The sequence below is a fragment of the Humulus lupulus genome, chromosome 9 (genome assembly GCF_963169125.1).
Source record: "Humulus lupulus chromosome 9, drHumLupu1.1, whole genome shotgun sequence".
Lineage (NCBI taxonomy): Eukaryota > Viridiplantae > Streptophyta > Magnoliopsida > Rosales > Cannabaceae > Humulus > Humulus lupulus.
In genome coordinates, this window is record NC_084801.1 from 99,792,176 (window position 1) to 99,864,264 (window position 72,089).

The following is a 72,089-nucleotide window of genomic DNA, read 5'->3' on the forward strand; positions in this document are numbered from 1 at the left end:
GAAGGGTGCAAGTGGAAGTTATCATTATCAAGTAAGTGTTTCTCAAAATCTTCCAAATTTTTTGGTGATTTCTTTATATAGAAGGCATTGTGAAGGGATTTTTGATTGAAGAGTATAGTGGGGATAGTGTAGTATTGTAGTGAATTGATTTTCTCTATTTGAGAAGTTATTTGGAATTGGGGGAATATTGAAAAAACAGGGGAGGTGCTGTCCAATTTTTCGTAGCATATTATGGGACCTAAAAGAAATCCTTCTAGGGCATCATCTTCTAGAAACACCAATAGACCATCTTCTTCTAGGCCATCCACTTCTAAGGAACCCGAACCACCCCCAGAATATGATGTCACAAAATTCATAAGTAAGGCCGCTTTTGAGCGCTATAAAAGGATTCGTAAGAGGAAGGTCATAAGTGAGCGGGGTTTTGAGTATACGAAATCACCATGTGAACTCTCAACTTATGAAGAAATTAGGGGGGAAATTCAAAGAAGGGGTTGGGCTATGTTTGCTGCAGAGGATGTTAGTCATGCAAACTTTTCAGTGGTGTTAGAATTTTATGCAAATTATGTGGAGATGAAGAATACAGAAGTATTTGTTCGAGTGGTTCAAGTTCCGGTTGGTATAGACACTATTGCTAGATTATATGATATGCCAACGTATGAACGGGAGGACGATGCATATCATCAATGGGCTCATGGGGATAATATTAATTGGGTCCAGGTGGCGGAAACTTTAAGTATACCGGGAGCTCGGTTTACCGTTGTTGGTGGTGTGCCGAAATATTTGTGGCGCTATCAATTGAATCATGTGGCGTGGGCTTGGGTGCACTTTGTGAGTGCAAGGCTAATGCCGACAACTCATATGTCGGATATCAACAAGGAGAGGTTGTTGTTGGTTTATGCCATTATGACTGGCATGACAATTGATGTAGGCTGAGTTGTTAGGAAGAGTATGAAGGATATCAGTATGTTGACCACTACGGGAGGATTAGGTCATGGTTCCTTAATCACAGATTTATGCTGAACATATGGAGTGGTTATGTTTGGAAGTGATGTTGTTCGGAAACCCATGTCGGCAATTTCTAAGAATAGGGGTAATGGGTTATGAACTACCTTCCTTAGAAGCACCACCACCTCGGCAGCGTGCCATTGATAAAAGACCCCGAGTAGATGAAGTTGACGAAGAGGATAATGAAGCGGATATGGAGGGTACGATTCCGGAGGAGCATGCGCAAGAAGTACCGGTTGTACAGCCGCCTATTCAACCTGCGGCTGGTACTTTTGATACCTATATGCAGCTGATGTAGAATCAATTCCAGTATTTGGTTCAACAGAACAATTATCAGATTGCGCAGCAGCAACATATGCATCAATACATGGCGCAGCAAAGTGAGTATCAAATTGCTCACGTGGACCAGCTAAATGCATTGGTAAATCGGTGGTCTCTCCGGAATGATGAAGATGTGGCTCCATTTCCTTTACCATCTCAGTTTGTCCCGTATCAACCACCGTCGCCGCCTCCACCATTTTAAATGTCTTTGGTAAGTCTCTTTTCCTTTACTTTTGTTTTATTTTGTTATCAAACATTGGGGACAATGTTTAGGTTAAGTTTGGGGGAAGAGATTTATTGTTGTTTGAGTCGTGTTTGTGTTGTTTTGGTTTCTGTGTCATTTTGTTTTGGTTTTAGTTGTGTTAGTCGTGTTTGTTTAGGGTGTGAGTTGAATCAAGTTACCAATGATTAGCCAATGATAATATGATTGAATGATGAACTGTGTAAATTGAATGGGAATAAAGCTAAAAAAAATCTGTGTGCTTGGTTGAATATTTTGTTCTATTTTTATTAAACACTTAAAATAATTGAGAGCTTAATCATGATTTTGATAAATTTTATGTGATGAAATAAAATTTATGTTTGCTAAGTTTGAAATAGGAAGGGAAGATTGGATTAATTTATCCTAGAACTTGTTTGCTTGCTTTTTGAGGCGAAATCTTAGATCATGCATGCTTAGAAAAATGATTTAGGCAAATTTTTTTGGACCGTTTGAGCCTTTCAAGCCAACCTTGATATGTTTAATCCTTAGTTACCTAGTGTTGAGCCTAAATTGATCCTTTTATTGATTGACATTTCCTTGAGCTAATAACTTGAAAACCTAACTTTTATTTTGTCCTTCCCTTGCGTGTACCATGAACATATGAATGATAATTGGGATTGATTTGTAATAGGGTGGTTATGTATGGCAAGTTGTGTCAACAATGGAAAAAATACATTTTGAGAGAAAAAAAAAGAAAAAAAAAAGAAAGAAACACAAACAAGAAAGAAAAAAAATATTTCAATGATGAGATAGCATTACACTCCAAATTGTATTATCAAGGAATAAGTTTGGGGGAGTGTAATGTTAAATAAAAATAAAAAAAAAGAAGAAAATTTTTGTTTATGCAATTTCTCTCGAAATGATAAGATATTGGGAACAGTGGGATTGGACTTGTGATTTGTATTCAATGTAGAGTTAGTTGGTTAGTGTTCATGGTATATGTTGAGCTTAAATGACTTTCTCATCCACCTTTGCCTAAGCCATTCAGTTATAAGCTTGAAAAGACCTATTGAATTCTGAGCATGTTTTGTCTACATTAGTGGAGATTAGCAAGTATAGTAAGCTTATGGGATATTATTTGGTTGTTGGATTGGAATGGAAACTTAGTGAGCATAAATGAATTCAATTACATATTATTTGTTAATTATGATTTTGAGAGCCGTTATTTTTGTTGTTTAATTGAATGGAATGAATGTTTCAACTAAAATTCTGGATTACAAGTTGAGTTCCTTGAAGATTATATAAGTGAGTTATTTGTCATAGCTTGAGGCTTAGTATTGTTGTTGGCTTGATTCAAAAATGTGTGTATGTGTGTATTTTTGTTATTTGTTGAGTTGTTTGTTTTGGTTTACTCGAGGACGAGTAAAAGTCAAGTTTGGGGGAATTTGATGAGTCCATTTTTAGCATAGTTTTAACATGTGTTTAGGGTAAGTTTGAGTCATTTTGGTGGAGTGTTATGCGGTATTATGCTTGTTTTGGTATGTTTGCAGGAAATAGGAGAAGAAATCGTGAAGTTTGGGAAATGACTGAAAAATCAGCTGAAATTGGGAAATTTGTGCTAAAAGTTGACAAGAATGAAGTTGAAGACTCATTTGTGGAGATAATTGTTCGATTCGAAGTTTGGAATCAAGTTTTTGGAAGAATTAGAGGGGCCGCGGCGCTTGAAGAAGAGCTGCGGCGCAAGGGAGAAGCAGAGAGAATCAAGTTTATGGAATTTTTGAAGGGTCGCGGCGCTCGCTGAAGTCAGAGAAGGGGGCTGCGCTGGGCATAGAGGCGCGCCGCGGCGCTTGGATGCTAGGGCCGCGGCGCGTGTGGCTGATCGTGACCTGCAGAAGTGTCAAATTTGTTAGATATTTTAGGGTTTTTGTTTAAATACATTTTAAGAGTTAATTATTCTATTCTATTCATAATTAGAAGTGTGGAGAAGTCATTAGAGGCAGAAGGAGAGCATTGAAGACCTAGAGTTTGATTTATTATTTTCTTCTGTAATCTCTTACTGGATTTTATGTTTATATTTAATTTGATTGATTTCATTATGTCTACTTTGAACTAATCTTGTTATTAGGGTTTTAGTGGATTCTTCTTGAAACTTTTGATCTCTTAATGAAATTTTCCTGAATTTCTTTCTTCTACTGTGGATTATTTATCATATGCTTAATGCTTGTGAATGTTTGATCATCATTTACATGTTTATATGATTTTAACCTATACTCTGAAAAGATAAGGATAATTATGCTATAGGTAAATAATCACAATTTTATATCAGACGAAAGTACTTTTATGAATTGTGTAGTTTAGGGATTATGTGTTTAAAGCCTGCAATATATTGATTTATCACAGAGACGTAGGAAATAGTATATTGTAGAGAATTATAGATCCTAACAAGACTATAATTTATAATTGTAATCTGCTACCACAATAGAATTAAGAAATCTTGAGAATTGGTTAGAAATCATAAGTGGATGGTTGATGAAACTAAAGCCCTAACTTTTGCATCTTTTGAATTAAATCAAATTTCATCTCTGCATTTCTTTAAGTGCTTAGTAGGTTTCTTAATTTTAGTAATAATTATTTATATTATCAATCTGAAATTATTATTCAAATCAATTAGAATTAGAGGTTAATTATTGGTAATTAATATCAGTCTTCGTGGGATCGACACTTGACTTATCATATATTACTTGATTAGACCGCGTATACTTGCGTGTTACATTTTGGCGATCAACAAGCATATAAGCACATATACACATTAGCAAACCCTGAATCGAGCTTGTCACTAGCAGCGAATGTACATGTCCAGCTAGTCTTCAAGAACCCTTAAACCTAGGATGCTCTGATACCAAGTTGTAACGCCCTGGATAGCCAAGACCGCTACACTGTGTACTTATAAAGGTGCAGGACTTGCTAATCAAGTCATTTAGTTAAAAACGTGTTGCTGAAACCACTAATGCGCTAGGGTTAAAAGGATTTGGTCTCAAAAGATACATTTCATATAATTAAACATTTTATACCAGGGATCCCAAAAGAAACAGCGTTTTGAAAGTTGGTTTACAAAATTTCCAGAGTACAAACAACCACCAACCACTCTAAGGGCAAAACAGACATATATGGTTCTCCTGTTCCTGTCTCCCCCTTAACCGTGGTGGTTGAGCAGCTGATCATGTACATTCTGCTCTTAGAGCTCTCCGAATCAGGGTTGATCAAGTTTGCCCTTGCCTTTATCTGCACCACGAAGCACCCGTGAGCCAAGGCCCAGCAAGAAAACATCACATTATATAACAAAAAAATGATAACAATTGAATAACCCATTAAGCATGATCATACACTTAACATATCACTTTAATCACATAGCACGTAGATACCACCAAGATTCAGCCAATCAACATTCAGCTATTCAACATGACAAATCCACCAATCAATAACAACAATTAAATCACATGATAATCAGGGTCGACACCTTAGGTCGCACCCTCTGTTTACCCCACTAACTCCGGCCCGCTTAAACCGAGCTCAGTGCATAATAAGTTGTCCTCAGCTACCAGTGGCTGAGTCGCGCCTTGTGTGCTAATGTAAACTTCGGCACTCTTAGGCCGCTCGTTTACTATTTACATGGCATAATACCATACAAAGTAGGGAACCCTTAGTCCCATTATGAAACCACAACCGGGTGCAGTTTTCTTACCTTTAGTTTCCAAATGTACTGGTTACACGAGATGCCTCTTGAGCACGATCCGTTTCCTGAGCCCCTAGCTTATACCTAGTCACAACCAAGATAAGGGATACCATTAATAATTGTAAAAGGGCTTCTAAATAAGGTTCTAGTCTCCGGAACATCAAATTCCACCAAACACGGTAGTTGATTCAATCCCGAGCACCCTAGGTTAAATTCCCATGCTTAAAATCCAAAAATCCCAAATTTCCTTAAGGGTTGCGGCTCAAGCCTCCCATGCCGTGGCATGGCCCCCAAACAGAGCCCATCCAAGCTCAGAACCAGACACGAGTCGCGACCCTACAAGCCCCATGTCGCGGCCCGCCCTCTTTCCTCAGCACACTTCAGCTTCAGAGGGTCGCGACTCACCAGGAACTATGTCATGGCCCGACCCCTTCGAACCCAAAAAAACCTCCATTTTTTACTCTCAAACCTACTCAAAACCATCCAAAACTATCCCAATTCCACAACTTAATTATCACAAAACTTCTAACATGATTCTAGCAACATAATCTAGTGAAAACATAGCCTAGAAACTCATCAAAATCCCACTTTAATCTCTAAAACCCAAAAGCTTAAAAAAACAACAAAACCAATCATAAAAACAGAATTAATCACCATGCACAAAGCTTATGACTTACCTTAATCCTAGTTGAACCCCTTAGCTGAACACTAGGTTAATCCTTCAAAACCCCAGCTCAATCCACTGAATTCTCAGATGAATTCCTTAAGTTCTAGTGGTTTCCCCTTGAGAGAGAAAATGAAGAGGAGGGAAGGTCGGTTCCTTTGTTTCCACCAAGTTCTGAGTTTTTACTTAGTCTATCCTTAGGTAATTAAGGTAATCCCAAGGCTCGGGGTGCCGGAAACGTCCCCAAGGGCAAAATGGTAAAAATCCCCAGTATTCCCACCTAAGCTTCCTAACCTAAAATATATCTCCAATTATTTATTTTCATAACCCGATAACCTAAATAACCACCCAATACCTGAAATACCCCTTGACTTGCCCAAAGTCAAGTATTAAGCCCCCGTTGTGATTTTCCCGCTAACTAGCTCCCTAGGATCGCCTCAAGTCGCATGCTGCAGATTTACCCACATAATAATGTGGTTCTCACAATTATAGCATATAATCACATTTACATTCACATAGCCATACACGCATGCTTATCATATAATCACACATTAAATTAATAAATTCACACCTAAACCAATTATGCCCTCCCGACACACTAATCAAGGCCCTTAAGGCTTATTAGTGATTTTGGGTCGTTACAACTTATGTCGATTAGATCTAATCTTTTCGGCTTGCGTTAAACACGCTAAAACCGTTCTTGACTCATAGGTCAATCCCATACGACCAGTGCTCAGTACTACTGCCGAACATGACTAATAAGTCACAGCTTCACAGTCAATACTGACACCATTGCCGATTTTGACTAATAAGTCAATACAATTCACAGATAAGCAAGACTGCTAAGCATTTACAATGCAATCAATGTCCACATATAGAGCACTCAACATGCCTCATCAATAACCATGCATGTCACATATTGAGTACATTTTTCTTACCTCTGGTTCGAGCGTGAAATAATAAAAGAGGGACCCTTGAGAACGATCGGTCCTTTAGTCCCTTAGCGGTCACCTAGTCATAACCAAATATGGAATTCCATTAATAAATTAACTCAATAAAAGGTTCATGGTCTAAAACCTTGCTCCCGAGACCTCGAATCACACTAAAACGGTTAGTAGATTCGATCCCGAGCCTTAGGAATTGAAACCCCGAGCTTAAAACCCTTGAAAACCCCTTTTTAGTTCAAAAAGGAAGGGTGGGTCGTGACTTGGCTTAGTGAGTCGCGACTCACCCTCAAGTAAGAGAGCACCACCTGAAGAAACAGGGGCGAGCCGCGACTTGCCTGGGCCAAGTCGCGACTTGCCCCCACGAACTCAGCTTCCCTGCCATTTCTCCATTAAAACCAGCCACAAACCTTTATCAAATCAACCCAGAAATCACAACCAATTATCAACACATCATATCCACTAGTTTAACCACAAAATCCAAGCTTTGAATAAATTAAAAACCACCTCAAATCACCATTTCTATAATCAAAACTTTAAGCTCAAAAACAAACTCAAAACAGAGCAAAATCTAGAAAATGTATGGCTGAATCCTTACCTAAATCACAGGTTTGCATCCCCTTCAAAGGTTGAACTAAAGTCCTAAGCTCCAACCTTGATCTCCTAGCTTGAATCCTCAAATTGAGCTTCAAAATTCAAAGGAAGAAGAGAGGAGAAAGAGGATCGTGGGAGAGAAAGGAAGGCTTTGTTTTTGGCTTAATTCTTCTACAACCATCCTAATTCAAATATATCCTAAAGTCAAATGACTAAAATGCCCCCAAGCCTAATTTATTTCCTTAACAACCCCAAGGGAAAAATCGTCCTTTCCCGTTAATTATAATTAACATCCTCCAATTCCTGTTATTCCCAATATTCTCAAATAATAACTAAATCATATCCCATTACCCTTTAGTTCCCGGTAATGTACTAATCATCAAATTACCCCGAGACTCACCCTGAGCCCGGTAAATAACCCGTTATGACCAAACTGCTAGCTTACATTCTAAGATCGTCTCATGCCGAATAGCTTGAGCATATCCACATAATAATGTGGCCTCATCCATAAATCACCAACATGCATGAAAATATACAAATATGCCATCAATGGGCCAAATTACCAAAATACCCTTACAATGAAAAGTGGACCTACATTCATGCATCTATCATCATATAATAATATAACTTACATAATCAAGCATATAATCACATAATTACATAATAAATCAATTATGACCCTCCTGGCCGCCTAATCCAGGCTTTAAGCCACATTAGGGAATTTGGGGCGTTACACATCCCCAGGCCAAAATGACCACACGCGCTACTGCGACCCCAGGCTGGGTCACAGCGCGCCCCCTTCGAACCCAGAAAATCTAGGTTTTCTCCTCCTTCTTCCCAGCCAAAAACATCAAGGTTAAACCCAGAATTTCCCTATCAAACCTTCCTAATCCCACTTAAGCTTAGCTACGAGTTTGAACCTTTAAGTCATAAATTTTGAACACAAAATTCTAATAATCATACTGAAACTATTGCCTTAAGTCAGCAGAACTTCATCCCTCAAAACCAAACCAACACTTCCCTAACAATCAGAAACCTTCAACAAGTTCAGTGATTAGAGCTTACCTCAATTAACTGCTAAATCCTCAGCCGCAACCTTCAATTTCTGAGCTTAATTCTCCTAAGATCCTAGCTGAACTTCCTGGATGAAAGCTTCAATTTCCTCAAGACTTCACAGCCAAGAATCAGCCTAAGCCTCACCTGGTTTTCCTTAGCTTAGTTCTTTAGTTCATCAAGATCCCTTCAAACTCAATAGAAGAGAAGAAGAAATCGTTTATGAGAGGAGGGAGAGAAAGAGAGAGAGTCTGGAGCCTTCCTAGTGAATTCAGTGAGTTCTGAGCACTCTAAATGCCTAACCGACCTTACCCCTAGACCACACAATGACCAAGATGCCCTCCCTTGTAATACTAGCCACTTAATTGCTTTAGGGGTAAAATGGTAATTTTGTCCCCAATTCCAGCTAATTCCTCAAATGTTCCTATTAACCACCAATTAATCCCATCATCCAATTAATTACCAATTATTTACTCAATATCTTATAATTCCCAAATTATTCACCAAATTCCCAAAAATACCCCCAGGCTCCCCCGAGCTGGGTATTAATCCCCGCCGTGACTAATTTTCCAATCCGCTCACTAGGACCGTCTCGAGCCATATGCTGCAAATATATCTACATAATAATGTGGTCACAACAATTTATCACATAAAATCACATTTATGCCCTCAACGGGCCAAAATTACAAATATGCCCTTATAAGCTAAACAGGGCCCACATGCATATTTAATACTCATAAACATGCATTTAATCACATCCATATAATCGTATAATCATGCATTTAATCATATATTAACATATATACCAATTATGCCCTCCCGGTACACTAATCAAGGCCCTTAAGCCTTATTAGCAATTTTGGGTCGTTACAACTATCCCCTCCTTATTACAATTTCGTCCTCGAAATTTATTTGAACACATCAGATAATAAATCTCATACATCTAACCATAACTTCAGAGTCCAATTCTTTACCCTTTTTTTTCCTTCAATAACACCCTTACTAGAGTGACAATTTTGTTACATAAGATCTTATCTTATAACTACTATTCCATTAGCCTTTCCTTGCACAATAACCCTGCTGAAACCCCATGGTCTACTTACCTCATCAACGGTGATTATTGTCCATTTACCGTCTTGTCATAGGCACCAGTAATACTTATAAGCCACCATCTATACTAGGGTAAGGCTAACTTGTAGGCTCCCGGCCCAATTCTTGGTACGATTTCGGAATCCTTCTTGAATCAGAAGTCAAACACCCCCCTTTTTCTTTCCCAAGGTATCATACTCTTTCTTGTCTACAATGTTTGGAGAAATACAAATCTCCCATCCTGGAACTTCGTGATCCGATACTTGAATCTTGCGAACTCTTATGTCCTTTCAGATAGGCAGACACTCCTGCCCTAATAATTCTAATAACTTCATTGATTTCCCCCGAACCAATACTGAACCATGATACTCACTACCTTTCATTTCTTTACTTAGAACTAGCACCTCTTGCTTTCTATCTTACCATATCTTATGTAGTGTCACCCTAGTCGTAATCCCAAACATCGTGACTATTTCATCAAGGGACTATACTTTTCTTAATATCCCAAACACTTGCACATTCAATGCATAACTCTTTAAAATAACCATTAATTCTTCAGATTGTCATTCTTTCTATAGACGGCCAATAATTCTAGGTTCCAACCTTATTCCCTTCATTCTCTATTTCCTTTCTAGAACTTGGAAAATTAAAGGGTCTCAACCTGGCACTATCAATTACCATGCTACGTCACCCGTTCACATGAACCAAAGTGTGTTAACTCAATCTGCTGAGTTGCAACCTTCCATGTCCAATCATCTTACTTGTAGTCTAATGTGGTCCACTCTTACGATCCACCCCTATACCATTTTACCTCCCAATATACGAATATTAGATCTTATCATCCATTTAAACTTCCTGGTTACAATATGATTAAGGAGGTAGTACAATGTTCATCTAGGATCTCCATCCCAACACCGGATTCCATCGGATCACACATTCGATCTTCATCTCTTAATTCATACTACGATGGTAGGATTCTTAACCATTTTCATAAGATCCTCTTTCCGAGTTTCATTGTCCATAGAGATATATATCTGTCCACAACCAAACACAGGTGCTATATCAATCTCAATCGTAACCTTGTCTGACCTTACTATAATCTGTGGCGTCCTACCCAACTGGCACAGACCTTCCCAAGTAAGAGGTCGGCTTCCAAATTAATTTTCCCCTTGTACAGTCAAGGTTTCTAACATGAATCACCCATTAAGTCTCACTGGATCTTGGTCTTAGGGTTATTCCTCTACAAATGATCACGCGCTCAAATCCCTTACGCTATGCATTCACCGTTAACTTAATGTTCCATGTATACCGGCCATGTTCCCATTCTTTCACCTACCGCGAGGCACAAACCATCATCCCTTCAGTCCATATCTGGGCGCATCTCAGCCTTTGATGCATCGCTTACAGTTTCTTATTTTAAACAAAGACAAGGTCATTCATGTTACCCTTCCGTATCCATCCATTACACACGGATTCCCATACCACAAGGTGCTAACCAACCCTTATTCTGCCTTTCTGAAAATCTGATACAAAATTATCCATTCAGTCTAACCTTAAGTTCTTCTGCCATCCCAATCTCTGGTGTAGCTGTCTTTAAAGATATTTCAGGTAGTAAATGACATGTCCGCTGGTCTCATTGTGCTTCTTATCCCTCAGGCATTCTTCAGTAAGTTCTTTGTGGCTTATAATTGAATCTCTTCATACTTGATCCCTTCTCTTCCTGTAGCGTGACCTTGAATACCCTTGGAGAAATCGAAGCTGACACCTTCTGGAGCCTTACCTGTGACCATGCTTCTTTAGTTTTATTATCATCAGTGTAGTAGTCGTTCACCTTCTGCTTCAACTAGGGAGTAGTCCAACACATCCCTAACGAACCTGGATGTGCCTCATCCATATTGTTTATGTACTCTCTGCTTGTCAAACTTACCTATGTTGTTGAAGCATAAGTCAGTTACGAACCTTTACTGATATTCCATCACACCCCACTTGGTACAAGTAATAATTCCTAAAATGTCTCTTTCCTTGATCCTCAGCTGGTAATAACCAAATCAAAGATCAATTCCTGAAAGACATTGTCCTGTCTTGTAACCGGACATTTAAACTCTTCATCCTTGACAGGCGATGTCAATGAATCCCACGATACAATGCTCCATCTAATCCATCCCTAAGTCAAATACTTCTTCAACTAAACTAGTAATTCTTTCTGCCAAACTAATACCATTCTTCATAATGTTCCTGATACCAAATCTGTCCATAGCCAAATCTTGATGCGTACCCAACAACTCCTTACATACCCATCTGAATCCCTACTGACCAACTCAGTTTCCATTCATTCCAACTAATATACTTCAAGTGATGTCCCCTACAATCCATGTTTGTCTCTTATCTAACAAATTAGCTCCCACTCAGGCTCAAATCAAGGCTCTCATATGACGATCTCAATCACTTTCACTACGAACCCCTTTACTACTTGTATTCCAATTCTTCTTTTAGAAGTTTCTAATTCATCCCCAACAAGCACTAATATCTCAAGCTCCTCATATAATAACCTTGAGGCATATACTTCATATCTGAATATTTCCGGGGAGATACGCAACACCAAACTCTTTCAACTCGTTATATAACCAAGAACGAGGACTATCAAGTCAATCGGTCACCTCCAAGAAACTAGCCTCGGGCTTTGAATGTAACAAGGCATTCATGTCGTCCATTCTCTAATCCTAGGCAATCTCTAATCTGCCTTAACGTATTGAACCATTCCACATAGATAACGTGTCCTTACCTGACATCTTTCCAAATGGCGTCTCTTGCTTCTAGTGTATGCTAAATAACTTCACTAGGTCTCATCTCTGTCCTGACGGCTAACCTGTAAACTATACCCCTTCTTGTCAAAACTAGGAGCAATAGAACTATCAAGGGTTCTTCTATTCCGATTATTGAGCATCTGCCCTTACTAAATTCCACAAATGGGAATACTGTCATCTGCATTTCTTGCCCTACGACATCCGCGCTCCATACCTCATTCCTTATATCTTAAATGACATGGCCCTCCCTACTACCCAAGCACTGATGAAAATCTCATGCACCGGAGCGGCCTTGATGCTCTAGACCATCCCAGAGTTTAACCTTAAATGAATCATCATTTCCGACTACATCCGCTTGTATCAACTTCCAAAGCGGATTGACCAACCCACCAAACTTATTTATAGACATTGTCGTTGTCTTACCATTCTAAACCAAGTTCATAAACTTATTAGTCTCTGCAGCTCAAACTACGTCATAATAATCTCTTTTATCAAATCACTACCTGAATTCCTCCCAACCCATCATGACAATATTTTGGGTCTGAGTACCACTTCTCACCACTTCTGAGCATCCTTCTGCCACAAATGCTTGGCACAACTACTTTGTCACGACTTATCATCTTCATAATATCAAGGATGGAATTAGCTATACCCATCCACTAATCAATTCTTGAGCAAATCCAAACCCTCCTCAAAACCAGAGGATAATGCCTCTAAAGCCTTCCATACAGTAATTCTTATCTATCTCCACCCTTAGGTTAAACCAACACTGGTACCCTTACTGTCAAGGTATACAAAGCATCTTTTCTTCCAACAAAACCCGATGTTTCACCCATCTAATCTCCTCTATCAGACCTCACAGCTTTACTCACATACCAGCGAACGTCTGCTGCGAATTTCGGAGGAAGATGGAGGATTCCAACCCTAGCTATCATCCACAACCCGCACTATAACAATACAAGGTCCAATTAACCATTATGAGCATAACACAATCTGAATTAATCTACCATCATTGACTAATCCCCTCAGCCCTGATGTTCATATCCAGAATAATCCCATGGCCAAGTCCAAACACTCAGCCCTGATGTTCATATCCAGAATAATCCCACGGCCAAGTCCAAGCAATCACAATAATAATACACACATAAAGCATATCAAACACCAATCTACATTACTATGCATTAGTTATCAAATTTCATTGCTACCAAATACACTCATATTCCTCATGCTTTCCATATATTAACAAGCAGATAAAGCATATAAGTTTAAACAATTAACCACATGTAATCAATATACAAACCATTATCCCAAATATTCATTTGCATGCGATAGCAATGCTAATAAGCATGCCTCAATATCATCACACAACAGTCAAGGGCCATGCCCTATCAATATCTCATGCTCCTTATTAATCATACAAATTAATACATTCATATTTCATTCAAACACTTAAGCATATAATCTCATGTATTCAATTACAAAATATTGAGTCGAGCTTGTCTTTAGCGGCAAATGTACATGTCCAGCCAATCTTCAGGAACCCTTAAACCTAAACTGCTCTGATACCAAGTTGTAATGCCTTGTGTAGAGTCCAAGAACTTTACTTAGCTAGTTAGATAGTAGTATTATAGTATTTATAGTATTATCTTTGTAACTGTGGATTTTTGGTTCAGACCGGGAATTATTTGGACACTCATAGTAGTACTTATAGATTTTCTAAGTTTAACCTATAGTTTAAGAATATTGATGTTAACCTAAGGTTTGATTAATATGACTAATATTAAGGATAATATTTATTATACTATAAGGTTTAGATAAGAACCAATAGGATTTTAAGCACATGTTATGTATGGGTGATTAAGGATTAAGTATTTTGAGGATTAAATTTAATAAGGGGTAAAGTTTGAATGCTATAAGGTCAGTCAGCAGCTTTGAATACGTTGAGGGCTTAGTCAAGGCTATTTACCCCATTCAAATTGAGCTAAAAATGTGTAATTTCGTGTTTAAATAATCAGCGTGTGCCGATATATCGCAGCTATAGGGGGCGATATATCGCAGCACGTAGATACGGAAAACACGAGACGATGCACGACAGCCTCGGGCATACTGGCCCAGGCAATATATCGCCTACAGGGGGCGATATATCGCCTCCTTCAGTATATTTTGAAACATTTTGAAATCGTTTTCCATTTAGCCATTCAACCTCTTGATAAGTCCAGCATCTTTTTGAACGAGTCTTCAGCCTCTGCTGAACAATAATTCAAATTATTTTCACCTAAAAAGCTATTATTTTTATTCAAGTAAAATTAAGATCCTTTCATTCCTAAACTCTATAAATAGGACCTAGTACCCAACCATTATTCATCTTTTGCTCTAAGTTCAGAGGCTGCAAGTGCTAAGTGAGTGTGAGAGTGTAAACACCTGGGTTGGGGAATCATAAGCTTTAAGCTTATCAAACACTTTGGGAAGTAAGGTTTTATAGTATTTTGGTTTGAGGTGTAGATTGGTCTTACAAGTCTTCAAGGTAACCCAAAACTCTAGTTCATTTCTGTAATTGTTCTTTTAAGTTCTCATAGTCTTCTACTCAGCCTCTAACCTTAATTTTTATTTTGGTTAGGAAATCTAAGTTCTTGAGCAAAAAGGTTTTGGTAAGTATTTTTCTCAAGGTTTAGTCCTTCCATTCCTTTCATTTCTTTTTCTTTAAATCTACTCACTCTGTCATATATGGTTTTAGGAGTGTTCCAAAAGTCCCAACTCTGTCCTCATATCCCGGTAACTTTGGGTAAGGAAAATAGGATAGAATCTATATGTTATATGCTTATGTTATCTTATGTTTTATGCTATGAAATGTGTTATAAAATATGTGATGAAATATGTATGTTTGTAGGCTTGGGCATATGACCCATTTGACTAACAAGCCCCAAATAGATTATGGGCATATGACCTACTTAGCTAGTAGGACCCCACTAATCTAATGTGCATATGAATTGATTAGTCTATGGGACCCCAAGTAATAATGGCCATTATAGTATGTGCATGATATAAGTGTTATGTTAAGTTTTTATGTTTCTTATGAAATTTATGTATATGAACTATGTGTTAGATTTTTCCATGCTGGGCATTAGGCTCATTCCTTTTTGTTTATATGTGCAGGAAAATAGCTATAGTGGCGGTAAGATTCGTGGATGCTTGGGGAATGTGTATCGGTGGTGAATGGAGTCAAGGAGTCGAGAGTTCGATTTTCGAGGATGTAGTCTTGTTTTTATGGTTTTACATGTATTTTTCCGCACTTATTATGTAACTCCTTTTATTTTAAATTATGTTTTGTTTTTAAGACAATGGGATCCCATATCCTTCTTGATATTTTATGTAAGTAACTCTTATTTCTACAAGTTTTTCGAATAAAGTTATGGTATTTTCGCAAATGTAAGTTTTATTAAGGATTTGTATGTATAGTTTCGTTAATGGTCCAAAAGTCTAGAGTAGTGGGTCATTACACCTTGGATAACCAAGACCGTTACACTGTGTGTTTAAAATAGTGCAAGACTTGATAATCAAGTCATTTAAATTAAAATGTGATCCTAAAGTCATAAACAAGTTAGGTTTAAAAGATTTTGGTCATAAATGGATAATCATCATTAAAATAAATGTATAGTACATGGGATCCCAAAAACAAGGTTTAAAGGACAAATTTACAAAATTCCAAAAGTTATATACAATCAAGGCCACTCTAATGGAAAAATGGACGTTTTAGGTTTCCGTCCTTGTACAATCCCTCGACCGTGGCGGTCGAGCAGCTGACAATGTACACCTCGCCCCAGAGCTCTCCAACTCATGATTGATCCATCTTGCCCTTGCCTTTACTTGCACCACGTAGCACCCATGAGCTGAGGCCCAGCAAGAAAACCATAGCATCATAATATATTCAATAATGAGAATAAAATAATTCATAAGACATTAACCAGATATTCAACAAGCCATAATATGCACAAAATCAGTGACGACGATCAAGGAATCATTAGTCTATCATCCAGGTATTCAACAAGCCATAAGCATCAGATTAATAATAGTAAACACATTCATAATCAACAGTTTTTCACAATCATCATACAATACTCAGGGTTAACACCCTTAGGCCGCAACCTTTGTTTAACCCACTGACTCTGGCTCGCTTAAGCCGAGCCTAGTGTTTATCTAGCTAACCCCAGCTCTTAGTGGCCGAGTTGCGTCCTGTGCGCAAATTATTAGCCCCGGCTCTCTTAGGCCTCTTATTACATGCTCGCATGGCATAATATAATCATACCACATTCGTATTCAAATATAGGGAATCTCAGTCCCAACACAACCACGCAAAGTGTGTAGTTTTCTTACCTTGAATTTCGAGCGGAGATAATAGAGCCTTGGTGACAAACCTAGTCACAAAGGCCAATAGGTATCCATCAACTTCCAATAAAAAAAAAACCTAGGAGACAGAAACTAGCCTCCGGGACCTCAATTTATACTAAACCGGGTAGTAGAAATTGTCTCGAGCGTCTAGGTTCGAACCCTCGAGCCTTACCAATTCTAGAAATAATTCTAAGGCTAAAAATCCCAGGCGAGTCACGACTTGCCCCCAAGTCAGAGAGCAAGCACCCAAGCCAAAGAGGAGGCGGGTCGCGACTTGGCCTAGTGAGTCGTGGCGCGTCCCCAATTCAGAGACATCCCCAAGCCAAAATGGCCACACGTGCCGCGAGGCCCCCAGGTTGGGTCGCGACGCGCCCTCTTCGAACCCAGAACATCTGGGTTTTCTCCTCCTTCTTCCCAGCCAATAACATCAAGGTTAAACCTAGAATTTCCCTAGCAAACCTTCCTAATCCCACTTAAGCTTAGCTACGAGTTTGAACCTTTAAGTCATAAATTTTGAACACAAAATTCTAATAATCATACTAAAACTATTGCCCCAAGTCAGTAGAACTTCATCCCTCAAAACCAGACCAACTCTTCCCTAACAATAAAAAACCTTCAACAAGTTCAGTGATTAGAGCTTACCTAAATTAATTGCTAAATCCTCAGCCACAACCTTCAATCCTTGAGCTTAATTCTCCTAAGATCCTAGCTGAACTTCCTGGATGAAAGCTTCAATTTCCTCAAGACTTCACAGCCAAGAATCAGCCTAAGCCTCAGTTGGTTTTCCTTAGCTTAGTTCTTTAGTTCATCAAGAACCCTTCAAACTCAATAGAAGAGAAGAAGAAATCGTTTATGAGAGGAGGGAGAGAAGAGAGAGAGTCTGGAGCCTTCCTAGTGAATTCAGTGAGTTCTGAGCACTCTAAATGCCTAACCGGCCTTACCCTTAGACCACACAATGACCAAGATGCCCTCCCTTGTAATACTAGCCACTTAATTGCTTTAGGGGTAAAATGGTCATTATGTCCCCAATTCTCGCTAATTCCTCAAATGTTCCTATTAACCACCAATTAATCGCGTCATCCAATTAATTACCAAGTATTTACTCAATATCTAATAATTCCCAAATTATTCTCCAAATTCCCAAAAATACCCCCAGGCTCCCCCGAGCTGGGTATTAATCCCCGCCGTGACTATTTTGCCAATCCGCTCACTAGGACTGTCTTGAGCCATATGCTGCAAATATATCCACATAATAATGTGGTCACAATAATTTATCACATAAAATCACATTTATGCCCTCAATGGGCCAAAATTACAAATATGCCCTTATAGGCTAAACAGGGTCCACATGCATATTTAATAGTCATAAACATGCATTTAATCACATCCATATAATCATATAATCATGCATGCCACATAATCAAGTATTTAATCATATATTCACATATATATCAATTATGCCATCCCGACATACTATTCAAGGCCCTTAAGCCTTATTAGCAATTCTGGGTCGTTACAATGATATTAAACGGGTCGAGAATTATCGATGTATATATAATTTTGACCAAAATTATATGACGCAATCCATGCAGTATAAATTTACTCACATAAAGTGAAGTAAAACTTGTAGGGGTACAAATAAATATTTGTACAAGAAAAAGTAATTCTAATAAGAATTTTGTATATTTGTACACAAATGAATTATTGTACACAATTTGCATAGACAAGAGAATAATTAAATAAATGCATATACATATTGTTATGAGAAAATATAATCAAAATTTGATTAATTTTATGAGAATTAACATGTGTCATATAAATGTTGCAACACAAATTATTTATTTGAAGCTCCTAGTAATACGAGAATTTAAAATATGGGAAAAATTCGAGAAGAATTTCACATGTCTTATGAGATATAAATTCAAAGTCGTGAGAGTTATACAATAAAGATCTTTGTCTGGATTAAAGACATGTAGGTGAATAATTATCTGAAATTACAAGTATAATTGTCTATATAATGTGAATTCGTAAATAATACGTTGTAAAAAGCTCTTGAAGAGCTCCTGATTATTTTATAAACTATTGAAGAAGGATTTCTTATTTCATCTTGTAGATTGAGAATTATTAAATATATTCTTTGCTTATAGATTAAATTATGAGTAGAGAAGTCCCAAAAAACTTCGTATGCATAAAAAATCATAGTGTATATGATTACTTGATATAGAAATAAAAGAACATGTAACGAGAATGCAACGAATATATGGTCCCGAAGTACAATCTTTATTGCAAATGAAAATTGATATTATCGAAGATATTCATTCATGTGATCATATTTAAATTTCAATTTTTGGATTGAACATAGTCATAGGTAGTCATAGATATCCACAAATATGATGTATATTATAACATTGTTGATATGATATGATAATGAACAAGGTTATATACATGATTGATTTAATATGTTGGATAAATATTCATATTCCATTCTACACATATGCTCTAGAAGAGTTATAGTAAATATGTGGTCATACATAATTTATGGTGATTTATAATTACAATGAAAATCATATGAGATATTTGATCACAAAAGTTACCATTGATATATGCATGAGGGGGAGATATATACGTGTTGCACTCTTTTTCCCTCAGTTCATGTTTTGTCCCACCGGGTTTTCCTCACAATGTTTTAACGAGGCAACTTTAAATCATGTTGAGATACTTGCAATTCATGAGTCAAGGGGAAAATGTGTGATTGAGATCAACGAAACAACATATTTGAGGAGCATGTTGATTATCACCCAATAAAGAAATATCAACAATTCTCTATAAAGATAATGATGCATGTACTGCTCAACTAAAATGATAATACCTTAAAGGAGATAGATTTAAATACATTTCACCACAGTTCTTCTTCACACATGATTTTCAAAATAGTGGTGATTTGATGTTCATCAAATTTGATCAAGCAACAATCTTGCAGACTTATTTACAAATCCATTACCAATATCAACGTTTGAGAAGATGGTATATAAGATCATAATGCGTCGATTAAAAGATCTTTAAGAGCGTTGAAATGAGGAGGAATAAATATACACTACACTCTTTTCCCCTTAGCCAAGTTTTTGTCCTACTGGACTTTTCTAGCAAGGTTTTTAATGAGGCGGTTTTCATGGCAATCCAAGAGGGAGTGTTATAAATATTATATATATGAATGTCCATAATAATGAAGAATCGCTAGGTTACCCAAAATAAAATATCAGCATTAATTATTAATTGTATTCAAAGTAGTTATCTGATTTCCTTAGGACTTATCTGTATAAATATGAGTCCTTCCCCTATTGAAATAACGTATACAAGAATTTCACTTTTTCTTTACATCTCTCTATTATTCTGCTTATTTATTTTCTTTATACTTTATATTTCTGTAATCTTAATAGTTTTATAACAAGTTTTTATTAATTAAATTTTTAATTTTTTAATATTTGAAAATTTATTTAATTAATTTGAAAACTTAGTATTTTTTATTTTCTTAATCTTTTAAAATAATTTTGAAGGTTTTAATTATTTGTTTAAGAAAATAAATTAGATTTTTTAAAAATACTTTAAGAAAATAAACTATTTGATAGTAGTCAAAGTTTCGTAACAAAATTGCCAAGGATGAAATCTCACACAAATTGGGCAAAAATACTAGTCAATCGTACGGTTGGTTGGCACATCATTATATATTTTTTTAATTTATTTTTTTGTCGAGTGAAAAATACAAGGTAAACGGGAAAAACCCCTCGTCTAAAACCTCAATAGCAACCCAACCAAACGGGAACACCTCTTGTAAGAAGCAGAATCTATCTCAGGCCAATGCTGAGAATGAAAGCTTTGAGAGCTTTAAGAACGCTCACAGTCCTCTCCCCAAAATACCAAAACATTTCGCTTAGATTCTACGCTGCCCAACCTCAAAAGGACGACCCTGCTCACAACTTTTCCGATACTGAAAATGGCGCAGACTCCGTTTTCGACAGTGCTCATTTTACAGTACCGAGCCTGGGTTCAGATGCTAAGACTCAACCCACTTGGGACAAAAAATACAGGGAGAGAGCTGACCAAGTGATCTTTGGGGAAGAACCTCAGAAAAAAGGGAAGTTGAAAATTGAGGAGCAGGAGGAAGAGAAAAGACGGAGAGTGCTAGCCAAGGCCCTGCTTGAGGCGGCTTTGGAGAAGGCAGATGAGGATGATGAGCAGGATTTGACGGTGAAAGAAGAGGATCAGAAGTCCTTGTCGGTTGGGATAGTCGGTGCCCCTAATGCTGGCAAATCTTCTCTCACTAATTACATGGTATGTTGTTGCTTTGTGCTAGGGCTATTTTTTGGTTGAAACTGTTTTGCATTAGTGGTTGATGTTATGGATTATAGTACCATTGAGATTGAGACGTGTTTTATTATATGTTAATTGGTAAGGAGTCTGTTAATTCGATGGTGTTCTCGCCTTTTAGTTGATTAGTATAAGCTGTATCCATCAATTCAAGTATCGTTAGTGATGATGACAATGTGAATTTAGTTTTTTGGTGTTTCACTAATTTTTCTTTCTCTTTTTAATCTAACAGTCGAGTAGACATTTGGTAAGTCTTTTTTTCAGTTTGGTAGTGCTGCTGTGCGATTCATCGTAGCACATCAGCTTTTGGACTTGTTCTTTTGTTCCAAAACTGTAGTAGCGTTCTTCTTCGTACATGTTTCTTAGTTTGTTTTGGTTTGAGGGACTTCAGTATGCATTGGGTGATTCTAGTGAACCTTCTGAAATTTTATAGAAATTTAGGATTTTAAGTCTTTTCTGTTTACTAAATCTTGCTTGTGCTAGATAAGTTTTGTTATTGCCTTTTGCATGTTTAGTTCTTAAGCGTGATAGTCACATGTGCGGATGTGGGACATGTTTGGATGAAACCTCACTATTATAGCGAGGCTTCTTTTTGCTAAACAAGTCAGTGCTAATACTACTTGTTGATTGTGCTGATAAACAAGTTTGTGTCTATCTTGTAAAATGTTAATACTACTTGCTGATTGTGCGCTGTATTCCTAGAGGTTTTAATCTCCTCATGGTGTTTAATATATAGGTGTGATTTGGAATCTGTTTATTTTATGCTCATACATTGTGGTGTTGCTATAGTTTTATGGAGCTGGTCTTTAGCTGAAATGGATTTTGAGTGGATGATTCCTGGTAATTCTGAAGCTTTGATGATGTAGGACAAAGTAGAAAAAAAAGAGAGAAGTAGAAGAACTTAGAGAAATATAGAGTGAAAATTAAGCGATTCTTTCTTAGAGAGGAATGTTTATTAATTCTTGTCAAATTTGAAAAATGATAAACAATGACTATCTTATTTATATATAAACCCTCCTAGTAGTCCTTTGATTTACACTTTTGCTGCTGTTTCGTACCTTTTCAAAGTTCCAAACCCAACAAAACTTCTGTGACATTCCAATGATGAACATGCATTAGAGCTAACACTATACATGTGATAAACTGGGTTTTAACTCTAAGTATATTTCACTGTGAATTTTAGGGACTAAAAAAAAGTAGCCAGGGCTAGTTGAGTGGCCAAACTTATAGTTTGTTCTCACATGGTCTATTGTTCAATTCTTTACAGACACTTGCTGAATAACCATGATTTTTATGGTTACACAATGTAAAAGAGTTTAAAGGAATTCCCTTCTCTGTTTTTTGTACATGTCCGTTGTTTTGTTTTTTTTTTTAAAAAAAAAAAGAAGAATAAGAAAAACCATGATTTTCTACTTTTGAACCTGAGGTGGCTAAGTGTTGTATAGTATTTTGTGGATATAGAATTCTATGATTAAACTGTGCTTCACCTCTTTATATGTTAATGGTTTAGTTCAGAACAATTTATTATCTAAAAAAAATCGTAGGAATCTTGGGAACAATTTATACATTATGACAAGTAGGTTTTGAATAATTATCTCTACGGCATATTTGTCATAATTTATTTCATTTGTTCACAGGTTGGAACAAAGGTTGCAGCTGTTTCTCGCAAGACACACACCACCACTCATGAGGTGTTGGGAGTTCTGACTAAAGGAGATACCCAAATGGTACGTATTGTTTTCTAGTTTTATCCACATATAATATTAATCTCTTATCAAATATCTGTAATGTCACTTTATGATTATATGTATAATGTATTATATGTGCCCTTTAAAATAAAATTTATAATTTCTTTTAAAAGAAGATTTATAATTGCTAGCATAACCTAAACAAATCCCTTAGTCCAGTTGAGCTAGGGTAGATTGTACCCCGACATAAATTAAAGCTGCGAAATCTGTGGTATGTCTTTCAATCAAAGTAGGATCACCTAAAAGGATTAAAAGATCATGATACATGAGCCAAATTGCAACCCTGAAATTAACTCTATCTGATCGAAAGCTATTGTATTTATAATCATCCAATAAAATGCATATTTAATTTTACATCTTTCTACTCTCAAGTCTCAAATGTAAATTTAGTTTCTCAGTAGCTTCATTTTTTTTTTTTACATTTTGGGCCTGCAATTATATAATTTAGCTGTGTTAATGTTGCAGATTTATATTTGTATGATGAAATTTTCTAGTTAAATGAACTCTTTTTAACATTTCTTATAGTGGAATGCTAATATAACAATCTTCTCATTAACTAAATTGCAGCTTCTGATGAAAAACTAATCAAGTTTATGTTAACGTTGACATTTCTTTCCTATAAATTCTTCCAAATATTGTACAAACTTAACATGCTGCATGTAATTTTAATTCTTTTGTTCTTTCTTTTTAAAAAACATCTTTTAAGATTCTCACGCAATTGAGATGATTTGGACTAGAGTAAAGATATGGAAAATTTATTGACATCTATAGTCTTGCACAGTGCTTCTTTGATACCCCAGGGCTTACTTTAACAAACAACGGACAACCACACAAGGATCTAAAGGTTCGTGTAGAAAGTGCTTGGAGCTCAATTCAATTATATGACGTAGTTATCGTAATCTTTGATGTTCAACGGCATCTAACCAGGTAGGTGTATTCATTGCATGTCATTATTTTCATTCTATGAGGAACACATTTTATTTCTATATTTTGACACTTTGAGTTAAATGTGCCACATCTTCAGAATTTTTTCAGTTTTTTTACCTTTTGTGTCTTTATCTATTTATTTATTACCACAGGTAATTTATTGAATAAATAATGTTTTCAGTTTGATAGTGGCAGTGACACACTAGAAGAATGACTTGAATTGACACTGCAAGCAAACTTATTAAAGATCATTATGCTGTTTGATTGTATAGTATTTTAAATGGTTTATTTCATTTGCAAGCAGTTCCACTTTTAGTTTTTATCTGTACCATATTCTCTTTTAATAACGACATGCTATGTGTTTTGTCTTTATCCATATTTTAATACCTACGAGGATATAAATTTTAAAAGTTTATTTTGTCTTTTATCATATGGTTCTGAACTGCTGAGTGCTGATAGGTGATCAATAATTTTTTTTTACTTGAAATGGCACTGATATTAAGAATATTATCCTCCCTTCCTCTATCACATTGCTTCCCACCGATATCAAAATGAAGCAGCTCTCATCCATCTTTACTGGGTGGTTCTCTGGATTTTCAAGACTAAGGATTCAAAAGTTTTTTTTCCCTTTTCTATGCTAGATAATGATTGACATTTATGGGTGTAATTTCTTTTCTGTGATAGTCCGACTGTCTTCTTGGGTTGTAAATTTGGATGATACCTTATCATCATTTTATTAATTTCCAACCTATTGTTTCTTGTAAATATATATATTCTTCAATTTTTTTTTTTAAGTTTTCATGTTATCTTTATAATCTAAACATTAGCCATACTTGTATGAACTGTTTTAGAAGCAATTGTATTGCCTTGTCAAGATTGATTACAATAAGCAAAATTTAAGGATTGGATGTTTTTTTGAGTTTGTATGAAATAGAAATTCCACCATAAATGGTGTTTAAAACTCCAATGTCGACAATTCACGATTTTTTCCGTGTGAAAGTATTTAACAGAATAACACATCACACTTACCTAATTAGTGAGACTAATTAGTAAGGTGGAAGCCAAAAATCTCAAGTATTTTGCAAATGTTTAAAAGATTACTGATATCTGGTATAACCTTTCACATTTATAGTGTTCCTTTTACTGATAGACTTTTCTTAGATTAGAAATAGTCACGGCTAGAAAATACTCAAGATAGATGAATTCCCTCACACTTTCTTATTAAAATCCAACAAAGAATTTCAATCCTCAAGCTTTCGAGAGGCTTGTTCTCTCCTACTCCAAACTTCCAATAGGTTTGGTCTCTCCAAATGAGCAATCTCTCAATATTTTTCATACACCCCCAAATGGAAAGCCTTACTTTCTATTTAAAGGCATCGGTCACAGGGACCTAGGATTACAACTCAGCCAATAGAAACAAAGAACCAAAGAATTAAACAACCAGCCTAGTCACAAATCAAAATACATTTAATTGCGTAGCTGTCCAAACAACTATTTGGCTCTCCTGTGGTAAACTTACAAGTCTTAGGCCTATCAATATGAGGCCACCCTTGACCTACGTGTATGCCAGGAAGGGTAGAAGCAAAGAGAATGCCAAGTCAGCAGAGAATGAGTAGAGTTAGTTAGAGGGGGTATTGTTGGGTATGTTGGGGTATGCGATAGAGTCGTAAGCCTTAGTATAAAGAGTGTTTGGTTAGTGTGGGAGGGTGTGGATTTTGTCTAAAAGTTTATTGTATTTTGGAGAGAACCAAGCTCTTGAATTCTTGGTATTTCAATGAAAAGGCTGGCTGTGAATTGTTTGAGTTACTGATTGATTGTTTTAGCTTTGTTATTTTGTGATAACATATCATAGTGGTATCAGAGCCTAGATCTAACATGGGACCTAAGCCAAATTCTTAGTTGGAAATTGTGGAGGAAAAGCTAGAATAGGTTCAATCGGAGCTTCGACGGGAGGTGTCTGAGATTCGAGCACAGGTGCAACAATTTCCACAAGAATTAGAAGCACTTAGGGCTGATACACAGAGAATCCCAGGATTAGAGAAGAAGGTTGAGTACCTTATTGGTCACATTACGCAGCTACTGCAAACTTCAACTCGCACAGGAGCTGGGGGCACAAGTGAGGTGGAAGATCGGCATCGTAAGGCAGTCGACGGCGATAGTTCATCATCTCATAGGTCGATGGGTGATCCGGCGACGACCTACCCTCCTCCGATGACATCGACGAGTTTCCCATTTCCTCCGATGGATTCACAAGGGGGACGGGATTTTAGACCACCTAGGATGGAACTGCCACTGTTCTCGGGAGAGAACCCCGATGGCTGGGTATTTCGAGTGGAACAATATTTTCTGCTGAATAGGCTCATAGAGGCTCATATGCTTGAGGCAGCCATCATCGACCTAGAGGGAGATGCCCTGACTTGGTTCCAGTGGGAACATCAACGACGTCCAATCACCTCCTGGGCCACGTTGAAGCACCTGCTGTTGTTGCGATTCCGTGTGATACTAGTGGGATCCACGGCAGAGGAGCTACTATCGGCCAGGCAAGAGACGACGGTGAGGGCATGTCGGATTAAATGGGAGGCCCTGGCATCTAGAGTGGTCGGAGTTCCTGAGCATATCCTCGAAGGAAGCTTCATCAAGGGTCTGAAAGAGGAAATCAAAGGGCCACTGCATGTATTGCAACCAATGGGCCTAGCCTGCATAATGGAAACGACCCAACGTATTGAGGAGGGTCATCAATTGATAGGGTTGGGCCTTCATCAGAAAGGAGGAAACATTAGGGCTACTCCCAGCCCACTTGCCATACCAAGATACATGCCCATGACCACTTCGTCATGGAGTTCGACCGTGCCTTTTCTTGCTAACTTCGGGCAGCCGAGTGGGAATATAGGGAACACGACAGGGACCCAAACTAGCACTCCTGCTCAGCGATGATTGACGGAAGCGGAATACCAAGATAAGAAGAACCGAGGGGTATGTTTTAAATGTGACAAAAAGTTTCATCGAGGACATATTTGTGAGCAGAAAGCCTTGCAAGTGATGCTGGTCGCCGATGACATTGAAGGGTCAGAAAATGAAGATTCCCCCCCGCCCAGCCCTGATTCAAGTGTTGAAGCAGTGTCCGAGGAGCAATTGGCTATGTTGTCGCTGAATTCTCTAGTAGGGATCTCATCGGCTCACACAATGAAGATATCAGGCACAATAGTCAAACACCCAGTGACAGTGCTCATCGATAGTGGGGCAACCCATAATTTTATCTCTAAGGAGTTGGTGGAGGCATCTCAGATTCCAATTACAGCAACCACTTCCTATGGAGTGCTATTGGGGACTGGAGGCAGGGTCAGAACTGAGGGCATTTGTGCTAACGTTGAGTTGGAATTGGGGTCCTTCCGAGTGGTAACAGATTTCCTACTGTTGGAATTGGGAGGTGCCGATGCAATTCTGGGGATTCAATGGTTAGGGACGTTGGGGAATATGCAGGTCAACTGGAAAACGATGGTGATGAAATTTGAATTAGGGGTTCCTGGATTACATTACAAGGTGACCCCAGTTTATGTAAATCTCAAGTCTCCCTAAAAGCTTTGATTCACTCAGTCCAGCAAGAAGGGCAGGGGTATTGGATTCAGTTTGGCTCCTTGATAGTCGACCAAGCTAAGGGTCAAACCGAGATCTCACCAGAGGTGGTCGAATTGTTACAGCAACATGATTCGGTTTTTCACATGCCAGTGGGATTACCTCCAAAACGATCCCATGAACATCATATTACCTTGAAGGAAGGGGCAGGTCCGACCTCTGTTCGCCCTTATCGGTATGCATAGATCCAAAAGGATGAAATAGAGAGGTTACTGGCAGAAATGTTGCAAGCAGGAATAGTTCAGCCAAGCACAAGCCCCTTTTCGAGTCCGGTGCTCTCGGTGAAGAAAAAGGATGGAAGTTGGAGGTTTTGTGTGGACTATAGAGCTCTCAACAGAGAGACGGTTGCAAATAAATTTCCCATTTCGGTTATCGACGAGCTCCTTGATCAATTCTACGGGGCACAAGTGTTCTCTAAACTGGACCTTAAGTCGGGATACCACCAAATAAGAGTGGCAGCAAAGGACGTAGAAAAGACAGCTTTCCGAACACACGAAGGGCACTACAAATTTCTAGTGATGCCATTTGGTCTGACCAACGCACTAGCAACCTTTCAAGCATTGATGAACAAAGTATTTTGCGAATTTTGGCGAAAATTTGTACTAGTTTTTTTTTTATGACATTCTCATCTATAGTGCATCAATGGAGCAACATTTACAACACCCAGAAATGGTCCTCACTCGCCTCAGCCAGCACCAGCTATATGCAAATAAAAAGAAATGTTTATTTGCTCAATTTAAGGTTGAGTACTTGGGACACATCGTTTCAGCAGAAGGGGTTTCAGCGGACCCGCTCAAACTCGCTGCAATGTCCCAATGGCTAGTTCCGAAAACTATTAAAGAGCTACGGGAATTTCTCGGCCTTACCGGCTATTATAGGAAATTTGTTAGGGAATGGGTAGCTGGCAAGACCTTTAACAGACCAATTAAAGAAGGATGCGTTTAGCTGGAGCAAGGAGGCGCAAGAAGCATTCTTACAACTGAAGCAGTCCATGTGCGAAGTCCCAGTTCTAGCCTTGCCCAATTTTTCAGCTCCATTTGTAGTAGAGACTGATGCATCTGGCACTGGTCTTGGGGCTGTTTTGATGCAACAACAGCGTCCGATAGCTTATTTCAGCAAGGCTTTATCACCCGGGGTTCGTTGTAAATCAGTATATGAGAGGGAGCTCATGGCAATGGTGCTAGCCATACAAAAATGGCGCCCTTATTTGTTGGGACGTCAGTTCATTGTTCGAACTGATCAAAGGAGCCTACGGTATTTACTTGAGCAGCAAGTGGTAGCAAAAAAACATCAAAAATGGCTAACGAAATTGCTGGGATATGATTTTCAAATACAGTACAGACCTGGACTTGAGAACAAAGCTGCCAATGCCCTATCAAGAATTCCTCCAGTGATGGAGTGCCAAGCCATTTCGATGCCCAACCTGATTTTTATTCATGATTTGAGGGACCGTGTAGCTACTGACCCTATTTTGTCCAAGATCATTCAGCAACTTCAAGTAATGAAGGCGTGTTCCGGTTACTCATTCGCTCAAGGTTATTTAAAATTTAAGGGCAGGTTGGTTATTCCCTCCTCTTCACCTTTTATACCACTGCTATTGCAAGAGTATCATGGAAGTAGCGTGGGGGGTCATGCGGGGGCTTTTTGAACATTCCAAAGGGTGGCTGCCGACCTCTATTGGCATGGAATGAGGAGAGATATACAGAATTTTGTAGCTGAATGTCACACATGTCAGCAAAGTAAATATTTGGCTCAATCCCCGGCTGGTTTGCTACAGCCCCTCCCTATACCGGAGCAAGTATGGGATGATATTTCAATGGATTTTATAGAGGGACTTCCGCACTCATGGATTTAACTCCATCCTCATTGTAGTTGATCGCCTTTCAAAATATGGACATTTTGTCCCTCTTCGACATCCATTTACAGCAGCCACCGTAGCTTCAGTTTTTGTTAAGGACGTGGTCAAACTCCATGGCATTCCAAGATCTATTGTGACAAATAGGGATAAAATCTTTCTCAGCCTTTTTTGGAAAGAGTTATTCAAGTTGCAGGGCACAATGCTTAAGCATAGCTCGGCCTACCATCCACAAACGGATGCCCAAACTGAGGTGCTCCATCGGTGTTTGGAAACGTATCTTCGTTTCGTGAGTTCTAAACCATCACAATGGGTAAAATGGTTAGCATGGGCCGAGTATTGGTACAATACTTCTTATCACTCTGTAGCGGGTATGACGCCTTTCAAAGCCTTGTACCACCGGGATCCACCACCACTACTCCGATTTGAAGGCAATCAAACAATTGTTTCTGCTGTTGAGCACAATCTGCGGGCTCGTGATGAGACTTTGGACTTGCTGAAAGTGAATATACACCATGCCCAACAAAAGATGAAGCACCAGGCGGACAAGAAGAGAAGGGACATCGAGTATATGGCTGGGGATCGAGTTTATGTGAAACTCAAGCCATATAGGCAGCGAACATTAGCCAGGCGACGGAATCAAAAGTTGGGACCTCTGTTTTTTGGGCCATTTCAGATTCTGTCCAAGGTAGGGGGGACTGTGTACAAGCTACAGCTACCTGCAGATGCCAAAATACATCTAGTTTTTCATGTATCTATGCTCAGGCCAGCCTTGGGTCCTCACCAAACAGCGACCACTCTTCCCAAGGAATTGACAGCAGAGCTTGAATGGCTCTTAGAACCTGAAACTGTTTTGAATATGCGACCAGGAACACATAAAGAACAACCTCAAGTGTTGATTACATGGCTGCACCTGCCCGAGTTTAAGTCTCCTTGGGAGAATTTCACCACAATTCAGCAGCAGTTCCCAAGTTTCCACCTTGAGGACAAGGTGCGTGTTTGGGCCGGGGGTAATGATAGGCCACCCTTGACCTACGTGTATGCCAGGAAGGGTAGAAGCAAAGAGAATGCCAAGTCAGCAGAGAATGAGCAGAGTTAGTTAGAGGGGGTATTGTTGGGGTATACGATAGAGTCGTAAGCCTTAGTATAAAGAGTGTTTGGTTAGTGTGGGAGGGTGTGGATTTTGTCCAAAAGTTTATTGTATTTTGGAGAGAACCAAGCTCTCGAATTCTTGGTATTTCAATGAAAAGGCTGGCTGTGAATTGTTTGAATTACTGATTGATTGTTTTAGCTTTTGTTATTCTTTGATAACATATCACAATACCACCCCCCAAAAAAAAAAAAAAAAAAAAAAGAAATGGAACAGAGGAAATTGTTCGTTGATGGTAGAGAAGGGCTCCCATGTAGCTTCGTATTCCGACAAAGACTTCCATTTGATGAGGACAATTGATGGCGTGATGGCATCTAGAGAGGAGAAATGTTGGTTCAGCACTGCCTCGGGCTCCACTTGAAGTTCCAAATTTGATGTCAATTGCGGAGGAATGGTCGAAGTGGCTGGGGTAGTACCGTTGGCGCAACGGAGCTGGGAAATGTGGAAGACGGGATGAATTTTTGCATGATTCGGAAGTTGGAACTTGTAGGCGACTGCACCGATACGTTGTAGCACAGGAAATGGGCCATAATAACGTGCAACAAGCTTTTCATTGAGGCGTCGAGCTAAGGATTGCTGGCGGTACAGGTGTAATTTGAGGAAGACCATATCACCAACAACAAATTCATTGGGGCGTCTTTTAGAATCAGCTTGGAGCTTCATACGATGTTGGGCGCCCCAAAGATGCATGCGAAGGTCATCAAGGATAGCATCACGAGATTCCAACAGTTCTTCTACCGAGGAAACTATGGCAGTCCCTTTTTTGTAGGGAATAAGTGCTGGTGGTTCCCTTCCATACAATGCTTTGAAGGGTGTGCTTTTGAGGGAAGAATGGTAAGAGGTATTATATGAATATTCTGCCCAAGGTAGCCATTTGGACCTCTGTTTTGATTGCTGATATGTGAAGTAGCGGAGTTAAGTTTCAAGGCATCTATTAAGAACTTCAGATTGCCCGTCAGTTTGTGGGTGATAGGCTGTGCTTTTCTTCATTGTAGTGCCTTGTAATTTGAAGAGATGACCCCAAAAATGGCTCAGAAAAATTATGTCTCTGTTCGTGATAATGGACTGTGGTAGACCATGTAAACGGACAATCTCTCGAATGAAGTGTTAGCCACAATTGGGGTAGAAAAGGGATGTTTGAGCTTGATGAAATGAGCGTATTTTGAGAGCCGATCAATGACCACTAGCATAGTATTCCACCCCTCTTCAATGAAATCCATTGTGATTTCATCCCATACTTGTGCTGGAAGAGAGGGGTTGTAACATCCCGATTGGAGAAGTGGTGAGTAGTTTGTTTTGTTGACAAATGGTACAACTTCAAACAAACTGGTGTACATCTTCACGCATTTCTTCCTAAATTAATTTTGCTGTCAGCCATTTGTAGGTCTTAAGCTCTCCCGAATGGACACTGTATGGTGTATTATGAAATTCCTCTATGATTTTAGGAATGAGTTTGGATTTTTTTGGAATGACTAGTGATTTTTGTAGTGAATGAGGTCCTTGTGCAGCTAGAAACCATGGTGCATCTTGGTGCCGGATTTGAGATCTTCTAGAATTTGGCGCAAAACAGGATCAACAACTAATTCAGTTGCCAATTCTGGCCAAATTTTCCATTCTACAAGGGCTAGTGTCTAGAGTGGCACTGTCTACTTGCCGTGAGAGTGCGTTAGCCACCCTATTAATACCACCTGGTTTGTATTCAATGTCAAAATCCATTCCCATCAGCTTGGAAACCCATTTTTGATATTCCGAACCTATAACCTTCTGTTCAAGAAGGAACTTCAAACTTTGTTGATCCGTTCACCAAAAATTTGCGATCCAATAGGTATGGGTGCCATTTGGAAACTGCATAAACTATCGCCATCAATTCCTTTTTATATATTGATTTTTTTCTTGCTTGAGCTTTAAGACTTGGCTGTAAAAGGCGTTTGGCTTTTGGTTTTGTAAGAGGACAACACCTAAACCATGGCCGGAGGCATTCGTTTCGATGAGAAAAGGCTTTCAAAAATCTTGTAAAGCCAAAACAGGGACTGTGGTCATAGCTTGTAACCTTCTAAATGCTATTTCGGCCTCATGCCCCCATAAAAACTGATCCTTCTTTAGTTGATCGATCTAGGGCTGTGCTATTCGGGCATAACCAGCGACAAGCTTTCTGTAGTAGCCCGTGAGGCCTAAGAATCCCTGTAGTGCTTTGGTGTTTGTAGGCATGGGCCACTCCAACATGGCTTTAATTTTGTCGAGATCAGCAGCTATGCCATGTTGAGAAATGGCATGTCCAAGATATGCAATCTGAGTTTGCCCAAAGTTGCACTTCTTCCGGTTGACAAACATTTGATTGCTGCCCAATACGCTTAAAACTTTATCCAAGTGTTGCTGGTGAAGCTCCTTTGTTTTGCTATATACCAATATGTTATCAAAGAAAACCAACACAAATTGGTACAAGTAAGGTATGAAAATTTCATTCATAAGTGACTGAAAGGTGACTGGAGCGTTTGTGAGCCCAAATGGCATGACTAGAAATTCGTAATGCTCGTCATGTGTTCGAAAGGCTATTTTGTAAACATCCTCTTTTTGTACCCGAATCTGATGGTAATCTGAATTAAGATTCAATTTAGAGAAAATTCAAGCACCATTTTGTTCATCTAGTAACTCACCAATGACTAGGATTTGGGTACTTATCTAAAATTGTGACTCTATTCAAGGCTCGGTAGTCGATGCAAAATCTCCACGATTCATCTTTTTTCTTGACAAGGAGGACCAAGTTGGAAAATGGACTATTGGTGGGCTGTATTAACCTTGCTGTCAACATCTTAGAGATTAATTTCTCCATTTCGGCCTTTTGGAAGTGGGGGTATCGATATGGGCAGACACTTATAGGTGCCACTCCGGGTTGTAGAGGTATGGTGTGCTCGTGCAGGCGGGCAGGTGGTAAACCTTCAAGCATGTCGAACACCCTACTGTGCTTGTGCAATACTTTTGACAAAGATTATGGTACTTCACTGAAGAGAACATCCTCATCTTGGGCGATGTGATTCAGCTCCAAAACCATGTCGTGTTTCTCAGCTTTGGGGGTCTTCATCATTGTCTTGAGGGAGACCAATGAACGCTCCAGTGACGGGTCTCCTTGAATAACTACTCTCTGCTGTCCAAGCTGAAATTCAATGTTTTGTAATTTCCAATCCGTTTGGGTCTTGCCGAGTGTAGTCAGCCATTGTAACCCAAGGAATAAATCAGCACTACCAAATTGCAATAGCAGAAAATCGTCCCAAATTTCCACCCCTTGGAAATGAACATTTACATTCTTGCAAAGTCCTTCGCACTTCATGGATTCTCCTTTGCCCATTGTAACTCCATATTCTCTTGTCTTGGTCATTGGAATGTGCATCCTGGTTATTAATTCCTTGGAAATAAAGTTGTGGGTGGCCCCTGGATCTATCAAAATCACAACTTCACAAGTCCCTAGTTGTCCTTTCAGCTTTATGGTCTTGTTGGTAGACAACCCAGCCACGGATTGTAGGGATACTTCGACAGCCTTCTCCACTTCCGTTGAATCTAGGTCTACCCTTTCTTCGGTTGCATCTTCTGAGCTTTGTTCCAAGGAAGCATCGTTAATCTCTTTTGTGCCATTAGGACGTTCATTTCCTTTTTCTTGCAGCAGTGCCCGGGTGTCCATTTGTCATCACATTTGAAGCAAAGACCCTTCAGCTGACTTTGTGCATTGGTTAACCTTCTAACATCTCCACCTGTTTGTACCGTACTTCGTAATGGAGGAGTCTCTTGAATAGTGTTGGAAAATTGAATGCTGGTGCGATTGAAATTGGTGGTTCTCTGACTGAATTGAGTTGTCGTCCTTAGTCTTTCTTCAATATCTTGAGCTATGTCCATTGCCTCGTCCACATTCTTTGGTTGCAAAACCCTCAATTCGGCTCGGATGGATGGCTGTAATCCATTAAAGAACGTTCCTAGATGTACCTCGTCCACAGGTATTTGCCTCGTCCACAGGTATATTGTTTGGTGGTGCCAACAATCTTATGAATTTCTTCCTGTAATTAGCCACTGAACCCTCTTGTCTAATAGCTAAAAACTGGTCATAAAGTGATACCGATTGTCCCGGAAATGCCGTAAAATCAGTCTTTTCATCTCTTCCCAACTGAGTATTGCCCTCTTCTTACTCTCATATTGGTACCACAAGGCATCTCCAGAAAACGAGATGAAGGCTGCCTCTATATTTTCTTCTTCATCATAGTTATGATAGGAAAAATACCTCAACTTGTAGGACTCAACCATCAAGATTTTCCCCTTCAAAGATCAGCATCTTTAGTTTCCGTAGCCGTGGTTCATGGTGATATGAGCTTCCCAACTGGCTTCTATATGGTGGAACACTTCCCCTTGTTTGATTGTCGCTGCCTTGGTCTTCCTTATGCGAAGTTGTGCCCCCCCCCCCCCTCTCTTCTTTCTGGGTCTTGTTTGTCCGTCGCTTGTTCCCCTATCCAGTTCTCTTTGAGTTGCTGCCATGAGTTTCTTGATGCGTTCTTGATTGTTCTTGCTTTTCCAAGAATGCCTGTAATTGTTGCTGCATTTGCCGACCCATTTCTTGAACTGAATCTTTGTCCGCTGCCATTAACAACTTAAAAGCCTCCGGTTCATCTTCCACATTTGCTGTCGAATCCCTTTTCTCCACAACCTTCTTTGAACCCATGTTCTGCAGCTCACCGCACAAATTTGATAGACTTTTCTTAGATTAGAAATAGTCACATATAGAAAATACTCAAGATAGATGAATTCCCTCACAATTTCTTATTAAAATCCAACAAAGAATTATTGTTAACAGTCAGAAAATAATGTCAATACGTTACAAATGGATGTTTCCGTTTCCTAAAGTCTATAGGAATTCTCTTTTATTGTATTTATGTTGTATTAAAGATAGTTTAATGTGTAATTCTGTATATAAGCCTAAGTTCTAGTTTGTAAAATACACAGAAAAAAAACATACTTTTCTCTCCCATTTTTATATGGTATCAGAGCCGTACGGTTTTTTTTTTCTTTCTATCCTCTCTGATAGACTCCAGGCGGTTGTCGCAACTTCCGGCGGCATCATCGGCGACATCTTCGGTGCTCCAGGCGCCTTCTGCAACTTCCGGCGTCTTCATCAGCGACATCTTCGGTGCTCTAGGCGGTTCTGCAACTTCCGGCGTCATCTTCGGTGACATCTCCGGCGCTCCAGGCGGTCTGCAACTCTAGGGGCAATCTCTGTCCAGCCCTCCTCGACAATCTCAGTCTTATATTCACTCTCACATATTTAGCCAACCTTTCCTTATCCTCTCACATCTCCCTGCCATAAAACAATTTTTTATTTGTTACATCCCCACTTGTCAGCCAACCCTAGCCACGTATCATCATGTCAAGCAGTGATAAAATTTCTTCTCAAACTAGTGGGCCTAACTCAAATCCAGCCCAAACTCAGGCCCAAAGTCAGTCCTTTGGCTCCATTTATAGTCATGATACCAGCTCTCTTCACATTACACCCCACAAACTTGATGGTAGAAACTATTTACAGTGGGCACAGTTAGTAAAGTTAGTCATTTGTGGACGTGGAAAACTCGGATATCTCACCGGTGACCTTCCTGCCCCTCCATTGACTGACTCAACCTACAAGGTATGGCAGGCTGAGAATTCTATTGTACTTGCATGGCTTATTAATTCAATGGATCCAAAGATCAGTCGCAGGTATTTATTTTTTAAAACTGCTAAGTATGGGATGCTGCAAAAAAGATGTACTCTGATCTTGGGAATGCCTCTCAGATTTTTGAAATTCGTACCAAACTCAAAGAAATCAAGCAAGGTAATCACACTGTTACCCAATATTTTTCAGACTTACAAGACCTGTGACAGGAACTTGATTTGTATCTGGATACCACTCCTTTGTGTCCTACATGCACTACTCTTCAACGCCAACAATTAGAAAAAGAGCGGGTCTTTGAATTTCTTACTGGGTTGAACAGTAATTTTGATGAAGTTCGGGGTCGTTTGGTGAGTCATTCTCCATTTCTTGACACTGAAGAAGCTTTCTCTGAGGTCAGACGTGAAGAAGCACGTCGTCGCGTCATGCTCACTACTCAAGAATTATCGCCCGTAGAGAGTTCAGCTCGTCTCAAAATCTGGTCCACCATCGTTTGGCAGATCAAAATCCTGATCCTCGACCTAATCGCAAGGGTGATCGACCTTGGTGTGATCACTGTCAATGTCATGGTCACACTCGCTCCACTTGTTGGGAAATTCATGGTAAACCACCAAATTGGACTCCCCGTCGCCAAAATGACAGAAAGGCCTACCAAACCCAGTCTGAGAATAGCACTACTCAAAGCGGTACTGCTGCCCTTTCATTCAGTAAGGAACAACTCAAACATTTATACACACTCCTTGGTCAATCCTCCATAAAACCCAAATCTGGTCCCGAGTCTCATAGTGCTTCTGTTGCACACTCTGGTAATTTCTCTTCCGCTTCCCATACACCATGGATCATCGATTCAGGGGCGACTGATCACATGATAGGTTTACTTCATTTGTTTGATTCTTATAGTCCCTGCTCTACTGCCTCTAGTGTTAAGATTGCAGATGGTACTCACTCACCTATTGTAGGCATTGGCACCATAAAATTGTCTACTGATTTATTTCTTAAATCAGTTCTCTTTGTTCCTTCCTTAAAATGCAACTTAATCTCTGTTAAAAAATTAACCTCTGATAATCACTGTCTTGCTAAATTTATGTCTGATTCTTGTCAATTTCAGGATCTATCATCGGGGAGGACGATTGGCAGTGCTAGGATTCGTGACGGCTTTTATTTCTTTCAGCACCCGAACAAAGAGTTGCCTTACCTGCACTGTTTAACTTCAAGTTCTATTTCTAATTCATCTTTTGATGCAACTTCTCAAAAAATTATGTTGTGGCATTGTCGACTTGGACATCCAAGTTTTTTATATTTAAGACATTTGTTTCCTTCTTTGTTTTTAAATAAAAATGTTGCGGATTTTCAATGTGATATTTGCCAACTTGCTAAACATACTCGTATTTCATTTCCTCACAAACTGTATACACCCTCTAGTCCTTTCTCTCTTATTCATAGTGACGTATGGGGACCATCCAAGGTCACGACTTCTTCTGGTAAACGTTGGTTTATTACATTCATTGATGACCATACACGAATTACTTGGGTGTACCTTCTTAGGCACAAATCCGAAACCTATCAGGTATTCCAAAACTTCCACAAAATGATCCAAACACAGTACCAGACATCTATTCGGACACTTCGTACCGATAACGGTACTGAATACTTCAATACCACTCTTGCTCCCTATCTTCTACAAAATGGGATTGTTCACCAGAGCTCGTGTGTAGATACTCTGCAGCAGAATGGAGTAGCCGAAAAGAAAAATCGTCACCTCTTAGAAGTAGCCCGTGCTATCATGTTCAACATGAATGTTCCAAAATATCTTTGGGGCGATGCTGTACTCACTGCTACTTATCTAATCAATCACCTTCCCAGTTGGCCTCTTCAATTTAAGACACCATATTCTATTATTCAGTTTCTTTATCCTCACATTTCCACAAATACTCTGCCAGTAAAAGTCTTTGGGTGCACCACCTTTGTCCATGTGCAGTCCCAACACCGAAGTAAACTTGATCCTAAAGCCATAAAGACAGTTTTCCTAGGATATTCTCCTACACAGAAAGGCTATCGCTGTTACTGTCCCTCACCAAGAAAATCTACATCTCCCGCGATGTAACTTTTTTCGAAAATACTCCATACTTCACTCCCACTCCGCTTCAGGGGGAGCATATTCATCACAAGCAAGAAGCTCAATGGTCGTGGGGTTTAGAATTACCCCTAGATGTGTCCTTTCCTCCAGTGAATGAAATCATTCCCGAACCAGAAAATCTTCCACCTTCTCATGACTCAAAATCAAAACATGCAGAAAGCAATTCGAGTGTATACCAGAAGAGAAAGAAATAAACAAGTGACGAATTCTCATCACAGTCAAGAGGCCGATCCAGTGATAGAACCACCTCAGTTAAAAGATTCAGGTACTCTACCCTCAAACACTCAATCAGATCTAGATATTCCTATTGCTTTAAGAAAAGGAAGTAGATCTTGCACCCAACACCCTATTTCAAAATTCATCTCTTATGCAAAATTATCATCTCCATTTTAAACTTTTACCACTAGTCTATCAGATGTTGTGATTCCCAGAAATATCAATGAAGCACTTGGTACTCCTCAATGGAAGACAGCAGTTCTCGAAGAGATGAAAGCACTTGAGCAGAATGGTACTTGGCGATTAGTGGAGTTACCACCAAATAAGAAAGTAATAGGGTGCAAGTGGGTGTTCACAGTCAAATATAATGCAAATGGATCTATTGAAAGGTACAAAGCTCGGTTAGTTGCCAAGGGTTTTACTCAAACCTACGGAATTGACTACACTGAAACATTCGCTCCGGTTGCCAAACTCAATACTATCAGAGTATTGCTCTCGCTTGCAGTCAACTTAAATTGGGAATTACATCAACTTGATGTAAAAAATGCCTTCTTAAATGGTGAGCTGGAAGAAGAAGTGTACATGAGTCAGCCTCCGGGTTTTGAAGAATCTCCCAATACAACCAAAGTTTGCAAGCTAAACAAATCGCTCTACGGTCTAAAACAATCTCCTCGAGCATGGTTCAATCAGTTCTTGAAAGTTATCAAGGGACTTGGATACATACAAGGTCAGACTGACCATACTCTCTTCATCAATCACTTAGAAAGAGGGAAAATGTCAGTTCTGATTGTATATGTTGATGATATCATTATCACTGGCAACCATACTGAAGAGGTGATTCGGATTAAAGAAATGTTGGCAAAGGAGTTCGAAGTCAAGGATCTTGGTGAACTCAGATATTTTCTGGGAATGGAATTTGCTAGAAGCAAAAAGGGAATTTCTGTTTCTCAAAGAAAATACACTCTTGATCTCTTGAATGAGACAGGAATGCTAGGCAGTAAACCTAGCAAAACTCCAATCGAGCTTGGAGACAAGAGGAAAATGTTTGAAGGAAACTCAGTTGACAAAGAAAGGTACCAGCAACTAGTAGGAAAGCTTATCTACCTCTCTCATACCAGACCAGATATTGCTTTTGCAGTAAGTCTGGTCAGTCAATACATGCATGATCCATGTCAAGGACATCTTAATGCAGTATATAGAATTCTGAGGTATTTAAAGCAAACCCTAGGAAAAGGTCTTTTCTTCAAAAAGACTATTGAAAGAAAAGTTGAAGTATTCACAGATGCAGACTGGGCTGGGTCAGTTGATGATAAAAAATCTACATCTGGATATTGTACAATTGTATGCGGCAATGTGGTAACATGGCGAAGTAAAAAGCAAACAGTGGTTGCAAGAAGCAATGCCGAAGCAGAGTATAGAGCCATGGCCCACGGACTATGTGAAGCGATATGGATCAGACGCCTGTTAAGAGAACTAAAGAGTGAATATGAAGCTCCCATTCAACTTTACTATGATAATCAATCTACCATCAGTATTGCACGCAACCCTATACATCATGACAGAACTAAACACGTGGAAGTAGATCGTCACTTTATCAAAGAGAAGATTGATGGGGGAATTGTCAACATCAAATATGTTCATACAGATCAACAGTTGGCTGATATTCTCACAAAGGGGTTATTCGAGCGAGTATTTGAGTTCCTAGTAAACAAGCTTGGACTCATCAATATCTATGGTCCAGCTTGAGTTCCTAGTAAACAAGCTTGGACTCATCAATATCTATGGTCCAGCTTGAGCGAGTATTTGAGTTCCTAGTAAACAAGCTTGGACTCATCAATATCTATGGTCCAGCTTGAGCGAGTATTTGAGTTCCTAGTAAACAAGCTTGGACTCATCAATATCTATGGTCCAGCTTGAGGGGGAGTGTTAACAGTCAGAAAATAATGTCAATACGTTACAAATGGATGTTTCCGTTTCCTAAAGTCTATAGGAATTCTCTTTTATTGTATTTATGTTGTATTAAAGATAGTTTAATGTGTAAATCTGTATATAAGCCTAAGTTCTAGTTTGTAAAATACACAGAAAAAAAACATACTTTTCTCTCCCATTTTTATAATTACTATCCTCAAGCTTTTGAGAGGCTTGTTCTCCCTAACTCCAAACTTCTAAGAAATTTGGTCCCTCCAAATGAGCAATCTCTCAATATCTTTCACATACCCCCAAATGGAGAGTCTTACTCTCTATTTAAAGGCATTGGTCACAGGGACTATAGCCACCTAGGATTACAACTCAGCCAATAGAAACAAAGAACCATAGGATTAAACAACCAGCCTAGTCACAAATCAAAATATATTTAATTGCCTAGCTGTCCAAACAACTATTTGGCTCTCCTGTGGTAAACCTTACAAGTCTTAGGCCTATCAATTACTGGAAAGGATGAGTGATAAGCTTTTTCTTACTTAGAATCTTCCTATCTCAACACACACACAAATCACTGAAATCGCGCACAGAATTTTAAGAAAGTTCATTCACAAGCATTCGAGAGGCTTGTTCTCTCCTATTCCTATCATTCGAGAGGATTGGGGCTCCCCTAACAATTGAGACTTCTCTCTAGACCTCCCACTAATATATAGCCTATGGTATATAACAATTTCTGCCACATCAGCTACTCAAACTAATACACAACAACCTATTTACCAATTGAAAATAAAACTATACAAGTTAATGCCTTAATACAATACTAGTCATGCCTTCTTGGCTTTCTTTCTTTGGTACACAAATGTAGAAATAATTTGAATTATTACTTAGTTTTTTACAGCTAAAATGTAATTAATGTAATTTAGTTTATACCTAGAATATTCCTTTGTACTCAGCCTATTTAAAGGCTATTCCTTTAGAAGTAAAAATAACAATCAAGAGTATATTTTTCCATATGGTATCAGAGCTTTAAGAGCTTAAAAATAGAGAATTTTTTTCCAAAATTACACTTATTTTTTCTGCCCTTTCTTCAAAAATTAGGGTTTGGTACTCTTGAGGTTCAACCTTAGAGAACTATTTTAAAGTTGTTCTCTCTTCTCACCTCCACCACAGAGAGATTGCTCAACCTCTGGTCAACAAAACCCCAGCGTCCACCTTCCAGATCACCGATGGATACTGTTCACGCGTGGTACTGTTCACGGAATTTTTTTTTTCTTCCTAGCCAGCACCTTTCCTCTGATTTTTCCTTTCTGACCATTAAAATTCGACCATGGTCACTTCTCCAACTGATCTCAACACCACTTGCGATAATTCCACCATCACTGAAATCTCAAAAAGGCTCTCTGAGGTTGTTACCCATCACTTTGAACAGCCTAATCTTCACCACTCAGTTGCTGAAAACAATTTTAAAGGGCGCGCTATGACTGCTGCTCAGCGTGGTACATTCCCTTTCACCACAGATCAGATTGTTCCACTCCATAGGTTTTCTCAAGTCAACTTCCGCACCAGATCTGAACTCTCTTGGATTTTTCTCCACTCCAAACACTTCAAACTTCGCCGTGGATCGTCGACTCTGGCGCATCTAACCACATGACTGGTAAATCTCATCAGTTCATTACTTATAGTCCTTGTCCAGGTACTAGTAAAATAAAAATTGCTGATGGCTCTCTATCAACTGTAGCGGGTAAAGGTTTCGTTTATCTATCTCCTCTCCTTATTCTTAAAGATGTCCTCCATGTGTCAAATCTATCTTGTAATCTCCTCTCAATTAGCAAACTTACCCTTGATCAAGGTTGTATTGCGAAATTCTCACCCTTACATTGTGATTTCCAGGAATTGTCTTCTGGGAAGACGATTGGAAGTGCGAGAGAATGTAGTGGGCTGTACTACTTTGATGTTGACCCTTCATCTGCTCAAGGTAATAAAATGTTGCATTCTGGTTGTACTGCTTCTAATATTGATATTATGCGATGACATTATCGATTAGGACATCCTAGTTTTCCCTATCAGAAACATCTATTTCCTAGTCTTTTTAAAAACAAACACTTGAACATGTTCCAGTGTGAAGTGTGTCAATTTGCAAAACATACTCTTAAGTGTTTTTCGTGCTCGCCCCTATAAGGTATCTCATCCTTTCACTCTCATTCATAGTGACATGTGGGGGCCATCCAGGATTACAAAAATCTCTAACACTCGCTGGTTTATTTCCTTTATAGATGATCATACTCGTTTAACTTGGGTGTTTCTTTTAAAAGACAAATTTGATGCCGCTGCCACCTTCAAAAAATTTCATTTAATGATTAAAAATCAATTTCAAGCTAATCTCCAAGTTCTGTACACTGATAATGGTACAAAATATTTTTATTCCATCTTAGGTGATTATCTTATCTCTAATGGCATTGTCCATCAAAGTTCCAGTGTTCGTACTCCCCAACAAAATGAGATTGCTGAAAGGAAAAATCGACATCTATTAGAAGTTGCTAGGGCTCTCATGTTTACTACTTCTGTTCCTAAGATTTTTTGGGGAGAAGCTATTTTGACAGCAGCCTATTTAATCAATAGAATGTCTTCTCGTGTCTTGCACTATCAAACTCCAATATCTTCTCTTCTTAAGATTTATCCTCAGACTCACCTACTCTCAGATATTCCACTAAAAACGTTTGGTTGTACCGCCTATGTTCTTGTTTTAGGACATACTCATACCAAACTTGATCCTCGTTCTCAAAAGTGTATTTTCCTTGGGTATTCTTCCACCAAAAAGGGCTACAAATGTTACAAATCTCTCACTCGTCGCCTTAGTGTCTCATTAGATGTCACATTCAATGAAGAGCAACCTTTTTATCCCAACACTTCGCTTCAGGGAGGGATTGTTAAGAATACTCACTGTTGGGATACCTGTTTACCAATGATAGGACCTGAATTCAGTCCACCCATTGAATCTAATCTACCAAATGAGTCTAGTCCGCCAATTGAGTCTAACTCTGTGCGAAATTCTGAACAAAACACTTTTGAAATGAAAAAGACAGACCAAATAAATTCAGAAAAAGAGTTGTTGGTTTATACTAGACGAAGGGGCAAACATCAAGTAATACCGCCTGCTACGGATCTCGTCTCCCATGAGTCTGAACCAGTGAAAAATCCCAATGTAAGTGATCCTTTGAGTCCAATTTCATTTGATTCTAATCCTAGTTTGAGTGTGATAGAATCAGATTTGCCCATTTCAAAAAGGAAGGGAGTGAGAAATTGTACTTTACATCCTATATCTAAGTATGTGTGCTACAACAGACTCACACCAAAATTCAGAGCCTTTGCTGCCAAAATTGAGGAGACAATTATTCCAAAGAATATTGATGAAGCCTTGTCCATTCCTGAGTGGAAGAAAGCGGTTGAAGAAGAAATAGGGGCGTTGGAAAAAAATGGTACCTGGAAAATAGTTGCTGAGCCAAAAGACAAACATGTTGTAGGATGCAAGTGAGTATTCATAGTGAAATACAAAGCTGATGGTACTATAGAAAGATACAAGGCGAGACTGGTTGCAAAGGGGTTCACTCAAACTTATGGGGTAGACTACACAGAGACATTTGTACCAGTGGCAAAACTAAACACATTAAGAATTCTCCTATCAATAGCTGCTAATCTTGATTGGCCATTGCAGCAATTTGATATTAAGAACGCCTTTCTAAACAGAAATTTAGAGGAAGAGGTCTATATGAAGATTCCTCCTGGTCTCGAAGGAAAATATGGAAAAGAAACAGCATGTCACTTAAAGAAATCTCTCTATGGCTTGAAACAATCACCACGAGCATGGTTTGAGAGTTTCAATCAAGTGATCAAGAAACATTGGTACAAACAAGGTCAGTCAGATCATACTCTATTCTTCAAACACTCACAAGATGGTAAGATTGTAATTCTTATTATCTATGTTGATGATATGATTCTAACTGGAAATGACCTTAATGGAATGGAGGAGCTTAAAAGACTACTAGCCCAAGAATTTGAGGTAAAAGATCTTGGTCAGATGAGATACTTTCTGGGTATGGAGTTTGCAAGAACCAAGCAGGGGATTTCAGTCTCTCAACATAAGTATGTTATTGATCTACTCAAAGAGACTGGTATGCTCGGACGTAAAGTAGCAGCAACCCCAGTGGAACCCAAAGGGAAGTACAAGAAGAAGGAAAAGGAGAAACATGTAGACAAAGGGATGTATCAACGGCTAGTGGGAAAATTGATCCATTTATCTCACACCAGACCTGACATTGCCTTTGCAGTTAGCTTGGTCAGTCAGTATATGCACAACCCTTTTGAAGAACACTTGGAGGCAGTTTACAGGATATTACGGTATCTAAAGAAGACACCTGGAAAAGGTCTGTTGTTCAGAAAAAATAGAGAAAGAGGCATAGAAGCTTTCACTGATGCAGACTGGGTAGGTTCAATTGAGGACAAAAAATCAACATCTGGATATTGTACCAAGGTATGGGGAAACCTTGTTACTTGGAGAAGCAAGAAACAACCTCTTGTTGCAAGAAGCAGTGCTGAAGTTGAGCTTAGAGCTCTTGCTCAAGGAGTATGTGAATTGATCTGGATCAAACGAGTTCTTGAAGAACTACAACTTCAAAGAGAGAATCTTTTGAGACTATACATAGACAATAAATCAGCTATTAATATTGCACACAATCCGGTTCATCATGATAGAACCAAACATGTGGAGGTGGACCGTCATTTCATAAAAGAAAAAATTGAAGAAAAAGAACTGTCGTTTATGTGCCAAGCAGACAACAAGCTGTTGATTTGCTAACAAAAGGATTATCAAAAGGAAGCTTTGATGAGCAAGTGTGCAAGCTGGGCATGTGGGACTTGTATGCACCAGCTTGAGGGAGGGTGTAGAAATAATTTGAATTATTACTTAGTTTTTTACAGCTAAGGTGTAATTAATGTAAATTAGTTTATACCTAGAATATTCCTTTGTACTCAGCCTATTTAAAGGCTATTCCTTTAGAAGTAAAAATAAAAATCAAGAGTATATTTTTCCATAACAATCTGACTTGGGGGCGAGCTTATCTTCAGTTGAAAAGCTGGAAACTGGAAATTGGTCATTGATGGTGGAGAAGTCTTCCCAAGTGGCCTCAGATGCTGGAAAAGATTTCCATTTGATCAGCACTTCTGAATCTGCCATGTTTCCTTGTGAATTGTAACGCTGTTGCAACACAGCCTTCGGCTCAACTCGAAGCTCCAAATCCGCTGTAAGTTGGGGAGGAATCGTAGGAGAGGAATGAGCATCTCCTACTGCTCGACGAAGCTGAGACACATGGAAAACTGGGTGAATAGTGGCCTGGTCCGGTAGCTCGAGCTTATATGCTACATTACCAATCCTTTGGATGATGGTGTAAGGGCCATAGTACTTGGCCGAGAGCTTCTCATTGGACTATTTGGCAAGAGAACGTTGTCGATAAGGTTGAATCTTCAAGAAAACTCAATCATTGACCTCAAACTTTTCAGAGCGCCTTTTCAAATCTGCTTGGACCTTCATTCAGTGCTGTGCCTGTAGTAGATGCATCCTAAGATCATCTAGCATTTCATCTCGGGATTCCAGCAATTCTTCAACAGAGGAAACAATTGCTGTTCCTTTTTTATAAGGAATGACCGCTGGTGGATCTCGTTCATACAATGCCTTAAAAGGTGTAGATTTGAGCGAGGTGTGGTATGACGTGTTGTACCAAAATTCTGCCCAAGTGAGCCATTTGGACCATTTCCTTGATTGTTCATATGTGAAGCAACGAAGGTATGTCTCTAGGCATCTATTGAGGACCTCTGATTGTGCATCCGTTTGTGGATGGTAGGTTGTGCTTCGTTTGAGTCGGGTACCTTGAAGCTTGAATAAATGACTCCAGCAATTGCTCACAAAAATTCGGTCTCGATCAGTAATGATTGATTGTGGGAAACCATGTAGTTGCATGATGTCTTTCATAAAATTCTTAGCCACTGTTGCTGCTGTAAAGGTGTGTTTTAGCTTAAAAAAATGCCCATACTTGGTCAGCCTATCTACCAAAACCAAAATGGTATCCCATCCCTTAGATTTGGGAAGGCCTTCTATGAAATCAATTTCATCCCATACTTGTGCTGGAAGAGGAATGGGCTGTAGTAAGGAGTGCATCTCCTGAAAAGGAGATGAAGGCTGCTTCTATTTTCTCCCCTTTATCATAGTTATGGCACGCAAAGTATCACTCAGCCTGCATAATCCACCCATCCGGGTTCTCTCTATCAAAAGTGGGCATCGTCAACTTTTTCAGTTGTTGCTCGTGATGGTAAGGGCTCTGAAATGGGTTCTCTCCGCTGAAGTCTCCCCGATGTATTTGCTTCCCTTGAAGTCGTTTGCTGCAGCCACCAGTGTTTCCTTGCCATTATTAGCTGTCATCATTGGTTCTGGGTCGACCAGGTTCTTTGCTATGTTTTCTTGAGGTTGTTGCTGCTTTCTTGATTTCTCTTGGGCTTCAAGAAAGAGCTGTAGTTCTTGTTGGAACTGTTGTTGCAACTGCCGCCCCATTTCTTGGATAGAGTCTTTCACAGCCGTGACTTCTGCCTTCAAGGCTTCCATTTCTTCTTCCATGAAAGCCGATGATTCTCCTTTCTCCTCAGCTTCTCTGATCTTCTTTGGCCCCATGTCTGCAGCTCACCACACCAAATTGATAAACTTTTTCTTAGTTAGAATCTTCCTATCTCAACACACACAAATCACTGAAATCCCTCACAGAATTTTATTGATGAAGAAGCATAAAGTTACATTCACAAGCATTCGAGAGGCGTGTTCTCTCCTATTCCCATCATTCTAGAGGATTGGGGCTCTCCTAATAACTGAGACTTCTCTCTAGACTTTTTCCTATCCCCTCACTAAATGACCTCCCACTAATATATATAGCCTATGGTATATAACAATTTCTGCCACATCAGCTACTCAAAATAATACACATCAACCTATTTACCAATTGAAAATAAAACTATACAAGCAATTAAATGCCTTAATACAATACTAGTCATGCCTTCTTGGCTTTCTTTCTTTGGTACACAAATCTGACCTGGGGCTTATCAATGAGCACCTGATCATTAATAGAATTCTGGTGCATCTCATTCCGGATGACTCATCAGCTGTCTCAGCGTCCCTGCACTCCTAGTAGACTGTATACTATATCCCCCATTTTTTGTTGAAAAGAAATATGGGTGTCTTCTTGTCTTAGTGACTTGTGAGATTTTATTATTATTATTGTAAACTTAATCTGTTAGAGTTTCTTGATTTCTGTAGAAGTACATGTACTGTCTCTCAAGTAAATATTGGCTGAACATTTTATTTTTCCTATATTTTATCATATACTTGGTCACTTATAAGTAACCCTTTCAAATTTGGTTCATATAGACCTGATGCAAGAGTCATAGGACTCATTAAACATATGGGAGCAAAATCACATGCAATGCAAAAGCGGGTTTTATGTATGAATAAGGTTGACTTAGCTGAGAAAAAGAAAGACTTATTGAAAGTTGCTGAGCAGTTCAAGGATCTCCCTGGTTTTGAGAGGTGGGATTTTCTTTCTTGTAGAAAATTATATTTAAGACTCCTCTCTGGTTTGCTCTAAAATACCCATAGTGCTTACTATGACTTCTACTTTTTTAAATGCTCATTTTATCTTGCAGGCATTTCATGATATCGGGGCTCAAAGGTTCAGGAGTTAAGGATCTTAGTCAATATTTGATGGAACAGGCATGTTACTTTCAATTATTTCATGATTTTGTTGCAGAAATTATAAAACAAACTTACACACATGCATGCGTGCATGCACGTATCTATTTTTATTTTATACAATGAAGATTTGAACCCCTCCCTCCTCCCACACATACTCACACACCCAACCGTTTGAGCTAGCCCCAAGTAGCCATGCATGTATCTATTAGACACCCATAAAAGGAGGAATCGAGGAAATTAATAGGGTTTATGGGTAGTTGTAGTTAAGTTTAGTGGGTGAGTTGATGTAGTTGTTTGGAAGTGTTTAATTGAAGGTATATATAATGACATTATATCTAGCCATTGGATGATAATCTAAGGTTAGTTTGTTTATTTAGATGTACAAAAAAAATTAATATAATCTATAATTAGAATTCAACTTTTTATTATAGTAATCAATTCAAAATTATTAATTATTCATTCACTTTTCCTTTTTTAGTGTTTCTCTCTTTCGAGAAGTCAAAAATTTAAAATTATAAAAAAGACTACCTTATAATTTTTTAACAAATAAAAATATGTAAAAAATATTTTATTTAATTTATCATTTTATTTTTTAAATTCTAGTTTCTTTATTAAAAAAATAAATTAAATTCTTATTTATATACAAATAATTTATATTTAATCTATTCAAAATAGTATTTACTTTCCATATAGAAAAAAAAAATTTGTGAAAAACTTACCATAAAATGTAGTAACTATAGATAATGATTATTTTTAATCATTACCGAATAATTTTTCTTATATATGGCTATTAACAAAATTGAGGGGGCATTCGGGTATTTAGTCATTCGGTCCTTGTGGATTTGGATTGGGGAAAGTGGAAGGTCTCTACCTTAAAAAATTGTATCTGATTTTTACCTATTCATTACCAAAACTCATTCAACTCCTATCACTTTCTCTTTCATTTCTTCTATTTTTCTCTCTTGTTTTTCTAAGTTTCTGCACTTCTATCCCAACACGAGTTAAGGTCCTACCATTGGCACCGGAGCCTTTCTTTCCTTGAGAATGGTCATCACTAGATTCGACCAAAATGTCTCTGTGCTGGCTGCAAGAATTGATGCACTGCAGTAAGATTTGGAACGTCTCAACATCTCTTTGGCTCAAGAGTGCGCGCATGAATCAGATTCCAGTGCTGCAAGAATTGGTGGCAAAAATTCTGCAACAATTTGATTCTCTTCCAGAACTTAAAGCCAGCGTTCAGGCACTCATCGTGCACATGGAACTTCAACACCCATCAGTTCTGGGATTGTCTCCTACACCACCTCAGGCCATCCACAAAATCTTCTTCGCTAATGTTACTTCTTCAAGTATTGACCGAGGGAAAGCTAAATTTGAGGGACCACTGTCACTACTAGCTGATTCACCAATCTAACAGTCAAAGGGACCTCCTTAATAAACCCACAGGATCTGTCCCATCTACACACAGCCTTCCCCACACCAGCATCTTCCCTTTGAATTCGTAATCCTAGCCTAGATGACCTGCAATAGAGTCCTATCAAAATTTCACAACAATATTTTAAATCTACTAGGAATCTAATTAATTCTAAGAGTTCAAATCAAATCAAACAATAACTTTAATTACTCAAAATTAGATAGATATTGGTAAATATTATGTCCTAGTTTTATTTATCCAAAAATAAAGCTTGGTAAATAAATATCCTAATATCTAATATTATATAAGCATCTTGGTAATTACCTAAACTAGTCTAGTGATCTCCATCATGCAGTCTTGCAGATTATTTATTTTCTTTAGGAATGAGTCAAAGGATAATTTAGCTAGCCTTTTGAAGGTCTTCACATTTATTCAGGCCTTGAGATGACTATGAAGGAAAAATAAAACTATAATGGGAATTAATTTTGAGCATGGTTTTAGTGCAGGGTCTAGCTAAACGGTTGGGTTTTGTGAAGTTGGTGAGTGGCTGTTAGAGTACATGGTTGTCCCCAATTGGGTGGACACTATCCTGTGAGGACGGTTTTCCATACGTTAGAAAATATCAAAAAGTCTTGATGAGTTAAAAGTTTTACTTTTATCAAGGGGGTGAGATTGGCATGCATTCAGCCATTTTTGTCTAGTATTCCACTTTACTTTATTTCTACATTCAGTTTGCCAGGAAGCTTGCAATTTTCATAGGAAAGCTTATGAAGGGCATTTTATGGGCTGGGAAAATTAATATTTTTGATCATTTGGTAGGTTGGGACATGGTAATTACTAATTAGGGCACGGAGGGGTGGGTCCGAGGTGGGGAATTTTAAACACTAGAATTGTGTGTTTACCAGGTGTGACTAGATCAAAATCCCAATAAATTAGACTCTAGTAATTGCTCAATTCAATTTTCATTTGATTCTGATGATATCAGCTGAATTATTAAGCAATAGCTTTTTTAAAAAAAATATAAAATTTGAATGATAGAGACAAGTCTAATTTAAGTTGTTGGATGTCCTTGAAATGTTTTCTTCCAAATTCTCCATAACAGATAATTGGGCAATGGGTTTCTGATTTTACGGGTGGTTTTTCTTGTAAATTTTATTTGAATTCTCTTACTGAAATGGGAGTTTCCAGTCTTGAGGTATTTAATTTCATCTGGAAACCTCGTTTCTGTTCAGAATAAAGATTTTTTATTGATTTGTGTAGAAAGATTAGTACTTGTGAAATTGTAAAGACATCAGATTTTTCCTCCTGGTGATCTGGTGTTAAGCAAATTTGCCAAACTATTGATCATTTACAGGAGCATAACTTATAGTTTCAATTTTCTTTCCAATATAATTATGGAGTTGGAGTTTTATGCGTTTCAACTTTCTTTGCTTGAAGATGCTTCCTTCTTGTCATTCATTCTATATTTTGTCGTCATGTTGAAGTGTTCACCTAAATCTAACTCCAGTTGTTTTTCTAGGCAGTAAAAAGACCTTGGGATGAAGATCCATTCGTAATGAGTGAGGAAATTATGAAGAACATTTCATTGGAAGTAGTCCGCGAGAGATTATTGGATCACATACATCAGGTGAGTTCAGAGTCTATCATGTTTCCTGTTCCTGGTTGTCATTTTTTCTGCCTAAATTATTTCATAATGTGTTTTTAGTAATAAGAATGCAATCTATTCATTTCAGGAAATTCCTTATGGTATTGAACATCGTTTAATGGACTGGAAGGAGTTGCGAAATGGCTCTCTTAGGATTGAACAGCATTTAATCACAAACAAGTTAAGCCAGCGCAAAATTCTTGTGGGGAAGAATGGCTCTAAAATAGGGTAAACATATTGAGATCTTTTTGTCATCAAGATTTTGTTTCTTATCAAATAAACAAAAAAAAAAAAAAACAAGATTTTCTGTTATTCGGTTTGGAACTTGTTTGCTTATTCTGACTATAGTTTTCATTCTGGTCAACACAACGTATGGTTTCCTGATATGTATGCATTTTGTAAATGTCTCTGCATGCACATCTGTTTGTTACAATTTAATTAAAGGTCATTTAGTTTTCCTATAAAGTACGGTCTTATGGACCATGTTTTAAACACCATTCAGTCCTTGGACCATGTTCAATGTCTGGTTATTATGTTTTGTATTTTGATATAATATGTTGGGCATATCTGACCCACCTACGTCTCTTTCAGAGTTGGTCTCGTTTATATTTTGAAAAAGGTATCGCAGAGAGATCCAAGTATAAGAGCAGGCTTCTTGAACCTGTACCCGTTTCATCTGCTGTCTCCTGCACGTTTCCAGGACTGGAACTGCCCAATATCATTTTCTCTGGCTTGTTTTGTTATTTTATTTGGTTTTCTTAGCATATATTTGTTTTGCAACTTTCTTTGTCCATCAAAAAGGAACTTTTGACATAGAGAAAATTCTAAACAACCTCACTGCTGAATCAAAACAGAATTGCAACAGGCATTGTGTGTCATCTTATTTGGAATGTGTTTTATCTGTAACAGGAGAATTGGCATTGAAGCTAATGAAGAGCTAAGATCCATCTTCAAAAGGGAAGTGCACCTCATTCTCCAGGTTAGACTTAAATGAAGAGTTTCACAAGATGACGAAATGTCACATTGTATGGAAGTGTAAATACAAAGGCGTCTCATGTGTACCTATACCGTACGCTTTCTCAATATTCAACTTTGAGAAAGACCATCTTAACTGAGCTTTGTGGAGACATGATATAGATTATGGGGTGGGCAACACTACTTTATGGGAAGAGCACTCATCTTGGTCTGTGGCAAATGGTTGCGTTCTTTCGCCATTTCAAAATTTTGAAAATCGTGTCCTTTCATGCGATTGTGTTTCCTACCAAAAATTTGAATGTGTATTTTTTTATTTATTTTTTAATTTATTCTTCTATGTATGAATACAATAATTAGCTGATTTTTTGGGCATTTAATAATTGCTTTTGGGGGAATTTATGTAGGATAGCTGATTTTCTGAAAGCTATTTGAAAGGAAAAATTATAGAATATGTTGTGTTTTAGAAACATATGCACATGCACAGCAATTAAACTTCTACTATCTTTAATGGCTACATTGTTGGAGATCGACGTCTTTGATATCGTGGACAATGAAACCATATGGGTTGCTTTTTAGCTTAAGGTATTGGAAAACCAACCATCGAACAAGCATTTAATGAAACGTGGGCAAACTAATCAATGTTTTTTTTTTCATTGGATCCTTTTTTTTATACCTTATATACTTGCATGTAAGTTACAGAACTAGGTCTTCATGACTAGAAGGAAAAAAATTAATGACTACCTCTATTAGAAACTGATAAGCCTCCCATTAAGTACACATGTAAGGAAGAATAAGAGAGAGAAGAGTTTGAGCTGGCATTTTGTTAGTAGCTTAGGTGGCTAACTGTTATGAGTTGGCTGAAGGTATAAATAGATAGTTGGTTAGTTAGTTTGGGGGGTTGTTGATAGTTTTGTAAGGGTTGGGAACATAAAGATTGCACCTCGCAATCTGAGTGCATTGATTGTACAGTTCTTGATTGAAAGTAATAAACAGTGAGTTCTTGACTAAGACCTACTTAGTTCCATCAAATTGGTATCAGAGTGGTATCTGTTCTTGAGAATGGTGCAGACAAGGAGTAATACTAGTATGATGGAGGTGGAGCCAGTTCGTGGAGGAGCGGTGCAGCCAGAGAAGGAAGTGGACATTATCGATCTACGACGACAAATGGAAATCTTGCAAGCTTCTCAACGGGATTTGATCACTCGTATGGATTGTTTATTTAAGTGGGCGGAGCAAGTCAAGACCGGCCGAGAAAGATCGCTAGTATTGGAAGGTCGAGCGACATCATTGGAACAGAGTCTGGAGGCGAGACCGACGGCGGAGGAGGTCAGGGCTCAGGCGGGATTTGCAGGGATGAATCCAGGGGTAATGTAGAGTGTTCGAAAGTTAGAAATGTCGATCTATAATGGCGAGGAAGTGGAACAGTGACTGTTTAGGGCAGAACAGTATTTCCAAGTCAACAGATTGGCAGACACTAAACGTATCGACATGACAGTAGTTTGTTTTGAAGGGATTGCATTGTTGTTGTTTCATTGGCATTCGAGCCGTGTTTCGATTCACACTTGGGTGGGTTTGCAGATGTGCCTACGGAAGCGATTCAGGCCGTTGAAAGATGGGTCTATGGTACAACGACTGTTAGCATTAAAGCAACACGAAACAGTGGCGGAGTATCATAATCATTTCTAAATCATGGCGGCTCTGTTATTTGAACTGTTGGAAGATGTTCTAGGGGGAGCTTTTCTAAATGGATTACAAGATGAAATTCTTGGAGAATTGAAGCTATTGAGTCCTTCGGGCTTAATGGCCATTGTGGATATGGCACAGTAGATCGAAGAAAGGAACGCGTTGATATCTCGCAATTCAGGGGGTGTTGGGCAGAAACCCTCGGCCAGCTGGAGCAGCTCCAAGAATGTAGTTCTTGGTAGTCAGATTGAGCCAAAGCTCGAGGGTAAAGGAGACGTGAAGGCATGGAATGCAATAGAGAAAGAGAAGAGTACAACGACGAAGATTCCTGTAACACACAAAGGGAATACTCGATTTAAGAGGTTATCGCCAGCGGAAGAACACAAGAAGCGTGCCAAGGGTTTATGCTTTAGGTGTGATGAGAAATACACTCCGAGGCATAGATGTAAGAATAAGGAACTCAATATTCTTATGGTGTATGAGGAGTAGGAAGTAAAGGAGAATTCCGAGAAGAAAGAAGAGACAATCGATGTGTCGGCTCTGTGTTTAGACACCTTTGAAGTATCATTAAATTCACTGGTTGGATTGACAAGCTTGGAAACAATGAAGGTAAAGGGACAAATAGGGCAGCAAGAAGTTGTGGTGTTGGTTGACAGTGGGGCAACCCATAATTTCATTGTCGAAAGTGTGGTGGAGAAGCTGGGATTACAGGTGACTGATACTTCACCATATTGTGTGAAAGTGGGAATAAAGATGACTGTTCGTAGGCAAGGGGTATGTAATGCAGTTACTCTGTTGATACATGATGTGTGTATTACAAAAAATTTGTTCTTATGGACCTAGGAAGTGCTGATGTGTTATTGGGTATTGATTGGTTAGAAACATTGGGAGATATACAATTCAATTGGAGGACTTGGAGGATTAAATTTTGAGTGGGAGGAAAAAGGTGGTATTCAAGGGGGATCCATCTCTACAAGACATTGGTTTCTTTAAAATCAAGGTCAAAAGTTGGAAGAAAGATGATCAAGGCTTTCTGCTGAAATGGGATAATCGACAATGGGAGGCAAAGTGTTTAGCTGTCGCTTTAGAGGAAATGGAGGAGTTATCTGAGACTGCTCATGGAGATTTTGATGGGGTTATGAAGATGTTTGGGTCGGTGTTTGAGATGCCTAAAGGCCTTCCATCGGAAAGGGGGCATGAACATGCCATAATGTTGAAAGAGGGGTCACAACCAGTGAGTATTAGGTCTCACTTTCAGAAGACAGAGATTGAGAAGTTGGTAGCGGAGATGCTGAAGCGGGAATTATTCGGCCTAGTACTAGCCCTTTTTCGAGCCTGATATTGTTGGTAAAGAAAAAGGATGGCAGCTGGTGCTTTTGTATCGATTATAGGGCTTTTAATCAGGCAACAGTGGTGGATAAGTTTCCAATTCCAATTATTGATGAGCTTTTAGATGAGTTGCATGGTGCTTGTGTTTTTTCAAAACTGGATTTGAATTCTGGTTATCATCAGATTCGAGTGGTGCTTGCAAGATGTCCACAAAACAACTTTTAGAACTCATGGAGGTCATTCTGAATTCTTGGTTATGTCCTTTGGGTTAACCAATGCTCCAGCTACTTTTCAAGCACTTATGAACACAATTTTCAGGTCCATTTTGAGGAAGTTTGTATTGGGTTTTTTTTTTTAATGATATTTTGGTCTATAACATGTCAAAAGAAGAACATGTAGACCATTTGGTTACAGTATTACAACTGCTGAAAGAACATGGGCTTTATACGAATAAGAAGTGTAGTTTTGGACAGACTTCAGTTGAGTATTTGGGCCATATAATCTTGCACAAGGGGGTAGCTGCTGATAAATCGAAGGTGCAAGCAATGATTGATTGGACCACACCAAAGACGGTCAAGGAGTTGAAAGGGTTTTTGGGTCTAACGGGTTACTATCGACATTTTATGCAGGGGTATGGGCGGATAGCATGGCCTTTAACACAACTATTAAAGAAAGATGGGTTCGAGTGGGGGGTAGCAGCGGATGAAGCTTTTAAGATTTTGAAGAAGGCAATGGTTTCGGTGCCGGTGTTGGCACTGCCTGATTTTACCAAGGTTTTTGTAGTGGAATCTAATGCATATGGTTATGCCTTGGGTTGTCTTGATGCAAGAGAACCATCCTATTGCATATTTTAGTCAAGTGCTGTCTCCCAATGCCAAACGTAGGTCAGTCTATGAACGTGAGTTGATGGCAGTGGTTTTAGCAATTCAAAAGTGGTGTCATTATTTTTTGGAGCGCCATTTTGTGGTAAGGATTGATCAAAGGAGTTTGAAGTTTTTATTGGAGCAGCGCCTAGTAGCTGTGGAACATCAGAAGTGGCTGACCAAGTTACTGGGTTTTGATTTTGAGATTCAATACAAGGAAGGGGCTGAGAATAAAGTGGTAGATGCATTATCTAGGAAGATGAAAAATGAAGGGCTGGAAGTATCATCTATTACTGTGACTTCATTGGTGCATTTAGAACAGATTGATAAAGAAGTAGCAGCAGATGTTAAATTGGCTCTTATTCTGTCAGCTTTGCAGGAAGGAAACTTGGGATTTCCCAATTATTCTTTGCTGAATGGTCACTTGTTGTATAAGAACATATTAGTGGTCTCAAAACAATCCTCTTTAATCCCCACTTTATTGCATGAGTTCCACGGGAGTGTCATCGGTGGTCACTCAGGGTTCTTAAGGACTTACAAGAGGATTCAGACTGAGATTTATTGGATTGAAATGAAGAGAGATATCAAGGAATTTGTGGAGGCTTGTACATTGTGTCAGCAGGCAAAGTATTCCACTTTATTACCCAAGGGATTATTACAGCCACTACCGCTGCCTATGAGGGTTTGGGACGCTATTTCCATGGATTTTATTGAGGGTTTACCCAAGTCTGAAGGGTTCAATGTGATATATGTGGTGGTAGATCGACTGAGCAAATACAATCATTTTTTGGCAATGAAACATCCTTTTTCAGCAAAATAGGTAGTTGAGATATTTCTCAAGGAGGTGGTAAGTCTTCATGGATATCCAGACAATATTATTTCGGATAGAGGGAAGGTCTTCTTGAGTTTATTTTAGACCGAATCGTTCAAGTTACAAGGTACACAACTCAAGTATAGTACCGCTTTCCATCCACAAACGGATGGACAGACGAAGGTAGTTAATCGTTGTGTGGAGACGTATCTTAGGTGTTTTTCAATGGAGAAACCGCATTGTTGGGCGAAGTGGCTGCCTTGGTGCGGGTATTGGTATAATACAACTTTTCATGTCTCGGCCAAGACTACTCCTTTTAAAATTCTTTATGGCAGAGATCCTCCGACTATTACCAGGTATGGGCGCGTCTTAACTGTTGTTTCTGATATTGATAAGCAGTTGGTGGACAGAGTCAATATGTTGGATGAGCTAAAGGATAACCTTGTGAATGCTCAGGTTCGCATGAAAAAACAAGTCGATGGGCATCACAGGGCAGTAGAGTTTGTGGTCAGAGATAAGGTGTATTTGAAGTTGAAACCTTATAGGTTGAGGTCATTGGCCGACCTAATGATAAATTGGCTCCAAGGTTCTATGGGCCATATGAGGTGATTAAGAAGATCGAGGCGGTAGCATATGAACTACAGCTGCTTGAGGGGTCTCAAATACATCCTGTATTTCATGTGTCACAGCTGAAACAGGCCATTGGTGCTAAGGAACAGGCCACAATCCTTCCTGCATTCCTGTCCGAGGCATTAGAGTTTGTGGTCCAACCTACTGAGTTGTTGGAAGTCAGACAAGTAGCTGCAGAGAAGAGTCATGAAGTGTTGATTCATTGGCAGGATCTTTCGAAGTTCGAGGCTACATGGGAATCGTTTCAAGATATGCGCCATCAGCATCCGAAATTTAACCTTGAGGACAAGGTTCAAAAATGGAGGGGAAGTATTGTTGGGCCTCCCATTAAGTACACATATTTATAATTGTGACCACATTATTATGTGGATATATTTGAGTTACCCGGCACGAGGCGATCCTAGGGAGCAAGTTAGCAGAAAAGTCATAACGGGGTAAAATACCCGACTCGGGGTGAGCTTAGGAGTATTTTGGTAATTTGGTAAATTACCGGGAATTATTGAATACAAGAATTAATTGATGAATATTTTGGGTTGATAGATTTATTTGGGATTATATGGGGTAATTTGAGAATAGCGGGAATCATGCCGAAGGACAATTTTGTCCTTAACAGTATTGAAGAGTTTAAATGAGGGCTAGGGGCGTTTCTTTATTCGCACGAAGCTCGAGGTAAGAAAACTGCACCCAGATGCGTGAGATACGGTTAGGGCTTGACCCATTTGTTAAATGTAAATACGATTAGGGCTTGGCCTAGTTGCTAACTGTAAATACAATTAGGGCTTGGCCCGGTTGTTAAATGTAAACATGATTAGGGCTCGGGCCCCTGCTATTGAACATGATTATAATTATTCCTGTGGATATTCGATTAAGTATTTTGGAATGTGTTGTCTTTGTTTATATGGTGAATATACTATATGTATGATTATTCTTGATTGGAAGCTCAACATATAAGTCGTGGTCGGCACAATGCGTGCAGAACGCAGGCTGCAATGGATAGGCCACCCTGGGAGTGTATTACACACTTGACTGGCTCGGATGCCACTTGAATAAATGGAAGTGCAATACACACTTGTGTGACCATGTGGTCGCATACTTGTACAATGTGTATGCTTGGTTTCAGTTATTACTGTTAAGCATGCTGTTATGTTCTGTTGATTATCTGAATTTGTTTAAATATGTTTTCTTACTGAGAATTGGCTCACGGGTTCTATGTGGTGCATGTAAGGGTAAGGAGAAGCTTGGCCAGCCACGAGTTGGAGAGCATTAGAGGCGGTGTGTACATATGCAGTCTGACCGTCACGACTGAGATATCACAGGGGAACTAGGGTTGGACCCTGTTTTGCCGCATAGGTCAGCTTATTTTGTAATCTCTATATTATAAACAATTTTCAAACTTTTATATTGGGATCCCATGTAAAGACTAAAGTTTTAATGGAAATGTTGATTCCTTTGACCAAAATTTTTAATACGTAGGTATAAGTTACTTAATCACATGTTTTAGTCAAAATGACTTGTTTCGCGAGTCCAACAATAATTTAAACACACGTCGCATCGACCCCTTTTTAGTAGGGCATTATGACATCATCCAGTCGAGCTAACGACGTTATGCAAAGCATTTGTGGGAGTTTTTCTTACCCTTTATTTCTTATTTTGCATTGATTTTATTTATTTATGCCTTGAGGATAATTCTTATATTAAGTGTGGGGGAAGGATAACTATCGTATTTCAATCCTAATTTTTGTTTGTTTTGTTTTTATTAGTTTTAGTAGTAAAGCATGGTTAAGTTGAAAATAATTAGTCTATGATAAGATTTTTTATTCCTTTTATTCCCTTGTATTAAATTGCTTCTATTTTTCTATTTAAATGTCATGGATCTTGTAAAAGCTTGTTTAGACGACTGCTAATTAGAGTTTTGCATTATTGTATTATCATCTTAGAATTGTTATTCACCTAATAGTTTAGGATTCTAAGTAGAGTCATAAATTGCAATTAAGGTATTGTGACGGGTATCTTGATTGTGATGAAAAATAGAACTTAGGTTAAATGAATTGCATGTTTAATGAATTTGTTTCCTTGATTAACCTGTTTCCATAGAGTGTAATACTTTACGTAGGCTAAATAGATCGTATGCTTAATGAGTTTCTTGCTTGGTAAAAATGGCTAATTAAGAATGCTTAGCTTTAATTAATTATAATAGAGAAACTAGAATAATTGAATGCTTAAGTGTTATCTGCGTAGTTAATGGTTTAATTGGGAATAAGATAATATTATTTATCTTTGTTGATAGATTAATTGTCGAAGGAAGAAAGTAGCTCTTGACTATTTCTTTAAGATCGTCCTTAGTTCTTGAATAGCTACTATTTAATCTTTATTTTATTTTATGTTTTAGTCTAGGTTATTAGCTTAATGGGTTAATGGAACCAATAACCAAAACACAAAGAACAAAGAACAAAAAGCGTTAATTTGACATTGACACCTCTATACCCCGGCTATCAATAGTGTCGGTCAACATTGTTGACCGACGCTGGATAGTGATGTGAATAGTGTATTTTGTTATAGTGTCTTCCTTGTTATTTTCTTCATTCTTTGTTCTTGGTTTTTTAGGGACCAAAATTAGACATTTCATCATTGATATCATAATATATGGGTTTGTTATTCATTTCTCTTAAATTTCAGTCAGCTACAAATGTACGCTATCATAAACAAGTAATAGAGTGATATTTGTGGATTGATATTTGTTGTCTAGTTTATAATAAACACGAGTGTACGCTATCATAAACACGTAATAAAGTGATAATAAAGTATTGTCTAACAAGGAATGTTCTATTAATCACTAAATTTACTAATTTTAGCTCTGTTTGAATGATATTATAACTAGGTTACTTTTGAGGAATAATAATAATGATAATAGAGATCTAGGTTTATGTTGGAAAATATTTTTCTTGAGTGCACAACGGACTGTGATATATTAGCCAGTTAATTAAAAATAATTATATATAAAACTATTTTATACATACGATCTTATGATTAATATATATTAATCTAAATAGAAGATTCATCTCTTAAAGCCTATCAAGTGTCATTGCTATCTTCTAGTATAATAAACGATCATCCTATCCAAGCATGCAAGACTCACACCAAAGTCTTCCAGATCGTAATCTTAGCACAATAGGACGTGTGTGGGCACATAGAGATTCAATAGGACAATTTAGAACTGTTAGGAATGGTGCCCTTTTAAGCATATGTATTGGACAATGTTTTTATGAAATAAATAAATGGTAAATACCCTTTTGGACCTTGTGTTTTGCAAAAGTTACCGATCGGACCCTGTGTTTTGTTAAATGACAATTCGGACCCTGCGTTTTGCAAAATGGAACAAATTAATACCGTGAGCTTGATTTTGGTCAAAATATTTTTCAATATGACCAAAATGCCCTCATATTTTATTAATTAGTAATTTAATAATATAAAAAAGAAATAAAATAAAATTTAAAAACAATATTTTAATTATTAAATACATTTAAATGAATTAAAATATAAATATAATTTTAATGAATTAAAATCAAAATTAAAACATAGCTAACATAATCAGATTAAATTAAAAACAAACATAACCAGATTTAATTAAAAACAAAAAAATCAAATCGTCTTTTCTTCTTCTTCTTCTTCTTCTTCTTCTTCTTCTATGCAAGTTGTTCCCTTTAACCTAGATCTGGTGAAATGCACATAACACAGCCCAGATCCGAGCTTCATATCATCTCCACAACCTCGTCGATAGTCACGGACTTGGACAACCTCGACCTTGGCATGATTGAAGCTTAAGATTTGACAGCGCCTAGCCCAGCCAAAGAGATCGAAGCTTCAAGTCTTCTCAGCCTAGCCTCGCATCAAATCATCCAACACCTAGCCCATCTCTGTCACAGACCCATTCCATCACCGTCGTCGCACACCACACATTTTCTTTTCCAGCTGAAAGAGGCTGACGACCATGAAAGAGGCCGACGAGCTAGGAACAAGTTTCAGAAGAAAGCTTTCAAGGTTCCTCCATGAATCTATTTTGTTAACTTAGAGTCAGATTTAAGGAGATGGTTTTTCTAGTTTATGGATTGTTTTGGGGCTTGAATGGGTATTGGATTTGGGATTCTTAGTTGTCTTATGGTAATCTCAAGATATCGAATTTGAGGGAGCTGCATTTTTTAGATTTGATTTGTGTGCATGAAATCCGAGTTTATTTGTTGATAGATTGTTTGTTTTATATTTTAATTTCTGGTTTTTGATTTTGATGTTCTTATTGTGAAATGTGGGTTTGAAATTTAGGTTTATTTTAATTTAAATTTTTTTACTCAATTTATTGTAAAGTTTTAATTAATTTTAGTATGTTTCAGTAATTATTTTTATTATCAAAATAATTTTTTATTTTATAATCTATTTTAAGTATATAATTAATTCATAACTTAATAAAACTAGGGGTATTTTGGTCATATTGATAAATAGTTTGACCAAAATTAGGCTCAGGGTATTAATTTGTTCCATTTTGTAAAACACAGGGTCCGGATTGTCATTTAACAAAACACAAGGTTCGATCGGTAACTTTTGCAAAACACAAGGTCCAAAATGGTATTTACCCATAAATAAATGAAATGAATTTTTGCATATAATAATTGTTTATTATTATTATTTGAATAATATTATATGAATATTAGAAAATTCTTAAATTCTTTATTGTATTGGTTCGAGAGGATCAAGATTGTAGGGAACGAATTTAAATAATTCACAATAAAACAAAGTTATTTGAAATCTTTGGATTAGATAATGTAAGTACGGTTCACTAGTATTATGAATACATGTAATCTAGATCCAAATTACTGATGTAGTAGGACGTCTTAGTGGAGGTACTTTGTAATTCTAAATCAGTTATCTAAATTTATATTTCTAAAATTTAAATATTAAATTAATTTCTCAAACTAATTTAAAATAAGATTACATAATTAATTCAAAACTAATTATTTTATTTATTTAATTAATAATTATGAAAATTACAATTAATTAAATAATAAATATATTTTCCATAATCATATCATAATTACATATTTACCTAGAAACTAATTTTCTTGAGAAATATACTCATACTTTTCTATTGCTACTCTTATACTATACAATGTTTATAGAGCCGATCCGGGGATCTACGAAGCTATAATTCTAAGCTTCAATAAATTTAAATTATTAATTAAACTGTTTAATATAATAATCTTATTTATTAATCCCAATATTATTCTACTAAAATTATGATAATGCACTCTTGAAATTATAGACTTATATTTACTGAGTACTTTATTGAGTGTCCATTGATTTAATTACTTCACGCAATTCAATCCTTCAATAACTGGTTCATAATTAGAGCTAGGATAAATTACCATTTTACATCTCTAATTACTTCTTTATCCTTAAGTACCATTAATTAAATAATGGACAGTTAATTTATAAACCTTTTATAAATTAAAGGCGTCATACTGTTCAGTTCCAAAATTAACAATTAAGGGAACCATTATTCAATATTCTTATGAAGTATGCTTGGATTCCATATCTATAAATCATGTCCCCAACCAATTACATCAATGAGCCCCCAAAACAAAAGTTGTTAGCCTGATCATTTTGATAAACCCTAACAAGTGAATCAAATGACCCAAATAACATAAATATGAGTTCATGATAACTTCAGGATTTAAATCAATGTGCATATGATCATCGAGTGATATGATTATAACTCTTTATGGTTTTGCACATCAACAGTTGATATGACAATAACTGTATTTAGCAAAGAGTTAAATGCATATCGGGTCCAGTCCTATATAATCATTATTGTTGGGGGAGAATGAGATTACACCACCAAATCTACACACAATAATGCTTGACAAAGATTAAAGAAAGATTGTGTAGCGTCCCAAAACTCCTAATAAGATTACGTACTTGGATTAGCGTGTCGGGAGGGCACGTGAGGTAATTATGTGAATTATATTATTATATAGTTGAATATGCATGATTATGTGTATAAAGGTCCGCTTTTTCTTAAAAGGGGTATTTTTGTAATTTTGACCTGTTGAGGGTATTTTTGTATTTTATGTGCTATATGCTTGAGACAACATGGTTATGTGGATATATTTGTGATATTCGACAGGAGTAGATCCTTTCGAGGAATTTTAGCGAGAAGTCACAACAAGGATAAAATACCCGGCTTGGGTCGAGCCTAGGGGTATTTTGGAAAATTTTGTGATATTTTGAGGAATTATCGGTAAATGAAATATATTTGGGGAAATATTTGGGTTTAGTGGATTAGTGGAATAAATTTGGAGATAGTGGTGAAATTTGTGGCTTAGTAGAAATTATAGGCAAATGACATTTTTGCTCTTGTGATGCTTTGAGAAGAGAATTATGGGGAAGGGTATAAGAGTCATTTGGCCATAGAAATAGATAAAATTCAGCGAAGAAATTGGAACTCAACTGATTAACACTAGAAGGCTCTCACCTCAACATAGCTTATCCAAGTGAAGTAGCCAATCCTTCAAGCCTTCTTAGGAATTTCTAGTAGATGCTTGTGATTGATTGAAGATAGGAGCAGCTAAAGTGGCCAACTATAGGCTGGGATTTTCGAAATCAGATGAGGTATGGATTCTTCCCCTGTTCTTTATTTTCTTTATGGTGCTCTTGAAGAAATTATTGATTTTGAGCTTAATTTCGAATTCAAGGGTTCTAAGGATGTTTGTATATATTTTTTGATGGTGGAAATCAGTTGAGAGTTGTTGTTTTGGCTTTAATTCTAACTGGAAGTAAGTAATTGTTGTGATTGATTGGGATTTTCAAAGTTTAAGACTCAAAGGTTCAATTTGATATTTTAATGTGTTGTGGTGTGTTTTAGGGTATTTGGCTATGGTATATGGGTTATGTTGATGAATTGTTGTGTAAAACTGGCTGGAAATTCTTTTTTGGATTAGGTTTGGAACTGAGAAATCGCAGGGGAAAACACCAATTCTGGGTTCTTCGCAGTGGCGTTGCGGCGCCTGTGGGTGACTGCCGCGATGCATATGCAGTTCCTTGAGAGCAGGGTTTGCTCTCTGACTTATGTGGCGCCACAACCCTTAAGGAGGGCATCGCGACGTTAATGCCTTTTTAGGGTACAATTTTTTCAGGTTTTGGGAATTAGGCTTAGGGCTTAGGGGTTCTAATTTGGGGACCCACTTGGGGGCTCGGGGGATGATTTCATTACCCGGTTGATTGGAATTGGAGGTCCCGAGAGCTAGGGTTTAGTTTTGGAACCTGTGATTTGAACTTAGTCCCTAATAAGAGTACCATTTATGTTGTGATTAAGATTTCTGTGAGGTTTAGGAAAAGGATCACACTCGTGGTTGCTTTGTCTTCAGCACATGACTTGAGGTAAGAAAACTGGCATATGCACATAGAGCAGGTTGTTTGCTATGTATATTAGCATTGATTTATTTAAGGATGATCGATATAATCTATATTCAGCAATCATGTGTAACATGGGCCTGTCAAAAATCGTGCGTAACGTGGGTCGTGAAGGCAGGGTAAAGTTGAGGGTGCGGTCCCCACTTGCCCGACATGGACCGTAAGCTTGGTGCCAGAATGCGAACCTTACTCAATTCGGCCTTTCGCAAGGCTATTTTGCTGGGTCGTGTAAATTTTTCATGTGTTTGAAATAAACATATTTGTAAATTGTGAAACGTTTTTATGATTTATATGACTGGAATGAATGCATTTATTATCAGTGAAACATGTTGTTTATTGATTATTACTAATTGGATATTCCTTATGCCATGTGGGGTTTTCTTGCTGGTCCTTAGCTCACATATGCTCTATGGTGCAGGTAATGGCAAGCTATGGTAGACCAGCCATGAGTTGGAGGGCTCTAGAGCGGCGCGTACATATTCGGCCGGCTTGGCCGCCATGGTTGAGTTATTTTGAGGGAGTTAGGTTATGAGTCTGATATTGCCGCTTAGGCCGGCTTCTTTTGTAACTTTGATTGTAACTGTTTTTCATTTAAAACTCGTTTTGGGATCCCATGTAATTATTTAAATTTTATATTTTTGACCAAGATTTCTAATACCTAAACTTTTGATTAGCTTTAATTACACTTTTGAGTCCAAATGACTCAATTAATGAGTTAAGCACTACTTTAAACACACAGTGTAACGACTCCGGATTTGTAGGGCGTTATAGATTTGAGAAAGATGATGCAAACCCTAGTGTTAGAACGCAATTCTTCAACTTTGATGATGCTTCGAAACCCTTGTTGAATCCACCACTTTGAACTTCTTCTTCAATGAAAAACACAACCAAAGACTTATACACGACTTGTATCATTGTCCTAATTCTCTATTTCCTATCCACCATTGATGCTTAAGGCTTTTTCAAAGAAGAAATGGGAATTGGGATTGAACAAGCCTTAAAATCACAGAGTCATGCACTTTCTTTATGAGTTTCTTGAAGAAAACTAGAGATTCTTGAAAGCTAGAGAGAGAGAGAGAGGTTAGAGAGATATTTGAGAGAGTGATCAAGTCTTCCAAAACTCTAAGAGGATCCTTTTATAGTGTAGGCGCTGTCATTAGGCCTAACCAATAGGATTAAAGCTAAAGAACTCGTCATTTGGAGCTTAAAACACATGTCTGTACGGACACGTCAGGCGACGCCTGAATGTAGGTGATGTGTCGCCTACTAGAAGGCGATGCATCGCTTGTTGGGGCTTTTGGGAACCTTCACATTTGGGCGATGCAACGCCTCCAAGAGGCGACACATCGCCACCCCACTGACTTGTGACCCCTCCAACGGGTCTAAAATTTCTCCAAATGCTACCAAACTTTTTGGGGATCCTTTGTAATAACCAAGGTTATTATTTTTCTCCTTAATTATGACTATATGTTAGTTATTATAGTTTATAGTTAGTTGAGTGGTGGAAATTAAAAGATTGCTTTAAGTTTGAAATATTTATTTTAAGGATATGATTTTATGATTTAGAAAATAATTATAATTTGGATAGTTATAATTATTTTAGTTACTATTTATGAGGTTTTAGCATATGATTTAAATTGGTGTATAGTTTTTAATTAAATTAGAATATAGTTTTAATGTACATTATTTTGGTGATCTAAGGATTTTACATGCGACATTAAATTATCCCATTTATTTAAAAATATAAGGTGTGGTCGAATTTCCCTATAGTTTATTAGGTGGAATTTTTGTGAATTTATTTATTAAGTATAAGAGTTATTTTGAAAAGCTAAATTGAAGAGCATAAATAGTCATAGGCGTGTGGCACAATTCTAGGCTAGGTTTTGACTCATTTTTGAACTTAAAGAACTAGGTGTCACTCCAAGCTTGCAAAAAGGAAATCAAGTGGATAAGTTGATGATAGCTGAAATTATTTGAATTAATTTTTAAATTTTAAAGTCTTAGGTGTAGGCATAAGCTTGAGTTTTGGAGGAGATATTGGAAATTTTGACTATTTTGGTTACATGTGAGTGTGTGTGTCATCAAATGAGTGTTTTTAGCATTTTAAATAAGTAAAATAAAGGGCTGGAAGAAACCTATTATTGGGGAAAGGATTTGAATTTTAAAAATAAGTTGAATGATGGTAGAGAGGTTTAAGGAAGGAGGTTGGGGTTTAGAGCCTATAAATAGAGCCTTTCACCATGCACTTTTTCACACAATCAAAACTTCCAAATGCTCATCATTTTTTAAATCTATAGTCCCAAAAGCTCTCATATTTTGCTCCATAAACACACCCCATAGCCGAAATCACTATATCCTTAATCGTGCTCGGGAATTTTTCTTCTTCTTCTTCTATTTGCTTAATTAGCCACAAACACTTGAGCCAATATCAACCACACATAGCCAAAACCCTAAACCCTTGTCAAACACCTTATAGCCGAATTAGTCGAAACATTGAAGCTCTTGGTGTTGTGTTGAAGATAGGCATTATAGAAGGCTCAGGATTTCGATCTGTTGGTTTTAGGTTAAAGGTATGACTTTTATAAGGTTTAGAATTTTGGAAGTTTAGTTTTATTGTAAGTCTCTAATCTTAAATATTTTATGTTATATGTAAGGATTTGGGTGATTTTCTATAGCAAAGCAATCTCTCTTTTTCCTCTCATTTTCACACTCAAGGTAAGGAAAATTAGGTAGTTTAGTTATGACCTAGTTTTGTGATGTGTATGACCCTAACATTTCAGGTACGTTAAGAAGATAAGTGTGGCTGGACTTAAGGTGTTCAGAAATGTATGACAGACTTAAGTTGATGTCCGGTAGGCTTGATTGCCAAAATTTTATGACAGACCTAAGTTGATGTCTGGTGTATGACACACTTATGTCCGGGGCTTAATTGCCATCCCTGTATAAGCACTTATCTTTTTCTTATACCTGTCTTGTTATTATGACCTATGATTATGACCTATTATGACCTATGATTATGACCATTTATGACTTATGATTATGATCTCTGTTATGACCTAGGATATATTATGATCTTGTATGATTAATAACTTAGCATTGTTATGATCACTTGTATGAACTTATGGTAAGATTGTTATGACTATATGATTATATGGTTGCTTGTTTGTATTTTCCTTACCATGCTTAGAAGCTCACTTCTTATGATGTTGTTGTGCAGACAATTGAGGATAGAAAAGCCGGTGGCGAGTGGGACTTAAGTGTTGGGGTTTTATGCCCTATTTAACACCCAATTTCTTTGTAATCTCATTTATTATCAATAAAAGAATAAAAATAATTTGTTGACTTGGTCAATCACTTTGCTCACATGTTTTATTTTCATGATTATTTGTTTAATATAAACTTCTATTAAATCTCGAGCATGTAGCTAATCGTATTTATAGTGACGTAATCACAGTGGAATATAAATATGATTATATGTTCAAAATTAGTCATAAGATTAGTCAGTGCACAAGATTTACACTGACTTGCCAATCTACGAAATGTTTTGTTTACACATCACAATGTTATGCTCTTTCCAGAACATTAGCAAAGTAGATAAGATCAGATGTATTTGTTACATCGGACTGGACCGATAATGACAGTAGAATGGTTAGCATTCTAACTGATTGTATTATTTGAGTTCTTTGACTTGTTCGTTACCAGCTTACCCTACGGACTAGCCCATACTTACATCTAGGGAGCTCGGTAGTATAATTGAGTGGGAGTGTTATTCATAGATATGAACATTTATAGCTTCGGATGAAGAAGTAAAACGATGGTTTTCTTTTAGTTTGGTTCGAGGTGCTAAATGATAGAGATCTCATGTCAGTAATTAATATTTAATTTACTAAAATATCATTTACAAGAAACTAAGTGTTTTAAGGATAAACTACAATGAGAGGAAAAACAGTATTTTAATCCCATCCCATTGTAGACTTTCTATAGAGGATTGAGTGATAATTATGGTTGTAACAATGGATAACTAGTAACGCATATATATTGGTTATAGAGTGTTCTATGAATTCAAGAGTGCAATTCTGAGTCTTTAGTGGAGTCACGAGGAATTAATAAGTGAGTAAATTTATTTGTTAGATTTATAATAACTTATTGGAGCTTGATTTCATAGGCCCATGGTCCCCACTGTACCTTGGATAAAATTATATAGATAGTCTCAATTAATTAATTTAATTATCAAATTAGAATTATCAAAGTTGACCATGTCAATTTTGGATAGTTTCACAGAGTTATACAATTTAGAGAAGAAAAGAAAAATTATGGCAGATTTATTAATTAAGATAAATTTGTATCTAAATTAATAAATAAGTTTAAATCAAGGTTCAAATTATAAATAATTAATCTAATAAATTATTTAATTAAATTAATCAATAGAAAATAATACAGGTCTTGTTTTTAAGTCCAACATGCTTATAATTAAATAGGAAATTTCACAGGTCTAAAGTCCATGAGAATTTCGACCTAGGGCTGTTAATTGGCTATTATTTTATTAATTTTTTAATTAAATAAATGAACTAATTGAGCATATAAAAGGAATGCTAAGTGAGAGTTGAAATTAGATTTTTGAATCACAAGTTTCTAATAGGTTTTAGATTCTCTCTACTGCATTCGTCCATTTCTAAGCCTCATTGTTCTTTTCTCTTCTTCTCTTTGTATCTATCTCATGTGTTGAGAATTTCCCACCCTCTAAGTGATTCTAAGGATACTTTGGAAGACTGTGAAGAAAATTGAAGAACAGTTTAGTTTCTTGGTAATACTCTGCGACAAAAAGGATACAAGAGTTAGAGAAACTATAGGAATGACTCTATCATTCCGCTGCGTATAATGTAAGTGTTCTTATCATTATTTCTGTTTGAATTCAAATTTAGAAACATGTTCTTGGTTATCTTATATTAATTTTTTTAATATATGATTTACATGAAAATAAACAAGATCCTGTATAAGTTTTCCCAACAACTGGCCTCAGAGCCTTTGGTAATCTTTACTTTCATGCATGAACATGTTAAAAAAATTGAATTAGATGATGTGTTGAGTAATTGGATGGATTTCATGATTTTATGAAGCATATTGAATTCTATGCGATTGTTTGCAATTTTAGGTTATTTTGTTGTGTTTTCTATGACATTAATTTTTATATATGTTTTATTTTGTGTAAAACATGTTAAAAATTAATTAGAAAATGGTTTTAGTTTGAAAAATTGCACAAACATTTTTTTGAATTTTTTTTTTTGCCTGACTGCTCCACACACGTGCACCCCCCTGCGCGTGCACCATCGCGCGTCACCCCTCCCCGCACGCGGCGAACATCACGGCAGCCAGCCCAGTCACCCGCGCGATGAACAGTACCCGTCATCCAATTTTTTTTATTTATTTTTTAAATAAAAAATATGAAATTTATTATTTATAGCAAAGCCAAAAATATCAAATTTATTTTTGAATTTAAAAATGTTTTTTTTAAATAAGATATTTTTGTTGTTTAAGATTTAAATAATTAGATATTTTCTACAAAGATTCAAATTCAAACTTTAAAATAGGCTAAAAATTTTATTTTAAATATTTTAAAATATTAGAATTAAGATATCATATATTTAAGATATTTTTATTTTAAATAATTGATATTTTTATTAAATCTTTATTTGAAAATATTAATATCTATTTATTCTATAGTTTTTGTTGACGCGGTTCTTCGCCAACAGGAAATTAAGAAAAGAAGAGAAAGGGATTAGTGCTTATGTTGAACCAAAATAGATGAATGATCTTAGGAAATGAGTTGGTGACACAATAATGCGTTTTTTAAGTGGTTCAAAGGTTAAAATCCTTCTACTCCACTAGTCAGTATTATTGATATATACTGGGTATTTGATTACAGGGTATTTCTTACAATCGAGAATCCAACCTCTATTAACTCCCAGGGTCTCCATATTTATAGGAGAAGGCACCTGAGAGTTGGTAAGAAGGTCATCCCGTGACCTTCTTACCTATCATATCAACTCTGTGACATTCATGATTAATTCCTAAACCTGATACATAAGTTTGGTCAAATCAATAGGTAAGGGGATAATGGGCCGCACGGCCCAACCCAGTCGTGGGTGTCTGAATGCGCACATTCACGCTGCGTGTCCGAGAAGTCAGGGATATATCAGAAACGTGATGTCTGATATATGCACGTTTACCTTGCGTGGTTGAATTTATAAAGGGTCATAGCCTCTGACTCTAGCTCGTACCACGAGCTGGATACTTATCTCGACCTTCGGCCTTCAGAGCCCGGACTCAGTCCTTAAGCAACCAGAGGCGAACCCTTAGGTTACCTCGAGCTAAGGAGGTATGATCTTATGATGGCAGCTCCGGTTTTGGGGATGTCCATGAGATAATCATGACTAGGCCATAGCTCAGCTTGCTAATCAACCCGTGGGAGAATCAGGGCGTACATCTGCCCCCCAAGCCCCTGCTCGTGGCATACGACGTCGTATAAGGCCACAGTTGGGGATTTTAGGCTTCCCTATGAACTCTTCACATTCCACATTTTACGCAGGCGCCTGATACATGGAACATCGTGGTTGGTGACGGTACGTCTTCCGAGAACCGCATTTAATGGCCTAGCCTATGCTCAGCCGTCGTTTCGTATTTCGAGTGGAGGGCCTTGGATCCCACATCAGGGCCATCCAATGGCCCTTTTTACATGACCGTTCGCGTATATAAGAGGGGTGGCCACCCTACGCATGGGCCACCCTTTCATTTGAAATGTCTCAGAAACTCTCTCCTTCTTCTCTCTTCATCTCAGAAGAAAAAACCCTCTTCTTTCCGACTGCCATTTTCAGCGTTCAAGAAGCTCAGGCGTAAGGACTCCTTCAAAGCTTTGGAAACAAACACTCCGACGAAGCTCCCACCTAGGCGACACCTTCATTCACCTCCCAGCCAAACACTCTGTAAGTCTCCTGACTGTGCATGTTTTGAAAATATTTTTCACTGTAGCTTAGGTAAATATTTACTGTAGCCGCATGCAAGGGTTTACTGG

At 37.8% G+C, this 72,089-nt stretch overlaps 2 protein-coding genes across 5 annotated transcripts; both read left to right on the forward strand.

Moving 5' to 3' along the window:
* Positions 1–20,565: 20,565 nt before the first annotated feature.
* LOC133801796 (GTP-binding protein ERG) lies at positions 20,566–52,773 on the forward strand. 4 transcript variants are annotated; one of them, XM_062240040.1, is made up of 8 exons: positions 20,566–21,124; positions 22,798–22,887; positions 23,690–23,835; positions 47,889–48,047; positions 48,164–48,234; positions 51,147–51,250; positions 51,357–51,496; positions 52,178–52,773. In XM_062240040.1, exons 1-8 carry the CDS (start codon positions 20,651–20,653, stop codon positions 52,260–52,262), a joined length of 1,269 nt encoding a protein of 422 aa, XP_062096024.1. In that variant the 5' UTR covers positions 20,566–20,650; the 3' UTR covers positions 52,263–52,773. The 4 variants fall into 4 exon arrangements, 2 of the variants coding, with proteins under 2 accessions (XP_062096024.1, XP_062096023.1); XM_062240039.1 differs by lacking the exon at positions 52,178–52,773 and adding an exon at positions 51,860–52,159; XR_009876984.1 differs by lacking the exons at positions 20,566–21,124; positions 22,798–22,887; positions 23,690–23,835; ... (2 more) ...; positions 51,357–51,496; positions 52,178–52,773 and adding exons at positions 37,375–42,080; positions 42,317–42,401 and having other exon boundaries at positions 47,889–48,016.
* A 2,859-nt stretch (positions 52,774–55,632) lies between these two features.
* LOC133799887 (uncharacterized mitochondrial protein AtMg00860-like) lies at positions 55,633–56,109 on the forward strand. Its single transcript, XM_062237875.1, has one exon. The coding sequence runs from the start codon at positions 55,633–55,635 to the stop codon at positions 56,107–56,109; it is 477 nt and encodes a 158-aa protein (XP_062093859.1).
* The last annotated feature ends 15,980 nt before the right edge of the window (positions 56,110–72,089 follow it).

Coding starts and splice junctions, on each gene's coding strand:
- LOC133801796 (XM_062240039.1), top strand. CDS start 20,651: ATGCTGAGAATGAAAGCTTTGAGAGCTTTAAGAACGCTCACAGTCCTC. Junction 23,836..47,888: donor GTTCAACGGCATCTAACCAG/GTAGGTGTATTC, acceptor TGGTTCATATAG/ACCTGATGCAAGAGTCATAG. Junction 51,497..51,859: donor AAGAATGGCTCTAAAATAGG/GTAAACATATTG, acceptor CGTCTCTTTCAG/AGTTGGTCTCGTTTATATTT.
- LOC133799887 (XM_062237875.1), top strand. CDS start 55,633: ATGTCAAAAGAAGAACATGTAGACCATTTGGTTACAGTATTACAACTG.